The following is a 72,089-nucleotide window of genomic DNA, read 5'->3' as shown; positions in this document are numbered from 1 at the left end:
GGAGGAAGTGAGAGGAATCAGTTATGGGAAACCAACTGACCTCAACCACAAAATACAGCCTGGAGGACAGTGGTTCTCAAAGTGTGGTCCAGGGACCCTCTCAGGGTTCGTCCCTTGAGGGGGTTCCAAATGGAGATCCTGGGTTACAGGTATGTACAAATGGAAACCAAGTGGACCCGCAAGGTCCATTCTGCATTAAAACGCCTTTGAGAACCACTGATTCAGGTCATAATGCAACAGATCTGGTGGCGGTAAAATAAAGGTCACAGAATTGTACAAAGACAATCCTAGCCACCACAACCGAGGACTGTTTCAGACGCCAGCACAACGAGGAGTGTTTCAGATGCTTGCACAAGTGCACAACTGAGGACCTGTTTCAGACGCTACCACATGACCAGCACTTCCAGTCATCCACAGGCCCAATGGCAGTACAGGCTATGAAATAGCTACTTGCCCCTGGTGAATGTGATCAGGTTTATGAGAGATTTATCCTATAGGCCTGTTGCCTGTCTTCCTAAACACACGCACGCACACACGCACGCACGCACAGCTAAAGAGCTTATGTTTTTTTACAAAGTTGTTTAAGGTAGGGCAATGTTTACAAAAGAGCTGGAGAGACAGGGAGACCATGGTTACTGAAAAAAAGGAAGAAAGAAAACAGCATAGCAATGAGTAGAATCACAATATGAATCTATTTAACACACATTTCAACAGAGGAAAATGACTTACACTATCTATAAGTGTTAAGGCTCACAGTCTAACACATACTGATCACTCCTCTCCTACATACAAGGCCCTCAACAACCAGGACCCCCACTACCTCTCTGAACTCACACCCCCAAAATAATTTGGGGACTCTCTGGGAGGTCCCCCGACCCGGGTCCGCATCAATATGCCGACGGGCCGGTATGCCGACACTAAAACTAACCCTAACCCTAAACCTAACCTCAGTAACCGTGACATGTAACTAACCTGCCGACGCTAGTTGGAACAGCGGCCCGTCTGCATATTGAGCGGACCCCATCCCGACCCACAGTCTGAGAACCACGGCAATAGAAGATCATCCATCCAATAAAAAAACATCGACTAATCGCCAGCATGGGCTGCGTACATATCGATTGACGTAAATTAACGTCCTGCTTTGATCACACTACAGCGTCACACGAAAGCGTCAAAAGTAGCAGATCTTCAAGCTCGAAGCGACGCGTTTTGAGCTTGAAGATCTGCTACTTTTGGTATTTTGGAATTTGGATCCTGATCCTGAAAAGTAACAGTTTTGAACATATGAGGTTTCCACCCGACAGGTGTCGATATTTCAACCTAACATTTGTTTGACGTGGGTGAATGCTAACATGGTGAAACGCTAACCTGCCGACACTGGTGAATGCTAACCTGGTGAATGTTAACCACTATGCCTAAACCTAACCTCAGTAGAACTATGCCTAAACCTAACCCTAAAACCTAACCCTTAGTCAAAATAATGAAACAATAATCAATGAAAATATTGAGATTTCCCCAAAGGTAAATACATCATATTTAGATGTAGCACCAATCAATGCAGACACAGAGCACCTCCAAAGCACCTCAGGGTGCCATGATCTGCCATCAACATACTTGAGCTATTTCTTAACTTGCTACTTATTATTCTCCTTTTGTTATTGTTGTGAATGTTGCTTCAATGTTGAGGAACTGAAACCAAATAATTGGGACTTGTACCCTGCAGAAACCTCTCATCTCCATATTCTAACTTTTTGTGCCCCCCAGTCAAAAGTAGGGCTGTCACAATTATTACATAATCGTCTAATCGTGATTATTTGACATTATCGCAATTATTTTGTCATAATCGTGAATGTTATGTTATGTGTCATATCTACCATGTACAACTTCAAAGCCTAAAAGCCAAACAGAAATGTAATTATCAACGACAAAAACACAATTAAATCGTTAATCGCCAATTATTTGAGTGACAATTAATCGTCATGTAAAATGTCATATCGTGACAGCCCTAGTCAAAAGCATCAAAAGTAGCGGATCTGGAAGCGCCAAAGCTTTTTGGGGCTTGTAGATTTGCTGCTTTTGCCATTTTTTCTTTTCTTTTAGTAAAAGCTTTCCACCCGACAGAGACCATATGAGAAGCAACATGCGTTTTTTGAGAGAGAGAGAGAGAGAGAGAGAGAGACAGAAACTGAGAGAGAGAGAAACTATCAGATGGCTTACAGTGGAACTGGGGCATGATTAAATAGAGGATGTGATCTGGTTTCTCTCTCTACATCTCTCCTCTCTCTCTCGTTTTACAATAAAAGCATACATATGCCACGTCTCAAATTACATCGCCCTCTTCCCCCTCTCATTCTCTCAGCTGAAGAGAAACCATTAGACTAAACAGTGTTTACATCCTCTCTACAGGTGTCTCACTGCGTGGCACAGGCGTCTGTCTCACTGCATTGTACATGTGTCTCACTGCATCGTACATGTGTGATGTGTCTCACTCACTGCATCGTACATGTGTCTCACTCACTCATCGTACATGTGTCACTGCAAGATCGTACATGTCTCACTACAAGATCGTACATGTGTCTCACTGCATGGCACAGGCGTCTGTCTCACAGCATAGTACATTGTGTCTCACTCCATCGTACATGTGTCTCACTACAAGATCGTACATGTGTCTCACTGCATCGTACATGTGTCTCACTGCAAGATCGTACATGTGTCTCACTGCATCGTACATGTGTCTCACTGCATCGTACATGTGTCTCACTGCATCGTACATGTGTCTCACTGCAAGATCGTACATGTGTCTCACTGCATCGTACATGTGTCTCACTGCATCGTACATGTGTCTCACTACAAGATCGTACATGTGTCTCACTGCATCGTACATGTGTCTCACTGCATCGTACATGTGTCTCACTACAAGATCGTACATGTCTCTCACTGCATCGTACATGTCTCTCACTGCATCGTACATGTGTCTCACTGCATCGTACATGTCTCACTGCATCGTACATGTGTCTCACTCCATCGTACATGTGTCTCACTGCAAGATCGTACATGTGTCTCACTCCATCGTACATGTGTCTCACTGCAAGATCGTACATGTGTCTCACTCCATCGTACATGTGTCTCACTACAAGATCGTACATGTGTCTCACTCCATCGTACATGTGTCTCACTGCAAGATCGTACATGTGTCTCACTGCAAGATCGTACATGTGTCTCACTCCATCGTACATGTGTCTCACTCCATCGTACATGTGTCTCACTGCATCATACATGTGTCTCACTCCATCGTACATGTGTCTCACTCTCCATCGTACATGTGTCTCACTCCATCGTACATGTGTCTCACTACAAGATCGTACATGTGTCTCACAGCATCGTACATGTGTCTCACTGCATCGTACATGTGTCTCACTGCATCGTACATGTGTCTCACTGCATCATACATGTGTCTCACTACAAGATCGTACATGTGTCTCACTGCATCATACATGTGTCTCACTGCAAGATCGTACATGTGTCTCACTGCATCGTACATGTGTCTCACTGCATCGTACATGTGTCTCACTGCAAGATCGTACATGTGTCTCACTGCATCGTACATGTGTCTCACTGCATCGTACATGTGTCTCACTGCATCGTACATGTGTCTCACTGCATCGTACATGTGTCTCACTGCAAGATCGTACATGTGTCTCACTGCATCGTACATGTGTCACTGCAAGATTGTACATGTCTCACTACATCGTACATGTCTCACTACATCGTACATGTGTCTCACTCCATCGTACATGTGTCTCACTGCAAGATCGTATAGGTGTTTCATTGCATCAGGCGCCTTACTGCATCACTCAGGTCTGAGGTGTCTCACTGCATCATACTGCTTTGCGTGCGTGTGTGCGTTTCTGTCGTGAATGTGTGTGTATGCTGTACTGTATGTGAAGAGCTGTGTGTTGCTGCCAGTGAGTGTACCCTGTATATTCCCCGGGGAGACACATGTATTCTGAGATTGACTGAGGCTGACAGAAAGGGTAGCCATGGCAACAAACAAAGCCAACAGCAGGCTCTATGTGTGTGTGTGTGTGTGTGTGTGTGTGTGTGTGTGTGTGCGTGCGTGCGTGCGTGCATGCATGCACGCGTCTTGTCAATCTAACCTGGTGAAGAAGTCGGCGATCCCGAACCTCTTTGGCATCAGCTTGTGTTCCGACGAGGCGTCGCTCTGCTCCGCCAGGTTGTCAGGGGCACTCTGCCGCCGGCCGCCCGGCCCGCCGGCCTCGAACCCTTCCTCTCCTCCGAAATAGAAGCCCCCCGCCCCTCCTCCTTCGCCTCCCCCCTGCTCGGGGGAGAGCGGCGTGGCGTCGCAGCTCAGGGAGTGGGACACTGTGACGCCAGGGAGGTTGCTAGTCCTCAAGCTCTGAGGCCTGGAGAGCGGCAGGCTGAAGTCTGCGTAGCCTTCTTCTAGGGGTGAGAGCGATATGAAAAAATACAATATTACAATATATTCCCAAGCTGTATCACGATACACAATGTTATCACGATTCTTTTTCGTGTTGGTTTTTATGTTTATTTTTCGAGTTACAACCACCTACAGTACAAGGTAACAAAAACTAAAAGAAAAAGGAGTAACAGGCCATTTAGACCAGTGGTCCTACAATGTGGGGTCCAGGGACTCTCTAGGCTCCTTTTGGGAGGTCTAAATTGATCCTTACAAGTATTTAACTCTGACAGTAGAAAAATGAAACCAAATGGATTTGTATACTGTCTGAGTTAATGGGAGACCTTGGCATTTTATAGTTTGAGAACAATTGATATAGACAAAAACGCAGGTTTAAATGAATGCTGCAATGGAATCTCTGTATTAACAATTCAACAGGAGTCTTTGTATCACGAGTATATGCTATTCAGTAGCGAAGTGTGATGTCACTTCCGTGAAATGGCGTGAAATGTCGCCCTCTACGGGGTTCATGCTGGTATTGTTTTGTATTCAAATCGCCATTGGGGAATTTGCGATCACCGCATATAAGAACTGTGTTAAAAATATAAACACACCATGCTCTCGGATTGACCCAAATGGATATGAAGCATCGACTAAGGTGGAAATGTACAGATTTACCCAAAGAGTAACACAATAAACGCTAGAAACGAGTTACACAGGCTATATCAGATATGAATGAATATCATAAACTGTGCATTACATTCACCCATTCACGCACACATTCATACACCGGTGGCGGAGGAAACCAACCTACTCACCGGGAGCAATTAGGGGTTCAGAGTCTTGCCCAAGGACCCTTCAACATTAACTCAGGGGGAGCCTGGATTCGAACTGGGAACCCTTCGTGCTCTAATAACGGTTTCTCTACCCCTGAGCTATGCCGCCCCATCATGGAGACATGTATCGTCTCAACAATATTTATCACCATTTCGCCCACCCCTACCTTCTTCCGAGTCCACCTCCTCATCACCTTCCTCCTCCTCTCCTCCTCCTCCGGGGCTGGGCTCTGCGCCACGGTTGTCGATGGTGAGGTTGGAGAGGGTCGACGGACAAGACGAGGGGGGTTTGGCACTTAAATCATCCGGGGTCAGGGTAGGAGCAGGGGGGCCCTCCTTAGAGGAAGGGTCCAATGCCTCCTCCTCCTCCTCCTCCACCAGGGAGGAAGTTGGGAGTGAGAGCCGAGGAGGAGTCGGAACGGGCTCCTCGTCCGCGGGTGCTACGCCTTCTTCCGGCGATTCTCCGTCCACCGGCGGTCGGCGGTTCGAATCTCGCTGAACCACACAGACCACGTCGAAGGGGACGTTCGTTCTGTTCTGGGAGAAACACTCCTCGGAGTCGGAGGAAGAGGAGGGGGAGGAGGGGTGGTCGCGTGCGGCGGCGCCCGTCGCGCCCGGAAGGTGCAACCCGCCGTTTGCTAGTTTTATCGTTTCCTTCCACAAACAACCGCCAACAGCAACCGCAGGTTCAGACTCAGCGTTTGTCCAGGGCTCCGATATCAGAGCATCCCAGTCTGGATCGTACGAGGGGGACCCCGCGTCCCCGCCCGGCCCGAGACAGCAGTTCGAGTCATCAACCTCCCCGTTGGGCACCGGAAACGGTTTTGCCGTGCTACCGGCGCAGTTCCTCCCCGGGTGATTGCCAAGCTCACAGGGCAGGAGGGACTCAGTGTCAACACAGTCTGCACCTGGGGTGTCCCTGTCCCCGTCCCCTCCATTGCTCCCGTCCTCGCCAGCCCATACACTCCTATGGTCCACGTCAGAAGACAGAACCATGGGTGGAGCTGCCATTCCTGCCTCCTCGGCCGCACCCGCTACTCGGTCTTCCAGAGATTCCATAAACCTCCTCCTCTCCTCCGGTGACTCAGTGAATCCGTTGAGGAGGAGGTGGTCTCCGTCTGAGCTAACCCGGCTGACTCCGTCTCGCACCGGTCGCTCCTCCTGGACGAGGCATTTCCTCCCGTCCGCCTCCTCCTCCTCCTCCTTCCCCGGCGGCGTCGCTGATGATGAAACCAAATCCAACACCACCGCGTTGCTCCCGTCCCGCAGCGGCTTGCTGCTGCAGCCTGCGTCTCTGTTTACATTCCTACTGTTGCTGCCGGTCACGTAAACACGACCTTTGCCGGCTTCTCTTTCACCTTCCACCTCCTCCACCACTTGACCCGGGTGATCCTCTCCTTCCTCCCCCGCCTCCTCCTCCTCCTCACTCCCCGCCGGGTCCACATCATCCCCACGAACCCCGTCACCCTCCTCCGGGTGTGTGCTGTTGTGCAGGAGGACGCTGCAGTCTTTAAGGGAAACGCACCGCTTGTTATTAAGTGTCAAACCTTCATCTTCGTCTCCCCCCCGGTTCTCTTCCTCGGTCTCGGTCGTCGGCGGCTCCATCATCATCATGTCAGTCGGCCCACTAGTCGCTGGTGGTGGTGATGGTGGTCCCCCCAGCCAGAACGAGGGCCGCGGCGTCACCGGCACGTCCTCGGCAGAAGCCCGGCGCTGAGCGCTGCCCCGTCGGCCCGGCTCGCCGGGCGCTGTTCCTCCCTCCGCGGTTCCTCCCGTCGCTGTTGTCCCCGCAGGAGGAGGAGGAGGCTAACATGTTAGCCTGCTGTAGGCTAATAATAATAATTCCACATTGCCATTAATAGCGTCAACGTTCAGACCGCGGGGGGTGTTTTGATAGCGTACCGTTTATTTCTAGCGTGTCATAGTGTGTTGATGCGTGTCCGTGGAATCCTCTGAGAACGCTTGTTTTTGGAGTGTTTTTGTTTGTTATTTAAATGCCTCCGATGTGTGTGTCTGCGGCGCGAGCGCTCCTCCGGCCGCGGCTGGTCGCCATCTTGGAAATACACCACTAGGAGTGTTGCCAGGTTTTTGCGAGAGGAGCAAGCAACCTGTTGGTCCATGAAAACAATAACCCCCCAAAAGAAGACACATGACATGAGCACTATTTACAGTGGTGGAAGTATAGGCCTACTCCCATTTCTTATTTTAGTAAAAGTATCAATACTGCAATGTAGAACTACTCTGTTACAAGTAAAAGTCTCAATCTCGCGTCACCAGGCTTTCTCTGAGGAAACTACCAAAAGTATTGGCAATTTGGCATCAACATGTACCTAACCAAAGTACCAAAAGTAGAAAGTAGCCTACTCATTATGCAGAATTTCCCATTTCACAAGTTTTCAAATTAATAAATATAATTTAAATATTCAAGTAAAGTAGCCTAGTAAATAGTTCAACATTGTTCTTATAGGCTACAGTACAGTACATTTGATATTTTCAAAAGAAATCTTGAAGAAGAAATTGTGAAAAAAGTTTAATATCTTTTTGAAACATTTTAATAACACAAATATGCCTTCTGGGTATCGGGTCTTCTGGCATGAAAATATTTGAGAATCACTGGTTTAAACAACCCCAAAATAAGCAACATGTGCACTTATAAACAATTAAGCCCCCCCAAAAAACGAAACTACAAATATTTACAATCAACTTTACAGAAAGAACAGACAAAAGTCGCTTATAATAAACAGATCTGGCAACACTGACCGCGATGACGTTATCGCTTTCACCAAACTCTCAATTTCTACTATATTTAAATTCTTGCTAAAAAAGTGATGACCACTATAATGATGATGATGATGATGATGATGATTATGATGATCAATTATTATTGATGATGCTTTTGTTTATTGACTAATAGGCCTATGTATTTGTTTCCCTTACATTAGCTACATTTACATTGAGTATAATTTAAATAAATTATATTGAAACCTATTGTAAATAAAGCACCATTGGCTACATTATAAGTGCAAGACGTAAAGTGTATTATTAAAATCATTGAAGAATTCAATAATTAAAAGGCATCGTTTTGACTGATGGTGTAGGGCGCCATCTTTCGGCTGGAAAGCAACATTTCATTCAAGGTGCTAGGTATTTATTTCTGTATGGTAACTTTGTAGCTTTGCTTTTTTTCTGGCCATGTCTATCTAGAAATTTTTCAAAAGATGTATTGGAAACCTGTGAAATCTATCTCACATAATTGTCACAAACATGTTTCTTGGGCAAGTAGCCTATCGGATAGGCATAGGCTACTTGGGGATAGGCCCTATCCCCAGTTTTGTTCCAAATTGTATGATAATGGATCATGTGCAGATGTTTACATCATGACAATGGCAATTGTCACCTTAGGCCTACCAATATCAGTTGTAACTTGTATTGCACATTACTTCACACAGGTAGGCTAAGCAGCGAGGGGTGTCTTACCAAATTCTGGGCCCTGGATACAAGGATTCACTGCGGGCCCCCCAGCATGAATATTCTTCATAGGTGGAGAGAGTTTAACCCATTTAGACTTTGAATGCATTATTACGCATTATTTTGTACTTGTAGATCTGCTATAGGCTATATTTTTGAAAAATCGTCAAAATAGTCTTTGAATAACCTATGTTTCTATGTCAGTGGTGCTCAAACCTTTTCGTGTGAAGGACCCCTAAAATATATGTATTTGGCCACGGACCCCGATCTCAAAATATTTAGTTCCAGGGACTCCCCCAGAAGCAAAATTTGAGTTACAAATGTTCGCTTTAAAAGTAGCCTACATATATTCAAAGATTTGCACACATTTTCACGACTTTTCAAAAATAGCTTGTATATATCTGCTATTTTTCAATAGCTAAAGTATAAAATAATTAAGGCCCCTCCACCTTGGGCCCTTGTAACTCAGTCCCAATTTCCTCCCCCTTGTGACGCCCCTGATGGTAAGAGTGATTCTACGCAGTAGACACAGAAATATAAGAGAATAGATGGATGTCCAGTCGAAATTCCAGTTTGGGTGTACATTATTGAATTAAGTTGCAGTTCCCCCCTTTCATGGGTCTTTCCTTTCGTATTTCTGTCTCTGTCTGGTTCTGGTCTGCTGGTAAGAATAAGGATTTGATCCCACCTTGTCCTGTGCTCTGATCTGTTGAATTACTGCACCTGTGACCCTTATAACTACCCTACAGTCTGACGAACTACCCTGTGCTGAAAACTAGAGCCTGTGTCCAACAACTAAAACTGCCACCTAACAAGCAGCCAACACAATGGCCCCTACAATATGCATCATATGCAGATGTGCACGTAATATGCATCATATATGCAGATGTTTACATGTGCATCATTGTGCAGATGTGTACCTGATGCATCACATGCAGATGTGTACATGATATGCATCATATATGCAGATGTTTAAGTCCATCAGAACGACTTATCTGAGGCTATGGTGACACCTGCTGGACACTTTACCATACTGCAGTGCACACAACTCCATGGGATTTCAGTCATTTCACAGCATAAATAACCATTATTACATCAAACCAGAATAATGTAGATTGTAGAGTGCAATATGATGCAATATGATGTTTCAAATAACACTTTCTGAAAAAGGCAGCTAGGCCTATGGTATAAACACTGAATGTAAAAAAGCAATTTCTCTTCATTCCAAAACAGGGTTGCACCATTATTGAAATGTTGGCCCATATCCCAAGTAAACATTAGTTTGAATGTAAGTATAGGCCTATTTTTATTTTAAAATGTTATGTTACTTGTTGAGCCTTTTGAAAAGCTGAAAAAGAATCTGCAGCCTTTATCATCACAAAAAGCTTTTTTCCAGCTTCAAATTCAAACATAATTATTATAAAATAAAATATCGTCTACAACCAATATATTATTTTTGATATCGGTTTGATACCGATATAGTGCATTTTAAGGTCAACACCAGCAGATACCGATATGATGACCATCCTAATAGCCTATAGCCTACTACAGCAAATTAGTGTTCAAGCATATCAGAGTGTGCTAGACTGTTGGCTAGACAGGAGAGGGGAGAGGAGCGAGAGTTTAGGACAGGGATGCATGAGGACAAATGATGTGCTTGTGGGCCGTGGCAAAGACTTGGTCATGTCCGTGGCACATATTATTCTTTACACACTGTTACGATACAACACAACACAACACAACAAACACAACCACAAGACAAGATCTAGTTATAGAATTTGGCCTTCCCAGGTCTACATTCTAGCAATACTTGCAACTGAGACACTTGTTATGTGGAGTTTTTGGCTCGCCAAGAACTTTACCTCATTATTCTGAGTTGTTGGTTGGCACCACCATGGTGTTTGGTACAGGGCACGAGGCCTCATTTTACTATGCTGAGATCTTTATGGAAAACTTGAAGGTGCCTGCGTTGATTATGCAGATTTCATCCCGACTGCTATCATGATAGGTAGACAAGTTCTGATGTGGGGTTGGAAGAAAAGGCGGGGAGTCATGAATGGTATGGAGTGATTGGCAGGGTGGCTGCTTATGAGGAAACTATTTATAGGAGGATTGAATGGTATTTCATATAACAAGGTTGAGAAGCTTTACGACTACTAGAAATAGGTGTAAAACAAGTTGGAAAATGTTCTGTTTCTGCATGTGCTTAAGTTATTATGTGTTTATTGATAAAATAGCAGTTATAGGCCTACGCTCCAGGTTTCAGTGTCACTGATGCCTGATGATTGTCCTATGGCATGAAACTCTGAGCTGCAAAACCATGTGAAGCTCTTGTGGTCCTTCAATACACTTCTATATTATATATATATATATATATATATATATATATATATATATATATATATATATATATATGTGGGTGGGTGACGTGACGTAGCGTTTTCGCTGTCCTCGGTGTCAAACATGTATAAATAAAAAATATATTTGTCAAAAACCTTCTGAATATTGTGCAGGACATTAAGCTTTATGTGAACTTACTCAAGATTAAAACATTTCATTCCTCATTTCTTCAGAATCTTCAACCAAACATGGTAAATGTCATCTGGTGTGACTGTCCCGACCTTGTTTCTCAAAGTGGGAACTTGAATAAAACTAAGAAAAAGAATTGCTAAAATTCATTTAAAAATGAATTTAGGCAAAAAAAAATGTCTATTTGTGAGCCTATATCTTTTCAAAGTCCAAGCATAATGTTTTCAGTCATTTCTGATCAAAAAGATTTTGTCCCCCAAACCAAAATCATCTGGTGTGACACTAGTTTGGAAAAATTAAACAGGCAATAATTTGGACACCTACTGGGCTAGAGAGGTCCTTCTTCTGTAAGGCTATTCAGCACTCCCAGCACAACTGCAAGACAGGTGTCTGAGGTGAGTTATGATTTTAACATTTTCATGAAATGCCATCTTGTTGAAACTTTTCTGGATGTCATCTGGTGTGACACCTTTTTCATTAATAAAGCAAAAGTTATTTGAAACTTTGGTCATAATTACATGTAAATCTAGATTGTTTTGTTATAGCTAGCATGTTGTTAGCATGCTAATGTGTACCTGGTAGCCTCAAGGTAGTCCTAAATGCAGAAAACGTCATCTGGTGTGACACTTCGTCATCTGGTCTGACATATCTGCTTGTCACGCCAGATGACTTGATTGTCACACCAGATGATATATACTGTATTTTCCTACAGACATAACAATAAATAACAAGTCCCATGTTTCTTTTTTCCATTTAAAACATTTTAACATGTTTAAAACAACGTTTTAAACATTTTTACATAATTTAATTTAGCTTCATTCGGTGATACAGCAAATTCATTAGACAGAGCAGAAACCCCTTCACAGAAACCTAAACCTTATATTGTGGTAACACTTTATAATAACTATCCGTTATAAGCAGTTAATATAAGACACGTGACAACAGAAAATGGGTGGTAACCGGAATCGCACAAACTGCTTCCTCATGAGCAGCATTCCTTATACATTGGGATTCAAGAGGGTCACCTGGAACTTTTCAGAGCGTTCCCATGGAAAGGGCGCACCTGATGGTGTGGGAGGGGTGCTGAAGCGTAAGGCAGACATGTATGTCCTCGGAGGCAGTGACCTACAAACACCGAGGGATCTGTGTGAGTATTTACAGAAGTCCTCTGAAAAAGTCACTGTCATGTGGATCGAAGAAGAGAAGATATCCAACATGGATGAAATGGTCCCTCCATCAGTGCGTCCAGTGACTGGCATCAGCACTACGCACCAGGTTCTTTCTATCTTCCCGGGAAAGATAGTTTACAGAGACCTGAGTTGTTTCTGCCAGTTTCCTCAGATCTGCACCTGTCACAACCCACGGAAATTACAGTTCGACCAAGTCTCCAGGGCTGAGGTGCCAGGTGACAAGACAAGTGATGAGTAAGTATAACTAAATCATTCTCTTTGCCAATTTTATGATACCTGTAATTGTACCTGTTTAATGACAATAAAGTAACTTATGTCATCCATTCATTCCTTTTCTTCCTTAACTAAGTGGTGGCCCATCTGCGGAACTGCCCCCTTCCCAGGTCAGCTGCAGGCCCAAAACAGCTTCCGGAGCTCAGTGAGTATAACATACTTGGCAAACTTGAGGACTTGCTAGTAATTACATTTTACTACTAAAAACAATCTACCTGACAAATAAATTACATTTAAATGTCTCCTCCTGAAGGTGTTCTACTCAGGTGCTGGACACAAGTGCATCTATTGGAGAGGCCCAAGCTGAGGATTCAGACACCTCCTCAGATGAATACACACAAGGACAGTTTGTCATAATCAAATATGAGGGAAAGCCATATGTGGGGCAGATTGTTACCATTAATAAGGAGGGACTAGAGATAAACTGCATGAATCAACTTGGAAAAATGAAAAATGGTTTTGTCTGGCCAAAGGGGCGAGACTGCATTTTCTACAAAGAGCAGGAAGTTGTCTGTGGCATAGCAGAACCGCAACAGGGCAAACGGTTTGCTACCCTCACCAAATGTGACTGGCTGATGTACAATACAGTCTAAATGTCTATACCCTCACCAAATGTGACTGGCTGATGTACAATGCAGTCTAAATGTCTATTCTAATCTAATCTAATACTTTTGTACTTTCACTCACTGGACTGGACAATGAGGTAAGGTAGGACCCGAGACAAACATAGCGAAAATAGCTGATCTACAAGCTCTCAACGCATTGTGCTGCGAGAGCTTGTAGATCAGCTATTTTCGGAGTTGCACAACCCAGCACTCTTTAGCTAGTGGAGATGTGGTGTAACGACATGATTCGTAAATAAATTTGTTCAACTCAAAATGCTGTGTTCAAGTTCAGGAGACTTCGGAAAAAAGTAATACACCTGAATGCTGAGTTGTTTCCAATAATTGGTGTTAATAAAATGTTGCCTTGGCTCCCAGTGTGGCTATGCACCTTATTGTCTCTTTAAGATCCTTCTGCCGTGGGCCGGCAGAAGACTTAGGTGTGCGTAGCATTCCTGTGCACATCCTCATCATCCATCTACTACTACAATTCTTTGTTATCCTATGTTAAGGCCCAACAATACTATCCTGTTCAGAAATATTAAGGCCATGTTATTTAATGTTAAAGCAATTTTACTGTTGCTGTTTTTCCTGGGTAATTGTTTAATCAATCAGTAAAGTTCAGTACTCACTAATAGGTAGGTTAAAACACAGTTTGCTTTGACACATGAAGATATGGTCATCTGGTGTGACACTAAGTCATCTGGTGTGACATTCCAAATAGTGAGAAATCATACCTTTATTAATGATGAAACCGAAAAAATGTGTATGGTTTACATAGAAAATAGTATCAGGAAGAGTCACAAATATTTGTGTAATTTTAAAGAAAGTTTTTGTCAGAATAAAATTTAAATATGTTGAAAGATCGACAACATGGGCCTCACACAGAGTGTTGATTATGAAAAAAATATACAGATCAATTAATTTTCACAAAACTATAGTGGATCACAGGTTAGTTATGATAAAGGACTTTGATAAAGTGAGTAACTTAAGAAAGGTGTACTCCATTTTCATTTTATGAACAATTATTGTCATGTCACACCAGATGACGGTTTTAGGCACAAGTACAACAAACTGCTCAATAAAGTCTGATTCCAATAGAATATCTAAAAACAAAATGTGTTTCCATAAAGTTGAGAGTGAGTAGAACAAAAGTAAATAATTTTTATGCCTGCTATTTAAAGTTTTTTAAAAAACATGTTTTTTGGGGCGTCACGTCACTGACCCATATATATATATATATATATATATATATATATATATATTGCCATCCCTAAATTATGTAAATATTATTAATTTGTTTAACGTCCCACGAAGCTTGGCCAATGAGACAAGTGTGGGACGGACATATATATACATACTGTATATAAATACCAGAAACTGTGTCCTCCTGGAACTAATCCTCTACGTTTGGTGAAGTTAAAACTTAAGGATTTGTCAAGATTCAGCCTTCACGTGACAAAACGGGTAAGGAGAATAGTGGGGCCGTCTATGCCCATTGCCAATCAGATGGACATAACAGGCTTATGTCTGACATAGTTTGAGGATTGGTGAGCTTCACATGACACCCCCGCTGCTTCAATTCAAGTGTGTGTGTGTGTGTGTGTGTGTGTGTGTGTGTGTGTGTGTGTGTGTGTGTGTGTGTGTCCATCTTGAGTAACAGCATGTTTCCTCAGCACCACATGCATTCGACCACAAGAGGGCCTTATCTGAGGACCTAAGGAGGATGCACAATGACTCATGAGGGGGCAGCATGTCCAGAATATACTGTAGGTATGGGCCAGCCCATGCAGGGCTTTATAAGTGATGAGCAGAATTTTATGGTAGCCAATGAAGGGCAGCCAGTAGAGGAGTGATATGGTCTCATGTTTTTGTAGTGAGCAATCTGGCAGCAGAGTGTACGCATTCACTAGATATCTGCTTATTGTAAGTCGCTTTGGATTAAAAGCATCTGCTAAATACCTAAACTGTAAACTGTGTAATGGGAGTTTAGTCGTCACATACCCACATACCCCACTGTCAGCCCGTTGGATACGGACAGAGCCGATCACCCTACTTGCACACTCTGCTGGCGCACAAGTAGGCCATACTGTATTTGGCTATGAGTGCACAGGTAGCAAATTGGCACCTCCACATATAATTCCACCCACACCCAAACCAGAATTAGATGCAAAACATGCGCCCATAGCCTGTTTTTCAGGACCTGGAAAAAGCGAAACTGCTCTCTTCCTCTTCCTTCCAGGCTCTTATACTGTTATGGGTATTCAACTGGCGGCCCGGGGACCTTCCTTGTGGCCCCTGGAGCAATTTTGAAAAAAAAAAAAAAAAAAAAAGATTTTTGAAAAAAAAAAAAAAATCCAAAATCTTTTTTTTTTTTTTCGTGGAGACTATTGAACATTATAGGTATGGTATGGTTTGCGTGATATGAAACGTGAGCTTCATTTTACCATAATCACAGTAATCCCTAATCATATTCCATCATATTCAAGTGAAGAGACTCCAGTCAGAGCACTGCAGCAGAGTGGAGTGTGTGTGTCTGCGACCCACCCGATCCTCGTTGAGCATCGTTAAAGCATCAAAGAAGGCAATTGTGTGTGCACTGTCAATAAGGTCGACATCTACTCTAAGATAGCATCAAAGCCAGGTTGGCCATCACTAGTGTGTGTGATGTACTTAGCACTAAGTTTTAAACAAGAAAGCATGTGTACAGTTGTCAACTTGAACATAAATTAAGCACATTAACATGAAAAGTATTCTACCTGAAAAGTATTCTGCTTTGCAATGTAGTTAGATGAAAATGTGCTTGTTTGTGAAATTGTAGTAGTGAAAATGTGGTCGTGCCTGTTGTTTCAAGTGTTCATTAGATTAATAGCTGGGGGGGGGGGTGGATACGTTAGTGCGGCCCACGGCCCCTTGGGTTTCTGTCATTGTGGCCCCCTGGACAATTTTGTTGAATACCCCTGCGTGACGCTCTCTGATCACAGACACTCACACTCGCTGCCTGATCTGCTCCTGCTACTCAGCGCTACACTGTTTTACCAGGTAAAAGTTTATTTTCATATTGCTGCCTGCTTGATCTCTTCTCACTTCTAAAATGTTTAAAACATATTCTTATTATGTGGGGCGGCATAGCTCAGGGGTAGAGAAACCGCTATTAGAGCACGAAGGGTTCCCGGAAGGGTTCCCAGTTTGAATCCGGGCTCCCCCTGAGTTAATGTCGAAGGGTCCTTGGGCAAGACTCTGAACCCCACATTGCTCCCGGTGAGCTGGTTGGTGCCTCGCATGGTTTCCTCCGCCACCGGTGTATGAATGTGTGCGTGAATGGGTGAATGTAATGCACAATCTCTGTAAAGCGCTTTGGATAAAAGCGCTATATAAATGCACCATTTACCATTTATATTCAACAATTATTAAAATATTTTCAAGATCTTTTGAAAGAAAAGGCAGTTCCCATAGAAACTGTGTGGGCTCACTGTAAACAAGATATTGTAGAACTAACATTTGAAACAAATGTAGAAATAAATCATTAATTATTTTGGAACTATTAATACTGCTTTAAATACATAATATTTGATCAGAAAAAGCATTTTAATGTATGTTGACTTTTTAAAAAAATATATCATATTTGAACAAAATTAACGTTTTGAGCGGAATGTAACTTTGTAAGAATGAATACGTTGAAACCCACGCTCTGGGAGGGAGGTGGTTTAGCCACAAAATGTATCATTTAATCTGGCTTCAGAACTGATTACACCTGATGTTGAGCCAATTAACTCACTTTGAGAGTATTTTTGTAAAGCTAACTCTGCATAAAAACAACTATATTACTATAGGAAATATTCATAGACCTCCTTCTTCACCAGCTCAATCTTTTAATTGTATGTCCTCTACCATAAACTCTTATCGGTAATTAAAAATATATCTTGTTATTTTAGGTGACTTTAATAAGACATGGCTTGAAAATCATCTAGTTAACAAAAAAGCATTATTGGTCATCTGAATTTAAGTCAGCTAATAATGAGCCTACTTGTGTGACACCTACATGTCAATCAAGCATGCTCCCTATAAAAAAGTCAAATGAATGCATCTTCCTTGGATTATTTCTTTTCTAGAAAATAAAATATTTAACAGGTTCTGATTAAAGTTTAGTTCCTGATGCATTTAACGACTTTCTATACAGGAGGAAAACTTGTTTTTTTTTTCTCCTGGGTATTTAAACCATGAATTTTCACTTTTTCTATTTTAAAACCTTTTTTTGGGGTCCCACTGGCACCTTCTATCCTCACTAAGTCCTATTTCTGACCGTTGTGTCTTTCTCTGGTTTTGGGCAGACAGAGATGAAAAGCTTTCCACGGGTTCTCAGAACAGTGCTGTTCTGAGAGTTGACGAGAGTGACGTCACTCTCGGATTCCCGTTTTTTTTTTTCAGTCAAAAACATTTTTTTTCAAAACTTTTTTTTTTCAAAAAAATGCAATGCAGAGTCAAAACAATTTTTTTTTTCAAAGATTTTTTTTTTCAAAACTTCAAAAAAACATTTTTTTCAAATTTTTTTTTACTTTTTTTTCAAAAACTTTTTTTTTCAAAAAACTTTTTTTTTTTTCAAAAACTTTTTTTTTCAAAAAACTTTTTTTTTTTCAAAAAACTTCTTTTTTTCTGGAAAAACCCCACTAGATGCGCCCCTGAGCAAACAGAGGCCGTTTTGGTATTGCAGCTGGAGAGCCTCATTATAGTAGAGCTAGAACAAACAAAAAGAATGGTCAGAGTGTTTTTTGAGGGTTAAAACCTGTCTAAGACTCAATTTTGAGCATATATTTATACAAAAAATATAGTTTTAAAAGCATGGTGTAGGCCCTTTAAGTAGGATGTGAGGGGTCTAACTAGGGGTTTGTCATGATGCTGAATCCATTGCAAGCATTTGTTTTGCACAAAAAACATTCCTTTGGCTATAAATGGCCCCAGAAAATGATGGTTTAGTGATGAAAAGTGATGAGTCATCACTTTTCACCGTTTTGTGGGCGTTTTCTTGGGCCATTTATAGCCCAAGGAATGTTTTTTGTGCAAAACAAATGCTTGCAATGGTTTCAGCACCATGACAAACCCCTAGTTAGACCCCTCACATCCTACTTAAAGCAGATTTTTTCTGGGTATTTTCCTCCTGTATAGAAAGTAAATGGGAGCCCAACTTGATTTGGCAGCTGAGGCGACCCCGAAGGTCGCCGACTCGGGCGCCCTAGCTAAATCATTAGAGCATGCCCTGGGCTACATCTGTGCAATTTCAGACTAATATAGCGCAAAATATCCCTAACACCCCCGACTATTACTCTTTTATGGAGATATTGTAGACCCTGGTGTGGTGAAGGACAGGTAGTACTGCATTAAACTCATAAACACGGTTTATTTCATTTGTTTATCTTTGACTGTCTTCACAGGTCTGCACACAAGAAGATCACAATGGCTGTTACCTTCCAGAAATCGGGTAAGAATCAATACATTTTTACTTCTAGGCAAAAAAACAAAAAAAAAGACTGAAGATGATAGAAGATGCAAAATTACAGTTAATCAATTTTCTCATTATATCAACTTTCTTTTATGCTAGGGCATAGTATTACAGTGACGAGGAGAGGCACTAACAACATGAGTGAAGATGATATTGTCCGTATCAGGGACATCTTGGCTAAGGGAATGGCGGTCAGCATGAAAACCACCCCAAGACAAGGATCTTTAAAAGGAACAGAAGAAATGTCTGCTAAGATCCAGAAGGTAACTGTGACAACAACCATACTAAAGGAATATTAGTAACTGTGGTCAAGTCACACACGTTTTGATTACATGCAACACAGGCTGCAACAATGTAATCTTTCATGTACCATGAACCTTTGCTACTAACAATATCTGATTGTATCATATTCTGTGCGACTATCGGACACTGTGTACTACAGGATAGGAAATGTGTCTTTGATTGGCTGCAACCGGCATGGGCTATCAGTACAATTTAAGTGCGTGTAATATGTCTGGTTGCTTTGAGGTGACTACAGAAAAAGTGTGTGTGAGTGGAACTGAACACGATAATTCAAAGACGATGGTACTTATCTTTTCTAGTTCTACTCAATAAACATGAATGTGGTTCACGAATGACGGATGTGAAGTCAGTGAAAAAAATATGCATTGCAGTCTACCAATAAAGCCTCTTTTGGAAATTTGAAAGATAAAAGGTCAAGGTAAAGAATGCATGTTCCTGGCATTGGAAAGTATATTTGCTACTCATTCTTTGGGGTTAGATGTACAAGATCAAAGTTAGACCACTTTGCTTTAGTTTTAGATCAAGGGTTCCCAAACTATTCAGACCGCGACCCCCCCCAAAAAATAGAAGAAAAAGTTATTTAAAGGGGTGACCTGAGACAAAACCAAAAAAGGTTTGGGAAGCACTGTTCTAGGCAACACTCACATTTATTGCAACTTTAAACAATAATATACAGTGGAGTTATTTTGTACCAAAGTCCTGCAAACCCCAAACGGCAACAAATAACTACTGACCTGAGACCTGCGTTTTAACTGTTTCACCACCAAACATATGGGGCCCTATTTTCATTCATGTCTTACACCTGATCCCTAAACTTCTTTGCCTTTATATTTTATTATTTTGAAAAACATTTTAAAATATGTCAAATAGCCGATCTACATCGAACGTTGTGAGCTTGTAGATCAGCTATTTGAACTGTTTAAAAATGTTTATCAAAATAGCAAAAAATATAAATAAATGAGGGTTAAAGGACAACTTGGGTTTTTTACAACAAGGGTTAATATTTTACATCGTAATTAGAGAAAAGAAAAGATGAGTGTTAAAATGTTTTCATTTACTTGTTTCTATTGTTTTAGCTATTTTAGCATTTTGATTTCATTGGGTTGGGGCATGCGCACAAGTGGCTAAATATGTATTTTTAGACACAATAAGAGTACCTGCTGCTTTTTGGTGACACGTAAAATGGATCTACAAGCTCACAGCGTGCCACCATGCGACACGTTGTGAGCTTGTAGATCTGCTATTTAAAAAAATACTTTAGGTACTTGAAGTACATTCTGATGCCAACTCTAATACTTTTACTCAATACTTTTTACTAAGATATTTTTTTTCAAGGACCTTGCCCAGAAAAGGGCAGAAATTAGAAATGGGTCTATAATTACACAGCATGGACGGGTCGAAGTTTTGTTTCTTGAGAGGGGCTTTATATGGCCGTTTTCTTAGTGCAACCAAGAAGCAAGCTTGCTTCTTCAAACCATGTGACTTCCATTGGGAATGAATTGTGCTCTGCTCTGCCTCCCGCCTCCCCCGAAAACTCTGAAAGAACATTTGTTTTTAATGTCTGTGGCCGGCCTAACCGAAATGTTACAATGTTACAATATTTTACAACAATATCTAATAAAAATAAACATTTGAAGATATGGAAACATTTCTATAGTGCCTTTATCCACAGCATGTCATAATGTGCGTTACATTCATCCATTCACAACACATTCACACACAAACACACATTCACCCATACTTTCACACACACACACACACACACACACACACACACACACACACACACACACACACACACACACACACACACACACACACACAGTTCACACACAAACACACATTCACACACCGATGGCAGCTGAAACCAGGTAGGTCATCACTGTCTTGCTCAAGGACACTTCCGACACAAAGCCAAGAGGTTCCCCCGGGTTTCAAACCGGGAACCATCTGGGTTTTGGTTTTGGCAGCAAAAGGGACACTTTTGCTGCATGTGTATTATACTTCATATGATTATTATTAAATAGACAAGTGGCTTTTCAGAGGACAGTGTTATACTTGAGGACTTGAGGAGATTAAGTTCTACCAGCTAAACTAGTTTGTTAACATAGCTTTAATAGTTGTGGTTTTCATGAAGGTGAACTGGTGATGTAGTCTGTGTTGATGAGAACGTCTAAGGTGTATCAACAGTGGAAAATGACTTGATAGTCAAAACAGATAATCATGTCCATGATGCGTGATTAATGAAGGGCATGACAGCATTGAAAGGAATGCAGTGTAACAATAGTCTGATGCAGAGGTGAGGAGGACTGATTGTGAGGCTGTGGATCATGAATTATGATTATTAAAATGTAGTTGTTATTGTTACTATTGGACACTTTGAAACACGTTCTTTCAACTGATATATAAATCAGCTTTTACTTGTCCAGTAATGCCCTCCTAGATTGATTGATTGATTGATTGAAGTATTTATTAGAAGAGAAAAGGTACAGTTTCATGACAGTACAGTTCACTGGTATAAGGTCAACTAAAAGGATAAGCTCAGGATAGCCATGGCTTGTTTACATTGAGAGCCTTTTTTAACTAATAACATTGAAAGACAGACATATAGAACACAGTACTATGCAGAAAATATCATCAGAAAAATGAATAAAAAAAAACAGATGCCATGTTTTTGCTCTCTCACTGTGGTTGTAGCGGTGAGATGACTTGCATACCCCGTATACAGGTATCACGTACAATACCACATAATATCTCCTGCAACATATTAATAAGCATGTCATCCTGACACTGTATGTGTCAATATCTGTCTGTCTACCCGTGTCTATTTTATGCCCATATATGGATGTCTGTCTACCTGTGTCCAGCATTGTATGCCCATATATGGAGGTCTCTGTGTCCGTCTGTCTACAAGGTATGTTTGGTCATATACGTACTTTGGTATCCGTAGGTCAAAAAAGGTATTATTCCGAGCTAAACTTCAGGTTGTCATTGACACTATTCACACATTGCAGAAGTCTACTAGCTCTTGTTCTGAGCCTGACAATAACATTACATCATCAATGTATCCCACAGAACCACCCAATTTTGTCTTTACTTGTGCCAGCAGAGCGTGCAAGTAGGGTGATCGGTGCCGTCTGTATCCGACCGGCTGACAGTACAAAGTAGCCAATGAGGGAGCAGCTCTCGGTGACGTCACCACCAAACAACAAGTGTCGTCACATACCCACATCAGTCCCGACGGCAGGACTCAATGGCTGAGGGGGCCGTCCGTGCGCTTAAGGTTGCGATCACTATGCAAATTAGTGTTTCGCCTTTGTTTTCGAGTATTTGCCGTTTCACAGATGGGGACGGTCGGTCCGAGTAAGTGGGATGGGCCCCAGGCGTCCCCCTCATGCCACCGGGGCCGACCCACTGTCAGCCCGTCGGATACAGACAGCACCAATCACCCTACTTGCACGCTCTGTTGGTGCACAAGTAGGCCATATTTGGCTGCGAGTGCACAAGCTGCAAGTTGGCACCTCGACTAGTTGAATGGGTTATAGATGTGTTGCTCTTTCCGTATTACCCAAAATGTGTTTGCGTAATTAAATGTAAAACATGCGCCCATAGCCTGTTTTTCAGGACCTGGAAAAGGCTAAACTGCTTCCTCCTCCTTCCAGGCCCTGTCACACTAGGCTCTCTGATCACAGACACTGACACTGTGCTACCTTAACTGACTGATCTGCTCCTGCTGCTCAGCGCTACACTTTGATTTACCAGGTAAATGTTTATTTTCATTTTGCTGCTTCCTTGATCCCTCCTCACTTATAAAATTCAACATTATTCAAATCTTTTCAAGATATTTTGAAAGAAAAGGCATAACATATGTTTAGTAGAACTAACATTTGAAACAAAGGTAGAAGAAAATCATTAATTATTTTGCAAATATTAATACTGCTTTAAAGGCATACATATTTGATCAGAAAAAGCATTTTAATGTTTTAAAATATAACAAATGTATATATAACATGAGAAAATGAGCATTTTGAGTGGAATGTAACTTTGTAAGAATTAATACATTGAAACATTGTGAAATGGGCATAGACTCCCACGCTCTGGGAGGGAGGCGGTTTAGCCACAGAATGTATCATCTAATCTGGCTTCTGAACTGATTACACCTGATGTTGAGTCAACTCACTTTGAGAATATTTGTTGTAAAGGTAACTCTGCATGAAAACAAGTATATTACTATAGGAAATATTCATAGATCTCCTTATTCACCAGCTTAATCTTTTAATTGTATGTCCTCTACCATACACTTTTATCAGTAATTAAAAAAATATCTTATTATTTTAGGTGACTTTAATAAGACATAGCTTGATAAATCATCTAGTTAACAAAAAAACATTATTGGTCATCTGCATTTAAGTCAGCTAATAATGAGCCTACTTAATTCCCAAACAATGTTTAAAAAAAAAAGAAAGAAAGAAAGAAAGTCAACAATGTTATATTGCACAATCCAAGTTTAGTTCCTGATGCATTTAACCTTACATTATCCCCATTGCTTGTAAAAATATGCATCCTTCTTGTAACAACTCCTTCTCTTTTAGGAGAATAACACCTGTTGAGGTCCAGGCTGCTCCAGTATCAAGGATTTGAAAGTAAGTAGTGGTCCCAGGTTAGATGGCATTGAAAATGAAAACAAATAACACCATAGCATCACACATTTTCATGTATCCAGTCTGAACTGTTCAATATGTAATTGTGAAATACCTGCTATCTGTAAGTCTCGTATCACCCTTAAGGGGGCGATTTACTTGAACCCAATAACTATTGGACAATTTCAATGATCTGCTCTACTGTAAAAATACAAAAAAAAAAAAAAAAAAAAACATTGAAAAGTTAAATCACAACCAATTATCTAAATGAACATAATATGTCACCATGTCAATCTGGCTTTCGCTCAAATCCTTCAACAACTACAGCGCTATTAAAACATAGTTGTGAGTTAGCTCTGGTCCATCGCTTTCACCTCCCGCATTGCTCCCGGTGAAGCTCTGACAGACCCGTCGGGAAACGCATGGACTCGAGATTGTCGGCCCCGCCGAGCGCTCAATACTAGTGAAAATAAACAAAACCGTTTCACTACTCACCAAACCAAAGGTAGTTTTGCGTTGTTGAAAGTCTATTCTCCGCGGTGGTAAACCTCTCAGCACCCCACCTACTCTGTAAAATACATTATTTTTGTCATGAAATAAAACGCACACACCTCAGGCCACCTAGCGGCCACCGCAGATACAATGGTTCACAACCCGGAAATAAGCGGCGGTGGAGTTGGATGCACTTTATTTCATGCCAAAAATAATGTATTTTACAGAGTAGGTGGGGTGCTGAGGGGTTCACCACCGCGGAGAATAGACTTTCAACAGCGCAAAACGACCTTTGGTTTGGTGAGTAGTGAAACGGTTTTGTTTATTTTCACTAGTATTGAGCGCTCGGCGGGGCCGACAATCTCGAGTCCATGCGTTTCCCGACGGGTCTGTCAGAGCTTCACCGGGAGCAATGCGGGAGGTGAAAGCGATGGAGCAGAGCTAGTTGTGAGTATAGGCCTATTCTCTCCAATAATTTAACAGGATCTATTTTTATTGACTATATGGCTTTAATATTGATGACATCAGGGATCTCCATATATGATTGCCATAACAGGCTGCCTTGTCAACAATGTTATGTCACAACAATGTGATTATTTTATTTTATTGCGACTGTAGGTCTACAGTCGCAACAACATAAAATAACAATATAATACAATATCAGTGGTTCTCAAACTTTTATATGGCAAGGACCCCAAATTGACCCCCATATAAGAGATGATTTTTACGGCTCTAGTAGCGATACCCTACATTCATTAAAGGAATAGTTCACCCCTAAATGACTTTTTTCCCCCTATCAATTACTAACCAATGGAGACGTGAGTTCAGTAAAACAAAAAAATAGAAAGAAATAATAATAATAAAGTCATTTTGGGTGTGAACTACTCCTTTAAGCTACAGACTCCCATGGCATTTCAGACTCCCATCTCAGGAACCCCAATGTATATTGTAAAATCAATGTTAATTTAAAGGAAGGGTATAGTTGATTTAATTTAATTCAAATAATAACAAAATTAACACTATGTTCTGTGGGAGCGGGTCATGATGTGTGTGTAAGGCCCTCCCCCACTCAATCCTGATTAGAGGAAGGCTGTCACCAACAAGGAAACTGCTTTCTTCTCCTCACAGCCAGGGGATAGGTGGAAGTCCCTATATGGACCTAACAGTAACTATATCAGAACATAGAGCCATTAGTTATTATTTGAATTAAATCACTTACCCTACCTTTAACTCAGAGAATGTACAAAATGGAACCAAATGGACCAGTTATAGGGTCCACACTCCAATCACCCTACTTGCACGCTCTGTTGGTGCACAAGTAGGCCATATTTGGCTGCGAGTGCACAAGCTGCAAGTTGGCACCTCGACTAGTTGAATGGGTTATAGATGTGTTGCTCTTTCCGTATTACCCAAAATGTGTTTGCGTAATTAAATGTAAAACATGCGCCCATAGCCTGTTTTTCAGGACCTGGAAAAGGCTAAACTGCTTCCTCCTCCTTCCAGGCCCTGTCACACTAGGCTCTCTGATCACAGACACTGACACTGTGCTACCTTAACTGACTGATCTGCTCCTGCTGCTCAGCGCTACACTTTGATTTACCAGGTAAATGTTTATTTTCATTTTTGCTGCTTCCTTGATCCCTCCTCACTTATAAAATTCAACATTATTCAAATCTTTTCAAGATATTTTGAAAGAAAAGGCATAAAATATGTTTAGTAGAACTAACATTTGAAACAAAGGTAGAAGAAAATCATTAATTATTTTTGCAAATATTAATACTGCTTTAAAGGCATACATATTTGATCAGAAAAAGCATTTTAATGTTTTAAAATATAACAAATGTATATATAACATGAGAAAATTAGCATTTTGAGTGGAATGTAACTTTGTAAGAATTAATACATTGAAACATTGTGAAATGGGCATAGACTCCCACGCTCTGGGAGGGAGGCGGTTTAGCCACAGAATGTATCATCTAATCTGGCTTCTGAACTGATTACACCTGATGTTGAGTCAACTCACTTTGAGAATATTTGTTGTAAAGGTAACTCTGCATGAAAACAAGTATATTACTATAGGAAATATTCATAGATCTCCTTATTCACCAGCTTAATCTTTTAATTGTATGTCCTCTACCATACACTTTTATCAGTAATTAAAAAAATATCTTATTATTTTAGGTGACTTTAATAAGACATAGCTTGATAAATCATCTAGTTAACAAAAAAGCATTATTGGTCATCTGCATTTAAGTCAGCTAATAATGAGCCTACTTAATTCCCAAACAATGTTTTAAAAAAAAAGAAAGAAAGAAAGAAAGTCAACAATGTTATATTGCACAATCCAAGTTTAGTTCCTGATGCATTTAACCTTACATTATCCCCATTGCTTGTAAAAATATGCATCCTTCTTGTAACAACTCCTTCTCTTTTAGGAGAATAACACCTGTTGAGGTCCAGGCTGCTCCAGTATCAAGGATTTGAAAGTAAGTAGTGGTCCCAGGTTAGATGGCATTGAAAATGAAAACAAATAACACCATAGCATCACACATTTTCATGTATCCAGTCTGAACTATTCAATATGTAATTGTGAAATACCTGCTATCTGTAAGTCTCGTATCACCCCTAAGGGGGCGATTTACTTGAACCCAATAACTATTGGACAATTTCAATGATCTGCTCTACTGTAAAAATACAAAAAAGAAAAAAAAAAAAAACATTGAAAAGTTAAATCACAACCAATTATCTAAATGAACATAATATGTCACCATGTCAATCTGGCTTTCGCTCAAATCCTTCAACAACTACAGCGCTATTAAAACATAGTTGTGAGTTAGCTCTGGTCCATCGCTTTCACCTCCCGCATTGCTCCCGGTGAAGCTCTGACAGACCCGTCGGGAAACGCATGGACTCGAGATTGTCGGCCCCGCCGAGTGCTCAATACTAGTGAAAATAAACAAAACCGTTTCACTACTCACCAAACCAAAGGTAGTTTTGCGTTGTTGAAAGTCTATTCTCCGCGGTGGTAAACCTCTCAGCACCCCACCTACTCTGTAAAATACATTATTTTTGTCATGAAATAAAACGCACACACCTCAGGCCACCTAGCGGCCACCGCAGATACAATGGTTCACAACCCGGAAATAAGCGGCGGTCGAGTTGGATGCACTTTATTTCATGCCAAAAATAATGTATTTTACAGAGTAGGTGGGGTGCTGAGGGGTTCACCACCGCGGAGAATAGACTTTCAACAGCGCAAAACGACCTTTGGTTTGGTGAGTAGTGAAACGGTTTTGTTTATTTTCACTAGTATTGAGCGCTCGGCGGGGCCGACAATCTCGAGTCCATGCGTTTCCCAACGGGTCTGTCAGAGCTTCACCGGGAGCAATGCGGGAGGTGAAAGCGATGGACCAGAGCTAGTTGTGAGTATAGGCCTATTCTCTCCAATAATTTAACAGGATCTATTTTTATTGACTATATGGCTTTACTATTGATGACATCAGGGATCTCCATATATGATTGCCATAACAGGCTGCCTTGTCAACAATGTTATGTCACAACAATGTGATTATTTTATTTTATTGCGACTGTAGGTCTACAGTCGCAACAACATAAAATAACAATATAATACAATATCAGTGGTTCTCAAACTTTTATATGGCAAGGACCCCAAATTGACCCCCATATAAGAGAAGATTTTTACGGCTCTAGTAGCGATACCCTACATTCATTAAAGGAATAGTTCACCCCTAAATGACTTTTTTCCCCCTATCAATTACTAACCAATGGAGACGTGAGTTCAGTAAAACAAAAAAATAGAAAGAAATAATAATAATAAAGTCATTTTGGGTGTGAACTACTCCTTTAAGCTACAGACTCCCATGGCATTTCAGACTCCCATCTCAGGAACCCCAATGTATATTGTAAAATCAATGTTAATTTAAAGGAAGGGTATAGTTGATTTAATTTAATTCAAATAATAACAAAATTAACACTATGTTCTGTGGGAGCGGGTCATGATGTGTGTGTAAGGCCCTCCCCCACTCAATCCTGATTAGAGGAAGGCTGTCACCAACAGGGAAACAGTTTTCTTCTCCTCACAGCCAGGGGATAGGTGGAAGTCCCTATATGGACCAAACAGTAACTATATCAGAACATAGAGCCATTAGTTATTATTTGAATTAAATCACTTACCCTACCTTTAACTCAGAGAATGTACAAAATGGAACCAAATGGACCAGTTATAGGGTCCACACTCTGAGTTACAAACCCATAAGGGTCCATTTGGTTCCTAAATATCATTTAGCTGGGGACACCTTGGAATTCCCTGAAAGACCCCTGGTGGTATCTGGACCCCACTATGAGAACCAAAGCAATATAGTACATGTGCAGTGGTTGGAGGAGGTCTCCTTCTCTTTTATTGAGATATTTTAGACCCTGCATGGTGTGGTGAAAGACACCTACTGGCTGACAGGTAGTACTGCCTCAAACTTATAAACACTTTATTTCATTTGTTTATCTTTGACTGTCTTCACAGGTCTGCACACAAGAAGATCACAATGGCTGTTACCTTCCAGAAATCGGGTAAGCATCGATACATTTTTACCTCCAAAATCTTGTTTCAGAGAAAGGCCAACATTTTAGATATTTAAATATGGCTGCCCAAAATCTTATTTCATTAAATGTAAAATTTAATGTAAAAAAATTAAATAAATAAATAAATAACAACAACAACAACAACAACATCATTAATGTGTGTGTGTGTGTGTGTGTGTGTGTGTATATAGTTCACCAACTATTATTGGGGGGGGGGGGGCACTTGTCACTCGCAGTGACAAAGTCTTTGAATATTTCAAATCCTTCTAAGGTTTTTTGAAAAAAATATGTTTCTATCTCAGAGGTGCTCAAACCTTTTCATGTGAAGGACCCCCAAAATGATATGTATTTGGCCATGGACCCCCATCTCAAAATATTTAGTTTCAGGGACCCCCCGAAGCAAAATTTGAGTTACAAATGTTTTGCTTAAAAATACAAGATTTGCACACATTTTCACGACTTTTCAATAGCAGATCTACAAGCTCGCAGCGCGGCAGTTGAGAATTAGCAATATATAATACAAATAATATTGAGTGGCATATTGACCTTTAATGCATGACTAGTAGTGAATAATATGATACACCAAAATAATCCAGCAATAATAAAAGGGTTAAAATGAACCCCACTTTATGATCCAGTAAAAAAGGTCAATTTCTGCTTTAATGTGAGTCCTGTATTCTTTATTTATTTACTTTTAATTTGTTTTGGAGGCTGGATGCATGGTCACAGCAATATGCATAGGGAGTAGAGACATTTATTGAAGGCTCTCCTCAATGAATGATACTGGTAGTTATTTTGAAGGCTTCTCATGAGTGTGATAACTAAAATAAAATGAATGCAAATAAGATGATAGAATATGCAAAATTACAGTTAAACTATGTTCTCATTATATCAACTTTCTTTTATACCAGGGTATAATATTAAAGTGGAGAAGAGATTCACAAATAACATGAGTGAAGGTGATATTGTCCGTATCAGGGACATCTTGGCTAAGGGAATGGCGGTCAACATGAAAACCGCCATAAGACAAGACTATACAGCAAGATTATCAGAAATGACTGATACGATCCAGAAGGTAAGTGTGACAACAATCATACTAAAGAATGTTCCACCGTCAAAGCTTATCACTATAACTGTGGTCAAGTGACAAAGTTTTGATTACATGCAATACAGGCTGCAACAATGTAATCTTTCATGTCCTTTGAACATGGTTCTTTGCTACAGTATCTGATCCCATCATGTTGTGTGTGACTATAGGACACTGAAAGGAAATGTGTCTTTGATTGGCTGCTTCCGCGATGCAGACATGCAGTGTTGACAGACTTCACATCTAGTCTGTCTCTATTTTACAGACATGGTGATATGCCTGAACAACTGCGTTGTGTTGGTTTAAATGAACTTCTATAATGCCCTCTATGTCTGATATAATGCTTGTTGTTTCTGTTGTTCCTTCAGGACCTGAATGATGCCCTCCCAGGCAGATGGAGCGTCATAATGTTAACAGGCACAGGCCACGGCCGTACCGGCAATGAGGCATTTTCGTGGAAGATGTTTGGTTACTTTGAGGTGACTGTAGAAAATGCAACTGATAAATATGCATCAATGAGTGTACTTCTCTATTCACATGAATAAACATGAATGTGGTTCACAGATGACAGATGTGAATTCAGTGATGGCTAAAAAAATCTATTGCAGTCCACCTATAAAGCCTCTTTTGGTCTTAACATGTCTTTTGTGATGCTCTGATCATTTGGACTGGCATGTAGGCCTAAACTACAATTTGAAAGGTATGCAATATAATGCACATCAAGGTAAAGAATGTCTTTTACTGGCATTGGACAGTGTATTTGCTACTAATTTCTTTGAGGTTGGATGTAAAAGATCAAAGTTAAGCCCACTTTGCTTTAGATTCAAGGGGTGTCCCTATCATTGTTTTAATGGGTACCATTAAATGCTATTTGCTGCCAACGGCCACGTGCAACCGCAGGTCCGCAGGGATACTTGGGTAAATGTGTTGAGCTTGCCGAAAATAAAGCACACAAAGAAGAATCATCACAAGCCTCTGATCACAAGCCCCTCCTACAGCATACCCTGCTTTAACATCAATTATAACATAAATTGGACCATATTTTCACAAAACGCATATTATGGTGATTGAAACAATAAACCGATTTATAAAAATATAAAAATGACAATGTTTATTAAGGTAAGAAAATCAAATGTAAAAGTTCAGGGGATAAAAATATAAAGTATTGACGATGACAATGTTTATTAAGTAAGAAAATCAAATGTAAACATTTGGGGGAAATGAATGGAATCCTATGAGAACATGTTGCTTCTGGTACCAGAACAGTGCAACTAGCGGCCAATGATAGGAACTTTTAGTTCTGTGTTTGCTTCATTTAAAACAACACAACAAACAACTGGCCCCCTGACCCCATCACACAAAGATTTGGCGGCCCACCTGTAGTAAATGAGGACCCCCTAGGGGTCCCTGTTGAAGACCCCTGTGTTACAGTGTACATTTGGTAGATTTCTGTGCCGGTGTGAGAACTGTCTGGCTGGACGCTGCATCTGAAAAGAGTTCCCCTTTCAGAGTAATCCCTCTATGCAGCTGTGACAGTGGGACAGGTGATATACTGCCCTGTCCGTCTCTCTGTCTGTCGGTCATCGATCCATCCGAGTCAGAGTTCTCAAATCCAAGGTCACCGCACAATACTTTGATAATATTTGGAATTCAACAATATCACTCCAGTTTAACCACTTAAACCCTCTAGACTTGGTAAGACGGTCCACCAAACCTCCTCGACACAAAAAGACGATCTACAAGTGAATGTTTGGTGAATTAATGTTCCCTCCAGGATAAGGATGCTGGGGTTCAAGTGGTTAAATGTCAAGGTATTTTCGTTTTTTCTTTTTTTTTTTTCTTTTTTTGGGGGCTTTCATGCCATTATTGGATAGGACAGTAGACCGACAGGAAATGGGGGAAGAGATGGGGAGAGACCGCGGCAAAGGTCGTCCGGACCGGGAATCAATGCGCCCGGACCAGTAGGCCAGCAGGCGCCCCAAGTATGAAGGTATTTTCAATCTTGTCCTAATGGAAACAACTATTCTTTCAAGTTTTCCTTGTGACACATACTGTATCGGGGGAGAATATTTATGTACCGCAATAAGACATAAATGTAAGGTTATACAAAGTAAGAATGAAACTCATGGTTGACTTGGATGAAAAGGTTCTTTACAGGGGTGACCTGAGACTAAAAATAATAAAGTTTGGGAAGCACTGGTCTAGGCAACACTCACATTTATTGCAACTTGCCACAAACATACATCTTTTGACACTTTATTTCATGAAACAAACCTTTGAACAATTTTAATCAATAATATACAGTGGAGTTATTTTGTATCAAAGTCCTGCAAACCCCAAACGGCAACAATGAAATACTGACCTGAGACCTGCGTTTTAACTGCTTCACCACCAAATATATGGGGCTCTATTTTCATCCATGTCTTCCACCTTATCCCTATACGTCTTTGCCTTTATATTTTATTATTTTGAAAAACATTTTAAAATACGTCAAATAGCCGATGCGATCTACATCGAAACGTTGTGAGCTTGTAGATCAGCTATTTGAAGGGTTTAAAAATGTTTATCAAAATCGCAAAAAATAAAAAATAAATTAGGGTTAAGGGACAAGGCATGAATGAAAATAGGGCCCATGCTCGCTAAAGAAATGGAAAGCTCATTGTTTGGTGGTGTTGGTAATCTTTGTTATGCACAGTAAAAATCTTAGTAGCCCCATTTCCCCCGGTGTTGAACCGGTTAAGTTCTTATACCCACAGTCCCACACCCAATATTGATCCAGTTCAGAGTGTTTCCACTGTAAATGAATTGGTTCAGAATCAGAACCCTGAAAGTTGGTTCAGAACTAGAACCAAAAATGTTGTTTTTTCTTGCCCTGAACTGTGTGGACCAAATGGGCGAGTCACTATTCTACAGGTTGGAAGATGCAGATACTGTTATAAACAATAGCAAAATGGCCAAAAATCATCATCATAAAAACAAAGAAAAGGCAAACTAACTGTCATTGACGACTGAATTTACCCCGTGAAATGGACACTTTGACCGGTCATATTTGACCCATAGCTGGCCAGGCCTGGAATCAAACCAGGGACTCTTGGACCTCAGGCGGGCTCTCTTAAGCGTTCATCTATGTCCGCCCCCCAGTCACAATGGTTTTGTTTGAAACCAGTTGGAAACGTGGGCCGGTTCTCGGACGGTTCCGTGAAAAACACCAAGGTTCCAAGGATCTAGAACCAACCCCAGTTCTAGAAGTTTTTTAGGTGAAAAAGTGTTAATTTAACTCAAGAGTGTACAAATGTATGGTTACACACAATGACACCTTGACACATTTTACTGTGTAACATCCTATAAGTAACTGCTGACTCCAACAGAATGTATGAGAAATTAATGTCTATCAAACTTGGAATAAAGAATCTATGTTTTCATGTGATGTCAGTGAGTTACACAGAAATATGAGAATTTGATATAGCATTTAAAATGTAGCTTTTGATATAGCATTTACATGCGCGCGTACCACACACACACACACACACACACACACACACACACACACACACACACACACACACACACACACACACACACACACACACACACACACACACACACACACACACACACACACACACACACACACACACACACACGGACGGTTAACCGAAATGTGTGCGACCAGGCGATTTAGCAGTAAATAACACAAATTAATCGAAATTAAGTCATACAAAACTTTAATATTAACAGGATATTAATGGAATAAACCCCCTTAAATATCATCTATAATTGTTCCCATTACAATATTTTACAACACCTAATAAAAATAAACATTTGAAGATAAGAAAACATTTCTATAGTGCCTTTATCCACATCATGTCATAATGTAAGTTACGTTCATCCATTCACACACACACACATTCATTTCACCCATACTTTCACACACACACACACACACACACACACACACACACACACACACACACACACACACACACACACACACACACACACACACACACACACACACACACACACACACACACACACACACACACACACACACACACACACACACACACACCCCGATGGCAGCTGAAATGAAACCAGGTAGGTCATCAGTGTCTTGCTCAAGGACACTTCCGACACAAAGCCAAGGGGTTCCCCCGGGTTTCAAACCGGGAACCATCTGGGTTTTGGTTCCCAAACAGCCACTGTTGTCCCCATATGAAGTGAGTCTGAAACCATTGTTAGTATTTCTTCACCTTGTTTTTTTGTTTCTTTTTTTTTTCTCACGCAAAAGCACAAATACATCACCAAATACCCAGTTTGTTTCCAAACAGGACATCAACGGAGGAAAGTCTGTAAGCACCAGGAACCACTTCCTATTGGTCACTCGCGGCGTCTTGGCTGTCAAGAATGTTGAACTTCTGATGGGTTTTTAAACCAAAACACCTCCATCGTTTGACTAACCTCGCTTCACCGGGTTTTCCGCAGCACCCGTGGGAAGCCAAGAAACGTTTTCGGATCCGGTATAGACCCAGACCGGATCAGCAACTTGAATCCCAGTCTACCGTTTGGACTTTTCTCTGACATTCTAAACCCCCTAAAAATGCAACGAACGCAGTCTGTTGGTTCGGAATGCAAGTACTCAAGTAAGACTGGCTGCTGGATAATGATGAAGGCGTCTTCATATAAAAAAATAAAAAGGTCAGAGTTCACTGAAGGTTTCAGAGAACGAGGCAGTCCGACCCGTCCCTCGGTAAGACGAAAGCCAAGAGAGAGATGGTCGTTTTGAGGCACACGGTTTTTGCTTCTTTTCTTTTTTTTTGGCGGTGGTCCTTTGTACAGAGAATGGTTTGGGGGAGGCGGGACAGTCTCTGTCTGTCTCTTTGCGTTTATGTCCTTTTGTCACATGGAAATTTACTGTATCTGTCCTACCGTGTTTAGGATGAGGTCAGTGGTTTTCTTTGTCATTTGAATGCGGCTCCTCCTCTTCGTACAAGAGAACCTGTAGACAAAAAGAAAATGGTTAAATGAGGTGAATTTCTCTGAGAGAAGCATTGAAGCACCAAATAACACCCAAATGGGCAAAATAACATTGTTAGATTTTTGTTGAAAGCTCCACCTAACAGTGGGTACCCCAATAATTTTTATTATTATTAACACTCCATACAAAATGGACATAAGACATCATCAACGTTGTGTTACAATGAGACACACAACAGTCGCTTGGCAAGGACAACTGTAACCTAACTTAACTGGAATATTTTGCTACTGACTCTGATCTCTACTGCCATTCCTAGGGAGGGGTTCCTTTGAAGCTTTTGCTTTGTTGGTGTTACCTGTCTCTCTAAGGTCCTGCTATAAGCAGGGTGGAGGTAGTGTGGTGTTACCTGTCTCTCTAGGGGCTATAAGTAAGGTGGAGGTAGGGTGGTGTTACCTGTCTCTCTAAGGTCCTGCTGTAAGCAGGGTGGAGGTAGGGTGAGTGTTAGGGTGGTGTTACCTGTCTCTCTAAGGTCCTGCTATAAGCAGGGTACAGATCTTCCAGGGTCTCACCAGCAGGCTTGTTGAGGGTCTCTGGAAGCAGCAGACCCAGGCAGCCTGCAGACACACCGCTCACACAGAACACTGTGAACGGCATGGAGCTGTGCACGGCACGCTGGAGGACGAGCACGCACGCACACACACACACACACACACACACACACACACACACACACACACACACACACACACACACACACACACACACACACACACACACACACACACACACACACACACACACACACACACACACACACACACACACACACACACACACACGTTTGGATTAGAGTTCTCAAAGGGCCTAAAAAATAAGGCCCGGCCCTAACTGAAAACATCTCGTCGCTAGGGTTGGGTTCGGTAACCGCCGTACCGCCGTACCGCGGTATACCGAGGTCTACCGCGGTGTCAGTGTGCTTACGCGGTAAAAAAAGACCAAAAAAAAGTCTATTTTTTATTGGAAAACAAGCGAGTTTTAAAACAGGGGAGAAGCGAGGACCGCATGCGCTCCATGCCGCTCTGCTCTGGGCCGTGTACCACACGTTTGGAAGCCACATACGTCACTCAGAGACACAGACAGTCAGACCTACACAGGGCAGCACAGCAGCCGCGTAGAGGAGTACAGAGCAGCGTAAACTTTCTCTGTAATCCACACGACACAAGGATGTTAATACATACCTTGTGTTGTGGCATATCTTTTTTTATTCATACGGATTACTGGCGGAGCGCGGGCCGCGTGGACTAAAACCGAAAATGAAACTATTTTACTTTTTCCACCACGTCGCACGTTGTGCCCCGTCCGGCGGCGCGTCGGCGATTTTATAACCTTTTCTGTCAAGTCTTGTAACTAAAACCTGTATATAGCAGCACTCAATCACTGCGATTTGAGAGTTGAGAAGTGACGTGACGTGAGTTTACAGAATCACTGTACACGATCTGATTACCCGTCCTCTTCTGGTTTGTTCACACAGCTGTTTGTGTCTGAAAAGCCCAAGTAGCTAGCCTACGTTACTATGGTAACCCGACAGTGCAGATCTAAAAGCTCAGAACGCGTCGCGGATGCGATGTGTTGTGAGCTTGTAGATCTGCTCCTTTCAAAGCCAGACCCGCTGTGCTGTACGGAGAAGTATAACTCGGGCAGTCAGGCTGTGGAGAGGCGACTTTTGGGAAGATGATTGCAATATTTTGACTTATCGCCGAACCTTAATTAATTGATACAGGGGTGCGGTAATTACCGCAATACCGGCGGTAAATGGGAAGACGGTAATCGCGGTAACAAAATGTCGATACCGCCCCAGGCCTACTCGTCGCCTTCGGGTGGAGTCCAGTTCGGGAAGAAGTAAAAGTAATAATAAAATAAATATATTTTTTTCTTTTTTCATTGTGCCCGAGGCCCGACCCGGCCTGACCAATTGGCAGATATTTTAGACCCTACCCGGCCTGAAAATGTCGGGTTAGGGAACTCTTTGTGAACTCTAGTTTGGATTACTATACTTGTGAGGCCATCTACATTTTAGGACAGCGATGTCCTACTAATAGCATGTTTACAATTTAAGAATTCGCTGCAAGGCGTCGTTATGGGCTTGTAGGTCAGCTAGTTAACGTTCCAGTGCTCTGCATCACCAGCGCTCAGCTTAGTGTAAATCAGGCATAACACTAATCTTTATTCCTTAAATCTAACATCTAAATCCTAATTGTAAAGGCATCTCTAAAAATCTGTTTTCAACCACGAAAACAACTTTGTTTTCATGCACACACAATCACATGGACCTGAAATATGTTCATATTGGATAGGTGTTCCTTCGCGCACACGCACAGTACACACACACACACAATGTTTTTATACTTGTGATGATATTGAATGTCTTTGGTGCTACTTTAAATGTTGATGAATTGAATAACTAGGACCCCAACGGAAACAAGACCGCAAGGACCTTTTTGGTGTGATCCTTGTAGACTAAGTATTTTAACTGTACTGTATTATCAATCAATCAATCACACACACACTTACCATGGAGGGCACAAAGGGAGCAATAATTCCTCCAACCCTACATGACATGGAACACACTCCAAGTGCAGCGTTCCTGAACACACACACACACACACACACACACACACACACACACACACACACACACACACACACACACACACACACACACACACACACACACACACACACACACACACACACACACAGGGATGTAGTTTACTATAACAGTGTCCATATGTCTTGGTGAGTGAGCTACTGTTAACAGAGTCAGAGTGGAACTTATCGTACATGGGTGTTTGTGGTCATATGAAACCGTAGGATTATTGTGTGATTATTAATATGTCTGTGGGGTGGAAACCTCATACTGTATGCCCAAAAAAATATATAAAAACTATATATACTTTTGCAGGATTCAAAATACCAAAAGTAATAACATACCTTATTACGGTAGGGTACAGTTCAGATGTGTAAACGTACACAATGTTAAACGCTGCGCTGACCATCAGCTTCCCCAGCAACGCTAACGATGTCGCACTCAGCAACACACCTAAACACAAACACACAAGAATGGAACAAAGTCATTCCACCTGCCCAGAGTAGAGTTGGCATCTCGTAGAAGCTCCGGGAAGACATGCTGTCGCGGTGCGCGTGTTCATTTGTTTGTAGCCACTCAAGCTTGTGTTTTGTCACCGGGATCGGGTTGTTGGGACCGGAGGATATCGGCTTGTGGTAGGATCACACAACGAGGACGCATTTGCTCCGATCGTTGCGAGCGTCGGGAATAAAACCTCGGACGAGTGGATTTGATAAGCAAACTTTTAGGTCGTTGAGTAACAATACAAGACAGAGGCAGAGGAGAGGTTCTTTTTTTGTACAAACGGTTACCGTGCAGGCTTACCGGGAACTGTGCTGCGGATGTTGCCGATGCGATCGTGTTAAAACTGTGAATATACTCTGAACTGAACTTTTATATATACAGTATATCCCTTTTGAACAGCAAGTTATTGTGTTGTGTAAGTTATCGTGTGTGTGTTGCAGTGAATTACTAGGGTGTGTAGATAAGAGGGTGGGGCGCACCACAATAACCAAGCGTCTCTATATGCGCAGCCTTGTGTAATGTTTTTGGCTAAGCGAGACTGAACATTTTGCCATTTAAAAGCGGCTAGCCTAGCTTGCACCCCGGACCATTTTGTATTCGGCCAATTGGCAAATGGTCCGCCCAGGATAATGAATTTTGATTATCGCGATAATATCGTAACTCGCGATTTCTTTTGTCATAATAATCGTGATATGACATTTTTATATCGTCCCATCCCTAGTGCAGACAGACAGACAGACAGACCTGTATTATCAGGGATCAGGACAGACAGACAGACAGACAGACCTGTATTATCAGGTATCAGGATGGTGCAGAAACAAGCCAACCCTGCCAGACACAGGAAGCTGGTCATGGTCTTCCTCCTTCCTGCCCTGTTGGACAGCAGAGACACACGTCAGTCACACATGATTGACACACAGCTGGGATTGCAGGGGTTCTAAGACATTGGGAGAGGTGATTCAGTCCGAGCGTATCAAAGGGTGCGTTCGGAAATGCGCACCGGGTGTGGTTAGGGTTAGGTTTAGGCATAGTTTTACTGGGGTTAGGTTTAGGCATAGTTTTACTGGGGTTAGGGTTAGGTTTAGGCATAGTTTTACTGAGGTAAAAAGAAACAAACCAGAACACATATAATAGAATAATAATGGATGATAGTGACCTCTAGCTGCAGTGACGTCAGACTTGGATGGTCTATAGGTGGTATGCTGTGTGTGTGTGTGTGTGTGTGTGTGTGTGTGTGTGTGTGTGTGTGTGTGTGTGTGTGTGTGTGTGTGTGTGTGTGTGAATCACTCACCAGTGTTTGTTGATGAAATAGATGCACAGCGGGTAGGCAGGCAGCTCCACCAGGCCATACATGGCAACGTTGACATAACGACTTCCTGAGGTCTGACTGGCTCCCAGCGTTAAGCCATAGTAGACCAGACTGCACGCATACCTAACACACACACACACACACGCACACGCGCACACGCACACGCACACGCACACACACACACACACACACACACACACACACACACACACACACACACACAGCGTTATCCATAGTAGACCAGACTGCACGCATACCTAACACACACAAACACGCGTGCGCACGCGCCAGAAATTTAGTCATTTTAGGGGCAAGGCCACTTGGCCTTGTTGTCCATTTTGTATACAAGTAGGCCATGTACGCCAGCAGAGCCTGCCATGAGGTGAGCTCACCACATCAGATCATCTTAAATCCAATACCTGTGTTGACCGACTTAAATTAGTGATTTCATCCAAAAGACTAAATCTAAAACACCTGCCAAAAACAACACTGCCTGGAGCCTATATCATGGTGTACTCACCAGAAATACATGAGGACCGTAAAGATTATTATTATTGATGTACTCAGTACTCACCAGAAGTACATGAGGACCGTAAAGATTATTATTATTGATGTACTCACCAGACGTACATGAGGACCATAAAGATTATTATTATTGATGTACTCACCAGACGTACATGAGGACCATAAAGATTATTATTATTGATGTACTCAGTACTCACCAGACATACATGAGGACCATAAAGATTATTATTATTGATGTACTCAGTACTCACCAGACGTACATGAGGATCACAGTCCTCCAGCGCAGCACCGGGTGCATGGCCAGCTGCAGCACGCCGTTTCCATGGTGACCGGGCTTGGCCACGCCCACTCGCTTCAGCGTGAGGTTGGTGACGCTGACGCCGTTCCTCTTCGCCATGTAGCTCAGAACCTGACACCACCACAGAAGAAGAACACATGTAGCTCAGAACCTGACACCAAGAGGGCGATAGCAAGAGGGTGCAAAAGACCTGTACTTCACGTTTCTGTGTGACGTAGGTAGATGCCTTTTTAGGAGGCGGAAGCATGTTTGGAGTCTATTCATTTACAATGGGAGAGCTAACGTGAACACAGAGCAAAATAATAGTTCAGAAGCTAGTCACTGAACTAAATATTGGACCAGATCATCACAAGCCACATAATATTAACAAAATTGTCATACTAAAGTGGCTTTTTTCAACAAAGGAGAAAATCAACTTTATTATTGCTCTTTAGATGTCCCAGCAACACACTCTCGCGGGATCTATAGCACCAGTAAACGGGACGTGCGCGAGATTTGCCGTCAGAGCCGGCACCCACTTAGGAGTCTATTTGTAGGATTTGTGTACCATGTCGCACTCTAGTGGATCCAATGAGGATGAGCTATCTTCATTAATTAAATATCTTTGCCTGACACCACCACAGAAGAACACATGTAGCTCAGAACCTGACACCACCACAGAAGAAGAACACATGTAGCTCAGAACCTGACACCACCACAGAAGAAGAACACATGAACCTAACAGAAACCATATTCTCATCTATTTTAAAATTAAATTAGCACCCATCTTGACCACATCATTACAGGGTCACGCAAAAGCATCAAAGGTAGCAGATCCACAAACTCGAAGCGACGCGTTTTGAGCTTGTTGATCTGATACCATTGCCATTTTTAAATTTGAATCTTGAAAAATAACAGTTTTGGACACAATAAGGTTTCCACCCGTCAAAGACAGGTTTTTATAAGTCAGTCAGTCTATTCTATCAGATAGTATAGCTGTATAATGTAATGATGTGAAACATACAACAAAATGCAGTGCTATAACATGGTTCTAGATTACATTCATTTAAACAGTAAGTCACATTCACACATTCATGGTAGGGGTGGGCGATATGGTGATAATTATCGTTGAGACGATACAATGTCTCCACGATATGCCTTTTCAGAGGTATCATATATATCGTGATCCAATTGAGGGAGCCTTGTAAAAAATCCTGTTCAATCGTTAATACAGAGATTCATTGCAGAATTCAATTTAAGCCTGCATTTTGGTCTAAATCAGTGGTTCTCAAACGTTTTAATGTCAAGGTCTCCACTTAACTCTGACAGTATACAAATTAAACCAAATGGACCCGTAAGGGTCCATTTGGTTTCATTTGTATAATGTCAGAGTTACATACTTGTAAAGTTCAATTTAGACCCCAAAAGGAACCCAGAGAGTCTAGTTTTTGTCAAGTTACTTGAAAAATAACCATAAAAACCAAGGTGAAAAAAGAATTGTGATAAAATCGTGTATCGTGATACAGCTTGGGAAAATATTGTGATATTGTATTTTTCCATATCGCCCACCCCTAATTCATGGTATGGTAAAGCAGAGCAACGTGTCACCTCTTCAGCCTTCTCTGTGTGACCCCGAGAATACAACCACCTTGGAGACTCTGGAAGATTACTGGAGGGATGGAGAGGAGAGGAGAGGAGAGGAGAGGAGAGGAGAGGAGAGGAGAGGAGAGGAGAGGAGAGGAGAGGAGAGGAGAGGAGAGATGTTAAATCACCAGAATAGAAAATAGGACACTAATTTTAACCCATTCAAAGGAAAGCATCCGGGTCATTTTAGATTTTAGCTAGATATAAAGTATATATAGCAACAAGGTCGGCCTCAAGCAAAATGTACTTGGCCTTGGAGGTTTTGTAAATCAGTTGGGAGAGTATTGTGGATCATCAGTTTTTACTACTTTACTACTACTACTGTATATCTTGTTTTTTTGTCTGTTTGTTTTTTGATGATTAATGTGGGCGTTGAGTGCATCTCAATCCTCACCCGTCCATCTACTGTACATGTGACACACGTGTTATAGACACGTTTTGCATGCGCAGCCATACGTTCATTAACCACTTTCACAGCAAGCTGGTGTCTACTTTGGGGCTTTGGGGTCATTATAGGCGGCAACAAACATTTTCAAACATTACATTTGTATGTATTTTTTAATTTCACTGTCTAGATCAGGGGTGGGCAACTTTGATGATGGCGAGGGCCACTATATTCCCACCTTCACTCCAAAGGGCCACATTGCATATTGCTACGTCCTTCTATAGTATCTCATACAAAGAAGCAAAAATAGCGATCGGCTATTTTTTGCTTCTTTTGAATTGGAATCCTGAATTATTTTTTGTTATTTTTTAATTGTAATCCTGAAATGTAACATTTTGATTTAATTTCAAACTCATTTAGTTATATAGGCCTACTCATGTTAACTTTATGAACCTAAATACAAATACGTTGGACATAAAAGAAGACATTTTAATACTACTATAGTCATTAAGCTACTATTATAGACTGAAGGAATTAAAACAGATCATGGTTGTAATTGTAACAGCTGAAATCAATAATATATCAAGGTATCAACCTGCGGGCCGCATTAAGTGAAGGTGGGGGCCGCATGTGGCCCCCGGGCCGCCAGGTCTAGGGTGTGACATCCTGTGTGTGTGTGTGTGTGTGTGTGTGTGTGTGTGTGTGTGTGTGTGTGTGTGTGTGTGGTTTTGACGTTAAGTGTGCGTGTGCACGTGCACTAGTACTCACACACACAGCAGGAAGAGGAGCAGTCCAGGGGAGTTGGCTGCAGAGGCCAGGTCTCTCCACGCTCTGATGTAATAACCCAGCACTCCAAACAGGGCGATGCCCACCGCAAACACCATGTTGGTCAGGGTACCTGCAACACATTATTACTGTGATGTAATAACCCAACATGTTGGTCAGAGTACCTGCAACACATTATTACTCTGATGTAATAAAATAACCCAATACTCCCAACACCATGTTGGTCAGAGTACCTGCAACACATTATTACTCTGATGTAATAAAATAACCCAATACTCCCAACACCATGTTGGTCAGAGTACCTGCAACACATTATTACCCTGATGTAATAAAATAACCCAATACTCCCAACACCATGTTGGTCAGAGTACCTGCAACACATTATTACCCTGATGTAATAAAATAACCCAATACTCCCAACACCATGTTGGTCAGGGTACCTGCAACACATTATTACTCCGATAACCCAACACTCCAAACACGAATAATAATAACACAAATAGTAGTTGTTCTGCAAGCTGTGCTTATAGATGTGCTACTTTTGCAGCCAAGTAAATGAAGGTAGGTCCATAACATAAAGTGATCATTTGTTGCCTAATACTGCCCTCTAGTGGATGAAATAGTTGAAACTCCATTTAGACCATTGTATATAACATTTCAACAACATGGCAATTTAATCCCTGCTACCTCTCTCCCTGTCCCCCTCCCCCTTTTCTTTGCTCTTCTCCCTTTCTGAGAAAGCTTGCGCTAAAACTAAATTTCACTGCAAGACAGGGGTGTCACTGTCCTATTCCAGATGACATCTCATAATGTGGTGGCACCATGCCGTGTGCATGAATTAAATCAAAAGAAAATCTCACGACTGAGAATGTTTGTATTTGTCCTAATGTGTGATTTGTGAAACATTATGAAAGGAGTTAAAACTTAAGCACATTACAATAGAAACTACAGTAACACACATAAACACAAGTGCTCCCACAGAGATGCTTTAGTGTGCTGCTTAAAAGATCTCAGAGTGGTTGTGTGTTTGACGCTGGTTTGGAGGCTGCTGGAAAGTAAATGATCCCTTGCCAACAGGGCAGGCGTCATCGCAATGCTGGCTTGTGGTTTTGCCATGGACATACTACAAAATGAGTGGACAATAATATTACCAGAAACACAGTAAGAGATAGCCCTGAATGACCATAACAGTTCTGTAACTCCGGCAGTGTTCAAATGGAACCGGGGTCCTTGCAAATAAAACATTTGAGAACCACTAGTACTCCTCCTAAGATGCCATAGTGTCGTGGTAAATAAGTATCATACATATTCTGAAGAAACCATGGAGACTTGACGTTTGGAAATTGTGTCTTGTGATCAAAATAAGAACATTATAATGGTGTGTAAAAAAGAAAATCCAACGGTTTGCCACGGATAATGGGATACATTTGTCCGTGTACAGACATATTGATGCCCCCTGCTTGCAAACCTTATTTTTGAGCGGTGCTCCTGGAAGGAGCTAAGCTCCAACATCTGGCTTTGTCTGGGCCCCAAAAAACATCTGGGCCCCAAAAGATGTCCAGGCTCTGAAGCGTGGCCTACATCTGGCCTACATCTTGGCCCCAAAGCACTCAAAGTTTGTTGTACAACCAGGGTCACATTGGCCAAGCATCGCGGGACACTAAATGAAACTAGAACTGCACTCTGTCGAGGTGCCAACTTGCTTCTTGTGGCCTACTGATGCGCCAGCAGAGCCTGTCATGAGGTGCGCTCACCACTGGCATCACCAGTAATGCCTGGTCGCTCATTGACTGTTAATGATGATGACGTTGCCAGAAATGCTGGTCCCTGATTGGTCTACGAATGTAAACAAAGAAGGACACCGACATACACATCCAGCCGATCGCAGTACTTGCACGCTCTTCTGGCACAAGTAATTAACTCACAAATAGCATCGCTCACTTCACACTAGGTGTGATTTGTAGAAATAGGAAGTCCCTTACCCGTCATGGCCCAGTAGGCCTTGCCCACATACTCCTGTGTGAGCACGAAGCACACCAGGCCGATGCCGCCGTTCATCAGCCCCACCAGCAGGCGGGAGACGGCGAACACCTCATAGTTGGGAGCGAACGCCGTGGCATAGCCGAACAACACCTCGAAAAACAGACCTGGCAGAGAGGGAGGGAGAGGGATGGAGAGAGAGAGACATAGAGACAGAGAGAGAGAGAGAGAGAGAGAGAGAGGTGTTAATCGTTTAGCCCTCCATTCCTTTGGTCTATGTTTTTCATTTCACGTATTGATGTACTGATGTATTACCTTGCTTATTGTAATTCGCTCTGGATTAAGAGCGTCAGCAAAATAAACAATGACCGAAAATAGCAAATCTACAAGCTTACAACACTGACACGCTGCTATTTTGGGTGTGCGTCATGCACCCACATGCTATCGTCATGTCTTCTGTGGAAGATATGGCGAAACAAATAAATGTATTCGGCGGGCACTGATTGTAACTCTTTCATTCCATTTGTATTTATAACTTTGTGTTCTTCAAAAGGTGGCTTATCATTCATTCATGGCATTATATGCTAGCTGTGGTTTTCTCTTGTGGGGTTTTCTAAGCAAAGTGTAGTGGGGTAAAGGGGGCACTTGGACTCAGGGAAAGGGGTAAAAAAATACATTTAGAACCACTGTACTAGAAGAATGCTTAAAACCATTTAACACTATATATTTTATACTTTGTTGACTGTGCTTCACCGCAGTCTATAGATGGGTCCCCTCCTCTCTTCTCTCTACACCAGGGGTCTTGCAAAGTTTTTCAGGCCAACCTTAGCTGAGAGGGAGAGGCCCCCACTACATATTGTACAAAATTGTGTCGCAGATTACATTTTCATAGATTTCATAGATCGCTGCACAGCTATTGTTTGACAGCTAGCACTATCATTGTGTATGTTAAGTAATGAGGCCAGGAGGCCATAGAGCAGGAGCCTATCTCCTGTTTCTGTAACGTGAAGCATCTTTATGTATCAGTACACCCCCTGGACATGACGCTAGTGTGTCACAGGGACCTTCCCCCCAATCCAACCCTTGACGCCGAGCGCTAAGCAGGGGAGGCATTGTTGGGTCCCATTTTTCTGTCTTTGGTATGACCTGGCCGGGGATCGAACCCTGCCCTCCCAGTCTCAGGGCGGACGCTCTAACCACAAGGCCACTGAGCTGGTTCAATTGTGTATGTTGGGTTCATGTTGATGTGTATTTTCAGACTTTCAACCATGCACTTGAACCATCAATACTTATCAAATCTGCTTATCTCTTTGCCGAAAATAGCCGATCTACAAGCTCACATTGTCGATTTTCTATTTGTGGCTAAGGTTCTCCTTAGAATAGGAAATCTGGGTTTCATCATGCTAGGGTTCAAGTGGTATCCAATCACACAATTATTTGGCCCTGTAGTAACTCTTGAGGATCGCCTAAGGGTCCCGGACCCCCTGTTGAAGACCCCGGCTCTACACAAAATATCTTCCGCGAAAATAGCCAATCTACAGGGGGGCCCCCATATTATTTTGAGGGGTCCCCCGATGATGTAACTTAATATGCAACACTGTTTTCACAAAACAAACCAACATAAAGTTTAAGTGTATAGAGGGTATGTGCATATTTCCAAAGTGACAATTTAAGGACTTTTTAATACCTCTAAAACGACAAATTAAACATTGGCCAAAATGTCAACTATTAAGAGGCAGAAATAGATTTGCTATTTTCACATTAGAACCGGGTTGTACAAAATGTAATGGCTCAACTCTTAGTGCTCCTCCGGGTGGGGGGGGGTCCCCCAGTTATTTTGGGTTGAGAACCACTGCTCTATGGTACCACAAAGGAATAAATCGAACCTATCAGGAAGACGGGCCGACGTCCAATCCGGTCGGAGAGAGGTCCGAAGACGACGTTCCCGACCAGAACCCCGGCGAAGAAGAGCGAGCCGGCGAGGCTGACCTTGTAGGCCTGGTGCTTCACCAGGTACCACTGAGGAACGAACACACACACACACACACACACACACACACACACACACACACACACACACACACACACACACACACACACACACACACACACACACACACACACACACACACACACACACACACACACACACACACACACACACACACACACACACACACACACACACACACACACCCATATTTGAAAAAATGCAAGCCAAAAATCCAGATTTGTTTTGGATGTCTGAATGTTCCATGTTACACCGGTTGTTCAATAAGGACGTTTTTGTTTTAGCAAAATTCATAGAGAAGGCATGGCAGTTGCGTTGGAGAACACTATATCCGTAAACAGCATGGTCAATCAAATATGTTCTTTTGCATTTCTGTTCGTGGTGTATCTTGGTGTACAGTATGTATGTATGTATGTATGTATGTATGTATGTATGTATGTATGTATGTATGTAAGTAAGTAGTATGTATGTATGTATGTATGTATGTATGTATGTATGTATGTATGTATGTATGTAGTATGTTTGTGTGTGTCTTGTAAGCCCGTGCAGGCTGGGCATCGTTTGGTGCAGGACACTTTAATAAAAATCTCTATCTATCTATGTATCTATCTATAACAAAAGAACAAAAGGGAGGAAGCGCTGCATGAATGGTAACATTTTATATAGCGCTTTCTATCCAAAGTGCTTTACATAGATTATGCATTACATTCACCGATGGCGGAGGAAACCATGCAAGGGGGCACCGACCTGCTGATCGGGAGCAATTAAAGGTTCAGCTTCTTGCTCAAGGACACTTCGACACTAACTCTGGGGGAGAGCCCGGGATCGAACTGGGAACCACGCGCTTCCCATCCGGCCGCTCTACCGGCCACTCTACCCCTGAGCCACTGCCGCCCCCGCTACATGGATCCATTGGCTGTTTAGTGAAACAGGTAAGACCTACGATGTGTTATGTCGTCGTCTGGCATCTCCATATATTTAAACGTTTTGTCTTTTGTGGTAAACCCATGTCCTACTTGATCATGCTACAGCCTCACACAAAGGCAGATCTGCTTCTTCTGCCGTTTTTGAGTTGGAATCCTGAAAAGTAACTTTAGTCTCTCTTGAATATACAAGGTTTCTACCCGACTGGGGACGATTCATAATAAAATAAAAATGTATATAGAATAGATCCATGAAGACTTGCTTCATTTTAAATCCCCCAGTAGTGCAGACAATGAAGAAAAACTAAACAAACATGTGCAAAGTGAGCGGTGCTTTTTTTCCACTTGGATGTGTGTGGCTCAAATTAAGGACATGATGAAATTATGTAATTGTTGATGTTAGTTGTTGATGTATCAATGAACATTTTCTCCAATCTGCCTACATTTGCTGGTTGTCCCAAGATATCTGCACTGTAAATACCTGACACTGCTTTCTTCGCATGCTATCAAACACGACACAAGGACAAACGGACGCCATGTTTCTGCACACCGGGGGAGTGAGAGAGAGGAAACAAATGTAATTTCACAGCTCCGGCTCATGATAATGTTTTCACACTGGACACTAAAGACAAAGACCCAGAAAGACGTAGGAGGTGGCAAGAAATACGTTTCCATAGCCCCATTTCTAGTTTCTAAAATAGAAAAATAGTGGATCTAGATGTCCCCAAAGCTGAGAGCTTGTAGATCAACAATTTTCACCATTTATTTGGGGGGTGAAAAGAGAAGATGTTTGAAAATGTTCGCCTGTTACGACATTCCCAAAATATGGATGCCACGTTGAAAGTGGTCAATGAATTCATTGTTGCATCAAACAATCAAAGGATTGTCTAAATGATAACACGTGTCACATGTAGATGGACATCAGATTAATTTGGGGATAAAATGTGTAAAATAACTGAATTTAAGATTAAATGTGAACACTAGACTAGGGGTTGGCAGTTTACATCCCCTGATGACCAAAATTACACCTGTAGTACTACAATAAATAAATTACCTTGTACAACCTTGGAAATAAGCCTATTTGGCTTTTGCTCTTGTTTATCTTTTTAATTTTCTCTAATCTTTTCCCCTAATTGCCATGATTAGATTACCTATGCTGGTAATTACATATGTGTACTATTATGTACACAAGATGTGACAACAAAGAAGAACCCTTGAACCTAGAATCTTTGAGCAAAAGTCTACAAAGCAGGTTTTTATTTTGAAGTCTTCACTGAATACTTTATTGCCAAATTGGAAACCCTCAGCTAGAGCTGTAGTCTAGCCCCTTATGTTTCTGAATTTACCTTTTTTTTATATTTTGATGTCGGTAAATACAGTCACTTGCTTGTCGGTTGGGTCACTCTGATAGGCAACGCTACCACTGTCTGGTCTCGGACGAATACAGCGTCGCTCAGAAATTGTTGAGATTCTTTAAAGTTACCCAGAACTGCACTAGGAGAGCGCGGAAACGTGTGCGAAGTGGCGCTAATCGGCGATGCCGTGATGTATCATCAATTTATCTGTGAAAATTTAGCAGCTTTTTCCAAACTGTATCGCGCTTCCTCATTACGTCACATGTCCCGCATCCCCACGGTCTGGATTTTTACAGAGATTTTGTAACCTATGCAATGACAACAGAGTCGGGGATGAGTACATTTACTGTTTGAGTGTAAGAACCTTACTATTTTGAATCTCAGACAAAAATACTTGCCAAAGTACTATACAACCCATCCATCTATGTGGAAACTGATTTTATTACTACAAGCTGAAAAGGCAAAAGTTATATGTAAATTGGGAGCTTTCCTAAAGAACACCTTGCCCTTGTTCAAATAATGTGTCATGCCCGCTTTTCTGCTACGTCTGTTTGAATATTATTGTAATGTTTGTAATGCTTTGTATACTATTTATGTATATAATATGAGCTGTGCTCCATACCATGTGATCATGGTCGTGAGCTAAATAAATGATGATGATGATGATGATGGTTGGCTACGTTCCTGCCTCTGATCTATCAAAGAGACAGGCTGACACTACCAGCTAACCAAAAGACGCCGCGGGGAGGCGGGACATGTGACGTAATGAGGAAGCGAGAGACAGTTTGGAAAAAGCTGCTACATTTTCACAAATAGATTAAAAATACATAACGGCATCGCCGATTAGCGCCGCTTCGCACACGTTTCCGCGCTCTCCTAGTGCAGTTCTGGGTATCTTTAAAGAATCTCAACAACATCTGAGCGACGCTGTATTCGTCCGAAACCAGACAGTGGTAGTGTTGCGTATCAGAGAGACCCAACCGACAAGCAAGGGACCCTAAATACCGTCTTCCAAATACAAAAAAGGTAATTTAAGGGTCCGGAGAGGGGCTAAGCTGTAGTCTAACTTGACTTGACTCAGTTCTATCTCCCTTGTATCCAAAGTATTCCCAAATATCAGACGAGTGGTTCTGTGTTGCTCACGTTGACATGCTCTACGGTTGAATCTTTGAGCAAGGCAACCAAGGGATGTCGATGTAAAGATGTGTGGATGCCGTCTCTGTGTGTCTGTGTGCGTGTCTGTGTGTGCATGTGTGTGTGCGTGCGTGTGTCACCTCTGTCACAATAGACTGTATATCTTCGGTAAAAGTGACGCTCTGACTCAGATCCTGGGGGCTGCTGAGGCTGTCGTCTGATTCGTCGAACTTGTACTCTGGTACTGCTCCCACGAGAACAATCAGCATTGACTGACAGGCCATGTAAACCTGCGCACACAGCATCAGGAAGAGACACAAAACAGGGGTCAGTTATGGCTGTCACGAAGATTATAACATGAGTGTTGATCAAATAATTGAAAGATATGACAAATAACATTTAATGATGTTACAAGCTCAAAAACGTGTCGCTTGTAGATCGGCTTTTTCTAAAATTGTAAAAGAAAATATATGAAAATTTTCAACATGGAAACAGTTATGACGATTGTGCAAAATATAACTGTGATCTCAAATAATTGTGACGTTGGTCACCAGTACAACCACAGTCTGATACTGTTGTACTGAGAGCTGACCGGTACAACCACAGTCTACTGTTGTACTGGGAGCTGACCAGTACAACCACAGTCTTCTACTGTTGTACTGGGAGCTGACCAGTACAACCACAGTCTTCTACTGTTGTACTGGGAGGTGATCAGTACCACCACAGTCTTCTACTGTTGGTCACTGGCTGGGAGCTGACCAGTACAACCACAGTCTTCTACTGTTGGTCACTGGCTGGGAGCTGACCAGTACAACCACAGTCTTCTACTGTTGTACTGGGAGCTGACCAGTACAACCACAGTGTTCTACTGTTATACTGGGAGCTGAGTGATTGATTGATTGAAGACTTTATTAGAAGTTTGCCTAGGAAAAGGTACAGTTCCATGACGGTACAGTTCACTGGTACAAGGTCAACTAAAAGGAGATCCTAGAAAAGCACTTGGCTTATTTCCACAGGAAACCATTACTATAGTATGCAGTAGACCAGTACAACTACAACCACAGTATGTTACAGTTGTACTGGGAGCTGACCAGTACAACCACAGGCTTCTACCACAGTCTTCTACTGTTGCACTGGGAGTGGGTGCTGACCGTGACCAGTACAACCACAGTTTCACTTTCAACATAACAGAATGTGTGCTGCTGTCAGTTAAAAGCAGAACAGATCATCCTTAGGTTTTGCACCCAGAAAAGTTAACCGTTAATTGACCGTTGGACATTAAAGTGACACGTACACTATACACTTCACAGTTCACACACGGCGTCGTGGCTTCAAAGCTATGCCTGCTTCGCCACGCGACGGAGTCAAGCAGCAGCTCGAAAAACAGCAGATCCACAAGCTCACAAACAAGAGTAAAGTAAACGCGACGCGCTGTGAGCTTGCAGATCGATCTGTGCTTGTTCCCCGACCCCGACACTTTAATACAGTGGTTGTCAAAGTGGATTTTTCAGGGTCTCTGTGGGTTACTTTATGTGGGTCTAAATTGACCCATATCAAGTCTAACTCTGACAGTGTATAAATGGAACCAAATGGACCCTCGCGGGTCCATTTGGTTCCATGTATACACTGTCACTGTCAGAGTTAAGGGGAAGATCTTGAAATTAAATACTTCCTTCCTACTGTCTCTCTCTCTCCCCTCTCACAACAAACCAAACAACATTCAGGTTTGTTGTTGTTGTTGTTTTTGGTTGTTTCCCTATATTGTTTTACCTGGATCAGAACCAGGACGGCTACAGCTCTCTTCTGGTAGGACCCGAACTCTCCGACCACTTGATAAGCCTCATCTATATCCATAACCAGAAGCTCAGCCTGCAGAAGGACACTGACCGAGCGGACTGGGCTCAGGTGGTCTCACTCTGTCTATGGAGCTCTCATCATCACTGACACTGACTGAAACCTCTGGTTTACACCCAGTGGGTTGCCAGGTTTTCAGATTTTGCGGGAGAAACAAGCAACCCGGCCTGCAGGTCTATGAAATCAATCCACGTAAAGTAAGGTCAGGGTTTGTTACTTTGTTTGTTTGTTTGTTTGTTTGTTTGTTTGTTTGTTTGATTGATTGATTGATTGATTGATTGATTGATTGAAGACTATTAGAAATGTGCATAGGAAAAGCAGGCATTGACACTAAAGCTGGCCATACACTAGCCGATAATCGGGCCCGACTGAATCGGGTAGAATTAAACACTACAGGATCATTTTTTCAGATTATTTTACCAGATAATCTAAACGGACTCAGACTAGCCGTTTTGAACAGTCGGGCGCTCCGCACGCTACAGGATTCTATCCCGATTGAGTCGGGCTCGCACACAGCAATAATACATAATATAATGAATACAAGATGCCACGGGGGGTGTTCTGAGAGCTGTGCTTTGCAACACGCACGCACACGCACATACAAACACATGACGTTATCCACTGACTCAACACACAACACCGCCTCACGCAACGAAAAAAAAAAGCTTCAATATGGAAGTTGTGTCCTATTTTGACGATATGAGATCACTTTGACACGTTTCATGTACATCCAACTCTGACATCCCCTCTCTCTCCTGCGCTAAAGCACCGCTCCGTCCTTGTCATGGTGCCTGATTTATGATTAGTCGTATGACTGTGTAGCGCACCCAGAACAAGATCTCCAAGACCAAACTGTGTCTGTCCCGTGCCACGTTGTAAGCTTGTAGATCAGGATGGGCGTGTACTTCTTTGACTCATAGAGATGGGATTTATGGTCCTTTGAAGTGAACCGGATCTCTGGGATCCGTTCCTTTCAAAGAGCCGTTCAAAAGACTGGCTCATTAGTTACTTTGTAGATTTTGATTATAATTACAAATAACTTCAACCCTATATACATTTATTTCTGCCATATATAGGTAGGCCTACATACCTGCCATTTGTTGCATTGTGAGCTTGTAGATCGGCTATTTTCAAAAGATTTTTCTACATTTTATTCATTGGAAAATCTGTGAAACAGGACATTCTGCCTACTTTCTACTATTGGTAGGTCTACTCTGTAGGCTACATTAATTACATGTTGAATGATACCAATACGTTTGTACTTTTACTCAAGTATATTAGCATTCCAAAAACCTCTAGGCCTACTTGTGGCAGAGTATTTCCACATTGATTGCAGTAGGCTATTTTCCCACCACTGTTCATTAGAAAGGAACGGCTCCCTACTGCGAACCGGATCCCATCGTTCATTTCAAAGAGCCGTTCAAAATACTCGATTCGTTCGCGAACGTCCCACCTACTTGCAGGGATGTGTGCTGGTGGCGGTCTTTCTTCTGTTTGTTTGATATGCGCTGCCGTTGAGTTTTAATTTAAATCCCAATCATTCATGATACAACCTGATGGACGGACGGACGCTATGAAAAGTGTGTCTGTGTGCGGGCGCGTGCGTGTGCGTGTGCGTGTGTGTGTGTGTGTGTGTGTGTGTGTGTGTGTGTGTGTGTGTGTGTGAGAGAGAGGCAGAGGCCGGGAGAGGTGGAGAGAAAAAAAAAGAGATGGATGGATCTGTCACTCAGTCAGATGTATGCTCAGAGACTTGCGTCTATCAGCGGCTGCTGTACTATTTTATCTCAGTCCCCTGCTGCCCTTCCAGTCTTCCAGACCAGTACTGATCCAGGAAAATATCAAACATGTTTGAAAAGAGTCGGGCTACCCCCGATCGTCCTCCGAGCCACTCGGCTGGGCACCGAGTGGATCTGTGAGACCTCACGCTAGACGACGTTCATGCCCGATTGTCGGGCCCGTTTCAGTCGGTGGCAGCCCGATTGTCGGGGGGGTAATTAAATAGCCCGATTATCGGCTAGTGTGCGGCCAGCTTAAGGCTTGCCCACCTGCCCTCGGCAGGTAAATAAAACGTCAGGGCAGGTGAAGTTTGCTTTCAGGTTGCCCGACAGGGCAAGTGCTCATTTGAGAGGGGACACAAACGGCTATAAACACAACACAAGATATCTGTCTTCCTGAACGTAGCCAGAGCGCTGTGTCTTCTGGTCTGTGGAATGTAAAATAAGAGCACTGTTTACCTATAATGTGCTGTTTTTTGCGACCGTCAGGGAGCAGTTTACTATGAAAACCTCCACCGGCCGTCCGTCCGTCCGTCCGTCCGTCACACGTCACACCTTTGTTTGTGTACGGTGTGATGTCATATATCTTCAGTATGACATCACACCACATGTGTACACAAACCTTTGTGTACGTTGCTGTGGCAACAGTCTGTTGTTGCTGGTCTGTTAGTGTACGTTAGCAACCACCTTAGCAACCATGGTTTTACCCTAGCAACCAACTGTTTACCCTAGCAACCAACTGTTTACCATAGCAACCATGTTTTTTTACCCTAGCAACCAACTGGGCATAAAAGGGATTCTGTTAGGGATCTCCATATATGGGCATAAAAGGGATTCTGTTAGGGATCTCCATATATGGGCATAAAAGGGATTCTGTTAGGGATCTCCATATATGGGCATAAAAGGGATTCTGTTAGCTAATAGTGATCTCCATATATGGGCATAAAAGGGATGCTGTTAGGGATCTCCATATATGGGCATAAAAGGGATTCTGTTAGGGATCTCCATATATGGGCATGAAAGGGATTATGTTAGGGATCTCCATATATGGGCATAAAAGGGATTGTGAGAGGTGGAGGTTGTGATATTTGTGGAGATAAGCGACCAACGGTCGCTTATCTCCCGATTAGGGAGTCTTACTGGTACTGTTGCTACATTTAAAAATATAAAATAACAATTGTGAAACCATAGACATATTCAATCATACTGTATTTGGTATTTGGATTTGGAGGTATTGAGGTATGACATGTTATCGCACAGCCCCAGAAAGTAAAGAAATAAGTGTTAAATTGAGCGGAAATTAAAATCGTACCTATCATTTTATAATGGACGATTTACTTTTCGGGCAAGTGGGCATTACCTTCGGGCAAGTAGAACATGACCTGTACTTGCCCGATGGGCAAGTACCTCTGAGACCTTAGTGTCAACCCCTGAAAAGGTGCAGTTTCATGACAGTAGCCAGTTCATTGGTACTATTAAAAGGGTAATTGTGTCCTGCAAAGCATGAGGCACACAGATGGATATTCTTGTTTATGAGTTGTTTTCTATTATGTGACTCATGCAGGAAAATCATTTTTTCAAACCCTAACCCACCCTAACCCTTTTGAGTGCACTTTAATTGTTCAGTTCATTTTCCAAATAAAATGAAACAAATAAAATGGCAAAAAAGACGAAAAAAATAGAAATCTGTAGTAAAAAAAATCGATCTTTTTCATATAATTGTTTAAATTTAAAATCAATCTGTTTCATTTCATTTTGAAGATCAACAGAACTGGAAATAGCTTTTTTGGTTATTTTTATTTTTTTTACAGAAAAACAAGCCCAAAGTAACAAGAAATCTTGTGAAATAAAATGTTGTCAACCAATCATCAAGATGATACACGAAAGAAGAAGAAGAAGCCCAAAGTCGCTTATAATAAGTTTACATGGCAACACTGCTTTCCACTGGATTGTGTGGAAAGCCCGGTTTCCATTTAGTGCTAATGCTTAGATCCGGTTTAGAGTCCGCCTACTGTATCTGGTTATTTATGACACGCTTACCTACAAGTTCCGTATCTGCTCTAGACCGGATCTGCAATCTGTGGAGTGAATTGATACGGGGAAGGAGACTGATTAACACCCCACCGCCTGGACGGACGGTCCTGCTGTGATTGGCTTGATCTTTGTTACGATCCCACAGCCTGGAGGGACGGTGGCGCTGTGATTGGCTGGTTGGTTGTTGTTGTCTTCACTTTTCTTCCTCGCCTTGTTTTACAGCTGACGGCATGTAGTTTAAAGGCGCATTACCCCCACCTGCTGCTCCGGAGTGTGGTTCAGAAACACTAAAGAAATGCTACAATCAAATCATGTTTTCACTGTGAGTCAATTCAATTGCCGTCACAAATTGGGCTTTTATTTCGTTCACCTCTGCATCTATGCTGTCGAATACAGTTTTGGACTCACCTTCTCATCTGTTGCAATTCTTGCAACCTCTGGTGAGCTCTTTGACTTTGACCCATCATCACATTTTTGTTTATATGCCCAAAACGATTCTGTACAGGTTTTGTAGCAAGTTGTAGAAATTGTAGAAAAATTAGATTAGAACTGTCACATGTTCATTCATGTTCTAATCATGTATAGCCTACTTTAGGCTACATTACAGTGAAAATTAGCAGAATAACTGCCAAATCTGGGAATAAATTCCTTACCAAACAATTTCTTCACCAATGTGTTCATAGGTGTCTAGTAACATCAAACAAAGATTGAAATTCAACATCCCTAGCAAAATGTTTGACAGCTAGGGTAATTCTGGGTCTCATTAAGTGTGCCTGCTATGCAATAGCAGAACACTTATTGTAATCCGCCATACTTAAGTCAGTCAGTCAGTCAGTCAGTAAGTAATGTTCTTGCAAATTTCTGCTCGTAATAACTGCCGCACAATTTACGCCACCGCCGCAATATATACATCAAAACGTGCGGCTCGGCCGGGAATGGTGTGCTATTACTTTTCTTTCCGATCCGCGTTACCATTGCGACGTAATTCGCAAAAAACGACGCCAAAAAACCCCATTCACTTAGAATGGGGGAAATTTCGGCACGTAATAACTGCCGCACGATTTACGCCACCCCCGCAATATACACATCAAAACGTGCGGCTCGGCCGGGAATGGTGTGCTATTACTTTTCTTTCCGATCCGCGATACGATTGCGATGTAATTCGCAAAAAACGACGCCCAAAAACCCCATTGACTTAGAATGGGGGACTCCGAAAAAAAAACCAGAAACTTTGGCGCCACATAACTCTGCCATACTTTTGCCTAGCAACGTGATTTAAACTTTAAAATGCACACACAACTTTGGTCTTTTTCCGGCCAATAGGGATGAGCTGTAATTGATTAAGCCCCGCCCCCTCTGTAACAGGAAGTGCCTCTATAACTCATGAACCGTTTGTCGTACAGACTCGCGGCTGGTGTCATAATTTTTTTTTTTTCTCAACATTTTTTTTTCTCAAATTTTTTTTTTCTCAAAAACTTTTTTTTCTCAAAAAAATTTTTTTCTCAAAAATTTTTTTTTCTCAAATTTTTTTTTTCTCAAAAATGTTTTTTTCTCAAAATTTTTTTTTTCTCAAATTTTTTTTCTCAAAAATTTTTTTTCTCAATTTTTTTTTCTCAATTTTTTTTTCTTTCATTTTTTTTCTCAATTTTTTTTTTCTCAAATTTTTTTTTTTCCTCAAAAAAATGTTTTTTTCTCAAAAAACTTTTTTTTTTCTCAAAAAACTTTTTTTTTCTCACAAAACTGTCGTTAAAGTGCGACCCGTGATAACGGCCAAAAATGCGCCAAAACGCCACTAATTAGTCGAAATGGCTGACTTCCTGTTTGGTTTCTGATTGGCTGCTGGCCTTGTGACGTGGGTAGAGCTGCGAGGGCCCGGTCATCGCTGCTTGCAGCTTTAATTCATTAATCGTCCATGACCTTAATTGGGGCCTATTTCGCCAAACAGGAAGTGCCCCTCACCAAACAGGAAGTGACCCTTGATCTCGTGAACCGTTTGTCATACAGACACGCGGGTTGTGTCAAATGACAAGATTAAGAGTCCTTAAACTTAATTGGGGCCTATTTCGCCAAACAGGAAGTGCCCCTCACCAAACAGGAAGTGACCCGTTTTCTCGTGAACCGTTTGTCGTACAGACATGTGGGTGGTGTCATATGAAGAACAATAATGTTAACGTTTATGCAAAAAAATGCTAATGTTAATAACGCTAATGCTAACACCAACCGCTACACAAGGTTGCACAGACTTAGCGAGCTGCAGGCACACTTAAAATTTCTTAGAAATTTTCTTTTCTAGTTCACTTACTATACTCTGTACTAAAGGGGAAAAAATCACTCCCAAAAATCCGCTTTAAGTGGGGTGTGAGGGGTCTAACTAGGTGTTTTTAATTATTCTGAATCCATTGCAAGCATTTGTTTTGCACGAAAAACATTCTTTGGGCTAAAAACAGACCCAAAAAAAACTATGGTTTAGTGATGAGTCATCACTTTTCACAAGGTGTATGGGGTCCATTTTTGTCCCAAAGAATGTTTTTCGTGCAAAACAAATGCTTACAATGGATTCAGAATAATTAAAAACACCTAGTTAGACCCCTCACACCCCACTTAAAGCAGATTTTTGGGAGTGATTTATTCCCTTAAAGTACAGAGTGAATGAGACCCAGAATTACCCTAGCTGTCAAACATTTTGCTAGGGATGTTGAATTTCAATCTTTGTTAGATATGTTACTAGACACCTTTACGAACACATTGGTGAAGACATTTTTTGGTAAGGATTTTTTTCCCAGGGTTTTATTAAAATTCCCTGACTAATAATACCGTTTTCCATAGTGTGTGTGTGTGTGTGTGTGTGTGTGTGTGTGTGTGTGTGTGTGTGTGCGTGTGCGTGTGTGTGTACATGTTGGACCAAATAGACAATTTTACATAGAGGTGCCCACTCTTCCTTATATGGTGCACAATCTTCCTGTCACAGTACCTAACAGGGATCTAGCCACTCCATATAGGCCTACTACTAATTAATAATTATAATATAGTACTAGACTAGAATCTAGAAGACTAAAATCTTATAACGTTATAATAACTACCATAACTCAGTGAGTTGTAAAGTGTTGTTGTTTTAAGTTGTTATGCATAATCATAAACATTTATAAGAGTGTTATGAAGCCTTATAAGTGCATTATGATGCATTATTAATGCAATTATACTGCATTATATTTGCCTACCCTGTGTGAAAGCGATCGCATTGATTGATTGATTGATTGATTGATTGATTGATTGATTTATTGAATAGGCTACTTTATTAGAAGTTTACATAGGAAAATCACAGTACAGTACAGTTACAGATACATGGTCTACAGAAAACGTATGGGTTTGTCTTGCCCTGGACATGAATATGTAGTGTTACATGGTAGTTAGTTATAATGTGCTGTTCCTCCTGCACTTTATACTTCATAATCCTTGTTTTAAGTTGTCATGCATGAATATAAACATTTATAACAAGTGTTATAATGACTTATAAGAGCATTATATAATGCATTATAAATGTGGTTCTTGTTATAGACCCACACGTTTAAGTAACGTGTTACCAAAGGGTTTCGGCTGGAAAGCAGCATTGGGATTCATTCAATGGATCCAATGCCATTTGAGAGAGAAATCGTTGCAGATGCAAGAACATCCAAGCATAAGGCAAACGCCATATTCAGGATGCACTCGTGGACGGACGGCAAGGGGTGCCCTGTGCAAATCGGCAACGTTATGGCATGCGTGGCAACGGTTTGTTGTTGCGTGTGATGTCAGAGCAGCGCCTGTCAGCCTATATGAGGTGTTGTGATGACGTATGACCTAGTGTAGCAGCAAGCGTGACCCGGAGTCGAGAACGAGAGCTTACAGTGACGTAGAAGGTGAGAATACAAAAGTGATAAATCGTAAATAAACAAACAAACAAAGGTTTCAAGTTTAAAGCCGGACGAGAACACCCGAGCAAGATGTCGCCACCAGCTCTTCCTCCCTCTTCAGAGGTGAAAATCAACTCAGAGGAGACAGCGGCGCAACCCGGCCAGTCCGGGAATGCCCATCTCCCAGGAGCGTCTATGCCCACACCTGCTTACCAGAGCAAGCACGAACAATACAACACGTATTACCATTACCCACAACTCCAATATCACAACCAGGACTACACCATGCAGTACTACATGCAGCCCACGATCCAACCCGCCGCGGCCGCTGCCGCGCCGGGGGACATGTCCGGGTATCCCGTGATGGCGCTGATGCATCGCCCGCCCGACCAGCCGGCGCCCGACGCCGAGCGCAAGAGGACGATCCGCCTGGCGAAGAACCGCGAGTCCGTGCGGATCTACCGGCAGAAGAAGCGGGAGGACGAGGTGAGGTTCCGCAGCTGCGTGGACCGGCTGAAGGCCGATCACAACCACCTCCAGGACCGCGTGGTCGTCCTGGAGGCGGAGAGGAAGCAGCTCAAGTGCTTCGTGGACCAGCTGGAGTATGAGAAGAAGCAGCTGAAGCACCGCCTCGACACGTTGGAGGTGGAGAAGAGAGGACTGAGCTGAGCTGACCGACAGGTTGCAGTGTATAAATATGAAGTAGCGTGTTCAACCGCACGCATTGTCTTCCATGCGGGAAGGTCGGACGTGACGTGGGCCGTGTCTATGTGACATCGGTGCTATATGACTTCACTCCATCACCATGTTTGGGCAACGTTTCAGCCCAATCGGACCTCCGTCCGCCATGGGCAAGGCGCTTGTGTAGCAGTTAGCGACTCAGAGACTGGTGACCTAAAGGCCTACGGCCCCAGTGGGGATCCCTCATTTGGCCTCCCATGCGGGAGACCCAGGTTTTGTTTCTCCCCGAGGCGTTGCACTAGCAGCGGGGTGCAAACATTGAGCTATTATTATAAGAAAGATCTCCAGGGAGGCATAGAAAAGAACCGCCCTTTCTCACCCGACATGCAGTCCCCAGAAGTATGCCCTCTACTGGTCATCAGCTTGATGACAATAGGGCATGCGCCTTAGTGTCCATTATGCCAGTGGCTCTCAAAGTGGGACCCGGGGGTCCCTTGAGGGTGTTCCATTTAGGTCGGTAACTCTGAGAGTGTGCAAATGGAACCAAATGGACCCGTACGGGTCCATTTGGTTCCATTTGCACACACTCAGAGTTATAGGCAGTGACGTGCAGAGAATGTTTTTAGGGCCAGGGGCTGAAATCTGTAAAAAGTCACTTTTTCCAACATTTTGGAAGTGGCGGATGGATCTACAAGCTCACAACACGTTGCGTTGCAACACGTTGCGAGCTTGGAGATCGGCCATTTTTGGTGCATGATACCGCACTCAACTAAAAATAATCAAGCAGGCCGTCACTGGAGGTACAGCGTCAGGCATGGATTTCACAGAGGGCAATTATTTCAGCATAAAATGCTACAAAAGGTTTGGAAAAGGCAAATCTCTTGTACAAGTTGCATCTGTGGTCTGGAGAGGGCAATTTTACAGACGGGTAAAATGTCTATACACATGCCTGATGGTCTTTGGCCTATAATGCATAATAAACTGGGGGGCTTCGAAATGAAAAAAAAAAAGGTTGAGAGACACTGCTTTGTGTGCCCTATAGCTCACTATAGCGCACTGTGGTGCCTCAACGACCCTCCGGGGTTATGGGATAGAAGAAGATAGCTCACTAAACTATCTTGTGAAACAAGCCTGTATAGCCGTAGTTCAACTCAGAGCCTCAAAAAGCCTAATATCTCCGGCCATCAGGAGGGTGTAGCGGTCAGGGTCGAAACACCCGAGGATCAATGGTTACCGCCTGAAGACATCAACTCTTCCTGGCTACAAGACAACATTCACCAAAGTGAATGAAGGAGAAGCATCTTTAGATGTAATTTGAATCCCCCTGGGCCAAGGGGGAATTCCCCTTCAGCCTATAGCCGTCAAGATGTTGGCTATCCACAAGAGGGACTCGGGTTCGATCCCGGGCGTTACATGTCAACTGGAGGACAATGGATCAGGAGGAACTGCATTCGTTAAATAATAACTTCAACTTCAACCAGCCCTCGCGGTCCTGGGAGCTTGCGTGCGATGGCTGCTCTGTTGTCAACGCAGCACCATCCATCCACATTCCATATTATACCGATAGGGTGGGAATCAGTGAGTAGATGAAACTATACGCCTATAGGCCCACCCATCTGACCAATCGACACAAATGGGTGCATGAAACCTTTTACCTTGAACCTTTTAAAGTGGTCGCCGCGTGTTTCCATGTGTTGTACATGTCGCGGTATAGATCAGATCAAAAAAATAATAATCCATGCTAACGTGACCAAGTGATCCACGGCTACAAGCTCACTAGCTAGTGCAGAAATGCTGCGGGATGCGTGGCAGGATCAGGAAACTTAGAATGGGCGTTTTCCTGCAAAGTTTAACATGTTTTTTTTTCATATCCGGTTTCCGGTCAAAACAAGAATCTCTACGTTATGAGCAGATAAACACCAGCGTAATGTTGGATTAAATGAAATAAAAAATAAATCTGTCAAGACTCGTCATTGCATGGACAGAAGGATTTTTTAAATATCTCGTCATTGGTAGTAAATGATCAATCCTTCGATTGTGTTCCATCCTTATCAATGGAACTTACGTAGTATACGTTAAGTTCTCATTTATTGGTATCTTGCACTGACGCGAGTCGCGAGGAATCCACTGGGAAATGAATTCCGTCTTACCATTTATATATATTATATTGTGACCAATCCTGTCTAACTGGACATTATATTGTCCAAGACATCCGACCTTACAACTCGGATAACATCAGTTTACAAAACGCAGGTTCACTTTCACACTGCCAAAAAAAAATCTCAGACCAAGAACAGTAGTAATTCATTCATGTTTTAGGTCCCGCCACTTGCCACTGTATACCCTCACGGCCCACTGGTGGGCCCCAGCCCACATGTTGAGAACCAGTGGATCAGAAGCTTGGCCCCTCCTAAACATTTCTCTTCTTTTTTTTGGAGCGGTGGTAGACCGCTCCATAGCATGGCCGCGTGTGTGTGTGTGTGTCTGTAGCCTGTACATGTCATGTTTTGCCATAGCATTGTGTGTGTGTGTGTGTGTGTGTGTGTGTGTGTCTGACGTTATGCAAGCACGACCACCGCTCACTTCACATTGGGTGTGATTTTTTTAAGTACTTGAACTACTGCTTTAATCGCATAATGACCAAATTGCAAGAAACAGGGAAAAAGGGGGAGAAAGATTGAACAATCACACCCAGTGTGAAGTGAGCGGTGGTCGTGCTTGCATAACGTCTTCAGACTAGGATTTAAGTCTAGGATGTACAGGCTTTGATACACACACGTTTTGCTATGGCAAAACGCTGAGGAAAAAGTCTACACAGACATACGACATATGACATCACTAGACAAACATGATGCTACGTACACACGTTTTGCTATGGCAAAACCACCGCTCAAAAAAAGATATCTCCATAAATTCCAAGCCTTCATGGGGTGTGTAACTGATAGAAAATGAAAGTCTGTTTCTTTTGGTGGAACTACTTAGGCCTAATCCCTTCAAGACAAAATGGTGTGGTGGTGATGTAGTAGTGAAATCCTTTTGGGGGTGAGTATGACATTCTTATTAGAATAATTGTGAATGCATGTTTGAGCAGAAGAAGAGTTTTGGACATGGTTCATTTAACTGTGTTTCTTGTTGTGTCTTACAGATGGTTTAATGATGTTTATTTGAGCGGTGCTCCTGGAAGGAGCTGAGCTCCAACATCTGGCTTTGTCCGGGCTCTGAAGCGTGGCCTACGTCAGGCCTACATCTTGGCACAAGGTGCTCACAGTTTGTTGTTTGCCCACTAAATGTCCGGGCTCTGTACATCAGGCCTACATCTTTGCACAAAGTGCTCAAAGTTTGTTGTTCGCCACTTAACACATCGGATGCCCACGTGGTGTCTACAAGTCAATTTCTTTGATGTCGCTGGAGGCCCACGACGCGTTTGACGCGTTGTACAGTAAACTATACTGTACTGTAGCTACTGCACTTGGCTACCGCGGTGATGAAACAAACTCCATTTCCCAACATGCAGCGCGCAATTACGTCACCCGGACGTGCTGTGTGTCTCGTTGACTTCCTGTTTAGCGGCTGCACAAAAATGCTGTTTTCTCCGGATTCTCTTCCTTTTTTCATTTTTTTCTCAAAACGGCAGCCTCTTCTACATGCCGTAACACAAACACTGTGGCTTAGAAATGATAAAAAACGGTCCTGACTGAAAGAAAAGATTTTCGCGAAATAAACAGGACATACTCGGATTACATTTACTCGGATTACTTTTCTCGCCAGTACTCTCGCCGGTAGGTAAAATGACGCGTTTGACGCGTTGCCATGGGCACCAGCAAATTAAGACATCAAAACCACGTGGGCGTCCGATGTGTTAAGGACTTTGCAGACAGACGTGATTTTTCACACGGAAAAAACTGACAATTTCATGTACTCTTAAAGGGATCCCTGGCTAATACAACAAATATGCCTTAATACATTATAATTGTCCCCTATAAATACAATGTAAAATTAAAAACACCTTAATTATTTTATTTCTTCTAGAAATAGCTAATCTTTCACTCAATAGGGGAAATGCCCGTCGCAAGTTGATGATGTCATCAAACATATAATTTTCGGAATGTCTGAGTATCTGTCTGTCTGAGTGTCTGAGTGTCTGTCACAGCGTTTCTCCTCAGTGGCTGGAGCAATTGATCTGAAATCGCATCACCATAAGCATATGAACACACCTGACATAACTGTGAAACCCGTTTGTCACTTTCACAAATCATATGCTGTATATTAGCATTTTTTATGGTGTACCTATATCTATTCTGCATCTAGCTTGAGGCATATCTATTCTGCATCTAGCATGAGGCAACATGTTTAACCATTTCTGTGTGTGTGTGTGTGTGTGTGTGTGTGTGTGTGTGTGTGTGTGTGTGTGTGTGTGTGTGTGTGTGTGTGCAGGCGGGCGGGGGGGGGGGGGGGGGTCGGTTGTCTGGCCCTGTTACAGATTTTGTCCAAAAATCATGCAGATCGGTACACAGTATCTCTGTAGCCATTAAACGAAACGGGTATTTCTTACATTGATGCTCCTACATATTATCATGCAAGCACCAGTTAAAGTTACTTTCCATCCCTCATATACTGTGTGCACAGTGCACATCCCATAACCCACCCACTGCACATCATTTCGGAGCTCATATCTTTGAACGGGTAAGAGCTAGTAAATGTAATTTGTGATCTATCCCTATGGAATTTATGGCATGCATGTGCAAATAAAAACAAACGTAATAATTCCTATGGTTAATATGAGCATCAAATCAATATTTCAAATGTGTTTGTGTTTTGTTTTTTTGCACATGCATGCCATAAAAATGACACATGACATTTATGATATCATCAACTTGCGACAGGCATTTCCCCTATTGAGTGAAAGATTAGCCATTTCTATAAGAAATAAAATATTTAAGGTGTTTTTAATTTTACATTGTAGTTATAGAGGACAATTATAATGTATATTAAGGCATATTTGTCGTATTAGACAGGGATCCTTTTAAAGAAACCAATGATTCTTATGACCTCATGCACACCTGCTCCGAACTTTACGTGCGGCAAGTGGCTGCGGCAGCGCGTTTTTTTCCCGATGGAACCCAGTTCGATTTGTGCGTCTTTTCGCATGCGGTAAAAACTCATTGACTCCTTTTATGACTCCTTTTCGGATCCATAGTGCGGACTCAGTGGCGAAATTAGACCTTATTCCCCATTTAAGCGCAAACTACAATGATTAATCCACAGATTAGGAAAGTAGGGCCCTGGGACCCCTAATATATTGGAAATTACAAAATATATATAATATCCTAGTATGAATTTATGTAGATATGGGCACATTTTTTTATTTAGGCCGACCCAAAACGGGGTCATGCTCAAGCTCCCTCAGCCCTATGTTCCCTCAGCCCTATGTCCCTTAAAAACACATTTTATTTTCGCTACTAGGGGGGGCCCTTGGGTTTTTAAAACCCAAAAACCCTATCAAATTACGCTTGTGTGCGGACTCCACACAGTATTGCACACCAAATCCAATGAGTTTTAATTGGATTCTTGAACCGTCAATACTTAATGAACTTGACCCTTCACTCTGTACTTAGTCTGCTCTTTTTCCCCTCTACACCAAAGCTCTTTGCCGACAATAGCCGATTTACAAGCTCACAACGCCTCGCAGCGCGAGGCGTTGTGAGCCAAGTAAGTGCAAATTAACTCTAAAACAGCACCGCTCACTTCACACTAGGTGTGATTTTCTTTTAATCTTGTTAGCATTGACAAAACCTGCTGCATACCAATGACGTCACGTCAGTACCTACACTTAGTAAATCGGACCTCACAACGTCAACGTGTCACATTGCGACATGTAATCAATTTATAGATCGTCTATTTCTGGCAACACGTTTGCCCCCACAATAGAGATGCTGGGGTTCAAGTGGTTGACCACTTAAACCAGGGGTGGGCAACTGTATATTTCCACACTCACTCCAGAGGGCCACTATATTTCCACATTGCATATACCTACAGTCGGACAGAAACTAGACGATCGACAAGCTCAAAACATGCATTTCCTTTTGGGAAATGTAGACTGATATGTTTGATAATTGTTCGATAATATCACAGAATAAGATTTAACAAGATCAAATAGTCAAAACTGTATTTTAGATGATAAAAATAGTTTTAAAACAATATACAGTTTTGCTATCTATTTGTTCAGCTTGCGAGCTAGTTCAGCTAGATAGACACCAGATCAGAACGCTTGAATGTTTGTAAACTAACTGATTTCTTTGTAGAATGTCTATGGACGTTTTCACAATCTAAAACATAAAGTGTCGGAGAACATTAGCTATGTCTGGTTAGTCAACCTGTGGATATTGATAACAAAATAATATATTTCTAATAAGTGTCAAAAAACGATATCGTAAATGCCCACCTGGTCTTCCAGGAATATGGTTAACGAACTATAGACCATATTCACATGGTGGTGGCCATTTTAGTTAATGAGATCCCACCCCGTTTCTTCAATGCAAAATGGCAAAATAGCCATCATGTGAATATGGTCTACTGCTGCAATGCCATGCGAATCTACCCGGAAACACATATTTCTTTGGTCGTCGTGGTGATGTCATGAAAGTTGGTCACACATGCGTGTGCTCACCACATGGTTATGTAACCATGACGTGTCTATCAGCTAACCAAATGGCCACTTATTTAAGCTGGCAGGAGGCTCGTTATCTCGCCACAATTAGAAGACGAGCATTTGCATATGAATAGTATATCAGAGCCTGAACGCCAAGATCAAATATTTATCTTTCACACGGTGTGAATCAAACCTGCATTTATCTTATACTGTATATCGTTGTTGTCGGGCAGAAACCTCTTAATCTCCATATTTTAACTTCTAGTTTTGTTTTTTCCCCGTAAATTAACGCTCCTACTTGATCATACTAACTGCATCACACAAAAGTAGATATACAAGCTTGAAACACGTCTCGAAGTGCGGCGCGAAGCACGGCTCGAAGCGCGGCTCGAAGCTTTTCGACTTTTGCTAATATAATTTAGAAATTATCGATGCAACATCAACAGCGTTAGATTGCCCTTAAATGGCATCAGTGTATCCGGTTCATTTAAGAGAGAAATTATGTATGTGCACTAGGGATGTCCGATATTGACTTTTTTACCGATAACCAATATAGTACAACTTAATTAGATTGAGTGAATAGTTTTGAAACTACAGCTCATAGATCTGAAGTCAAGTTAAAAACCTTAAGCAGAGAAATCACCATTCAATGTTAATACATATCTTTCTTTCAGATTTAAGTCCTGTTAAAAAACCGATACAGATATTTTCCGATATACATTTTTATTCTAATATCGGCCGATAATATCAGCCGACCGATAATAACGGACATCCCTAAAGTGCACCTAGGTTCAAAACGTCCAGCGACCAGCGTTACTCTGTCAGTGGCCGACGTGCAAAGGAACAGTCTGCCTGCGCGAATGGGAGCTGTCTGGCAGGGGCATCACAAGGGAGGGAAAAGTGGGATTTACTGAGTTACTGGGGCCCAAGGTGCTCCCAGCGCGGCACCGAGTGCCACGCTGCGAGCTTGTAGATCTGCTATTTTTGAAAAGTCGTGAAAATGTGTGCAAATCTTTGAATATATGTATTTTTTAAGCAAACATTTGTAACTCAAATTCTGCTTCTGGGGTGGGTCCCTGGAACTAAATATTTTGAGATGGGGCTCCGTGGACAAATACATATCATTTTGGGGGGTCCTTCACATGAAAAATGTTGAGCACAACTGACATAGAAACATAGGTTTTTCAAAAAACCTTAGAAGGATTTGAAATATTCAAAGACTTGCACAAACTTTCACGATTTTACAAAAATAGCAGATCTACAAGCTCGCAGCGCGGCACTCTGTGCCCCGCTGTGAGCTTGTATATCTGCTATTTTTCAATAGTTAAAGTACCCAGGGCCCAGAATTTGGTGCGACGCTCCTGGCTGCCAGGAACACCATACATGGCCAGGGTTTGTGTAATGAGTGATGTCAGAACCCGGCTCCGCTCAGTCTATGTAAGGTGTTGTGATGTCGTCCGTCAGCGACATAGAACACGTCACAAGCTCAGAGACAGCGAGAGAAAGAGAAGAAGACTAAGGCCAGTAAACCGTAAAAACCACAAAGCCCATAATAACCACACTTCCTATCTTAAATCATATCTAGACGTCAAAGGAACAGACAGTGGTAAAAGATGGACGGATGGATGGACGCGATGGGCAGCAGCGGTAGGATGCAACAACAGCCGCTAGCTCACCCCCCAACGGAGGTGAAGGCGAACGCGGAAGGGACGGCGCAGCAGCACGATCACACGGGCAATGTCCACCCGCCTAAACAACTCGCCGTTTACCCCAACGTCAAGCACGAGCAACACCAATTCTTCTACAACATCGAAGGACTGCCCATGGGGCAGCCCATGACCGCCATGGCCGCCAGCGATCAGCAGCAGCAGCAGCTGCACTACCCCGGCCAGGGCTACGCCCCCGTGCAGTACACGTACATGCAGCCCGGCGACATGGCACTGCCGCAGGCCCCGGGGGACATGCCCGCCTACTCCGGCGGCTACCCCCCTGGCATGATGATGTGCGGCGCCCTGCACCCCCAGCAGCAGCAGCTGCTCAGCGACGACGCCTTGCGTAAGAGGAGGCAGCGCCTGGAGAAGAACAAGGAGTCCGTCCGGAACTACCGCAAGAAGAAGCGGGAGGAGGAGGGCCGCTTCAAGAGCTACGTCCGGGAACTGGAGTACCGGGTCAAGCAGCTCCGCCACCAGGTGGAGCGGCTGGAGGGGGACAAGATCCAGCAGCGGATGCTCGCCGAGTCGCTGGAGATCGAGAACAAGCAGTACAAGAGCCGCATCGACGAGCTGGAGAGGAGCCAGCTGTAGTGTTGAGAGGCAAGCGGCACGTTGTTGTTGAGAAGGTCCTGTGGAGAGGAGAGCGATGGCACGTTCTGTCGGAGACTGGCGGCTCATTAGTGTCCGTCCGCCCCGAGATTGGGGAGGTCGGCACATTGCAGACTATGCAAATGGGACCCAATCAAGTGTTGGATCGGGAGGTAAGTAAGTCTCTGCGACATACTAGCTGATACCATAGACATACTAGACATACTAACTGATACCCTAGACATACTACTGATACCCCCCTCTGGTCATTCATCTTTACGTTTGGTGGTGGGGACATGTTTTTATCTCTGCTTCTGGTCAGATTGAAGTAAATACATCCATTTCCATAACCTAGACTGTCTGATGTGTTTCATATCACAGATTCGACAATTCAATTGTAATAAAATGTATGTTAACCCCGTTAACCCCATTGGCGTCCCTGTTTTCTCAAAATCAGTCAGGATTATTTCCAAAAAGAAAATCATTTGCTCTCCTTTTGAGCTAGCTGAACCTTGAGTACAATAAAACGCAGGGCTCTTTAACAAATGCCTGAAACGACTCATCGGTTACTACTAATGCTGCATTGTATTTGACATTTCTCTGCAGGTCTATACGGTATATGCTCCGTGTTCCATGTGTTTCCCATATACAATAAATGATATAATATCAGGTCTCATTGACATTCTCCTTTCTTTCCTTTCTTTCCAGGCTCTTTCTGGCATTATGAAGATGGTTCTTGGCGAAGTTGGAGTTGCAGTCATTGCTGTCATTTTATCCGCAGTGGAGAGAAGGGCTGTCTTTGACCGAGGAGGCTGACTGGAGCTACTGTACCGCGGAGAACAATGCCAAACTAGCCGTAGCCCCCTTCCTCTTTGTCTTAGTCCTGGACTACTCGCTCAGGAAGGCTATCAGTGGACAAGAGCAGGATCTTGGCCTCACTCTTACACCAAGGAGGTCAAGACGACACCCTTCAGTAGTCCTGACAGACCTATGCGGATGACTCTCCAACCATGTGGAGCAAGCACAGGAGCTCTTGAGCAGAGTGGAGTCAGAGTGTGCCAAGGTTGGCCTTCGGCTGAATGCCAAGAAAACTGAGGTGATCACCTATAACATCCAAACGGAACACAGGAGGTACTGCTCTGAAGGAGGTCAAGGACTTCAAGTACCTGGGCTCATGGGTCAACTCAACAGAGCAAGATCTTAAAGTGAGGAAGGCACTTGCATGGAGGGCCCTGAATGGCATGGCCAGTGTGTGGAACTCCAACCTCCCCCAACAAATCAAACTCAGCTTCTTCTATGCGACGGTAGAGTCTGTTCTCATATATGGCAGTGAATGCTGGACCCTGAATCCAGCTCTGCAGAAGTCTCTAGACGGGTGCTACACCAGAATGTTACGTGTAGTGCTCAACATCAGCAAGAGTACACATGTTACCAACGGCGATGGAAGGCTCGTCTGAGGACGACCTAGAGAGAGCCATAAAGTGGAATCCTGTGAAGACGTTCAGGGACATAGATCATTCACTCAGACTCTCCAGAACAATCTGTGCAGAGATCACAACCCCCTGAAGCTCAGCTCAAATAAATCTTATTTATTTGTTATTTGTTTGTTGTTCAAAGGGAGCAAGACTGTAAATGAAGGAGAGAGGATGGCATGCAGCAGCAGGAAAGGACCTTTGCACTTCTACCAGGTGAGATCTTGTATATATTTATTTTTACTGTTTTGCATTGCAGGAGGCTAGCCGTATGATCTGGAGCAGCTGCTGCTGCTTCTGTTCTCCCTCCTTGGCCATGGGTGGCCGCTATCAAAACATACTCAAATGAAAAGGATCCACCAAGGTGGAGAGAAGCGGAACTCCAAACTATAATTGCAGCACTGAACTCATTATATCTTGGCGTGCCACTACTTTCCAACCTGGTGGATTCTCTTCATTTAAAGGACCATTTCACCTCTGGGACAACCAGATCTTATTTTATTGTTGTTTGGGACACGATCAACACAATCCCGAGTTATTTTTTGTGTTCAATCTGTGTTTTTAGATTTAAGTATTTCAGCATAATACAAAGCATCATATGATGCATCATATTATGCAATATCATGCTACAAAGAATCATATGATGCTTTGAAGCATGCTGAGATACTAAAATGTCTAAAAACACAGATTGAACACAAAAAATAACTCAGGATTGTGTTGATCGTGTCCCAAACAACAATAAAATAACATCTGGTTGTCCCAGAGGTGAAATGGTCCTTTAAGGCTAGCCGTAAAATGACAGATTCTGTATGTCCGGAACTAATCAGGCAAAGCGCTGGAACCGACCGGCGCCAAACTTTAGAGCTATGCCGTTTCTATGTGGATCCACATCTTTTTACTTTTTCTTTCTTCAGCAGACGGTTGGGCAAGAGATGCTCTTCCGGAGATGTTCGTTCGCCAGAGGACCTTCTTGTGGAGTTGTGGAGGACGAGGAACGCTTAAAACCACTTGAAGACACATCAGTT

General features: G+C 42.4%; 1 protein-coding gene and 1 pseudogene across 2 annotated transcripts in view; both read right to left on the bottom strand.

Annotated features, from left to right (window-relative positions):
* LOC308297138 overlaps positions 1 to 6,888 on the bottom strand; it is a 33,117-nt pseudogene extending 26,229 nt beyond the window's left edge. Inside the window, exons 1-2 of the transcript XR_013963369.1 lie at positions 5,442 to 6,888; positions 4,158 to 4,461 (exon numbers count right to left, since the gene is read on the bottom strand). The product of XR_013963369.1 is annotated as an uncharacterized misc_RNA (transcript). The remainder of the gene's footprint in view (positions 1 to 4,157; positions 4,462 to 5,441) is intronic.
* Positions 6,889 to 32,151: 25,263 nt separating this feature from the next.
* On the bottom strand, positions 32,152 to 52,309 carry slc22a15 (solute carrier family 22 member 15). Its single transcript, XM_080740507.1, has 13 exons — positions 52,180 to 52,309; positions 50,550 to 50,699; positions 46,873 to 47,005; positions 44,989 to 45,153; positions 42,989 to 43,118; positions 41,800 to 41,860; positions 40,166 to 40,323; positions 39,372 to 39,512; positions 38,867 to 38,952; positions 37,921 to 38,029; positions 37,501 to 37,573; positions 35,446 to 35,601; positions 32,152 to 34,950 (listed from the first exon to the last, which is right to left on the bottom strand). The coding sequence occupies exons 1-13, from the start codon at positions 52,261 to 52,263 to the stop codon at positions 34,897 to 34,899; spliced, it is 1,500 nt and encodes a 499-aa protein (XP_080596633.1). The 5' UTR covers positions 52,264 to 52,309; the 3' UTR covers positions 32,152 to 34,896.
* Positions 52,310 to 72,089: the final 19,780 nt, after the last annotated feature.

This window comes from Nannobrachium achirus (genome assembly GCF_963921795.1).
Source record: "Nannobrachium achirus genome assembly, chromosome: 13".
Taxonomy (NCBI): Eukaryota; Metazoa; Chordata; class Actinopteri; order Myctophiformes; family Myctophidae; genus Nannobrachium; species Nannobrachium achirus.
Note: the sequence above shows the minus strand (reverse complement) of the source record. Positions and strands in the feature narration are given on the sequence as shown.

Excerpts from the sequence above, each read along its gene's own strand:
- slc22a15 (XM_080740507.1), bottom strand. The coding sequence starts at position 52,263 with ATGGATATAGATGAGGCTTATCAAGTGGTCGGAGAGTTCGGGTCCTAC. Across the intron at positions 47,006-50,549 it reads TACAGTCTATTGTGACAGAG|TGGTACCTGGTGAAGCACCA; the intron begins GTGACACACGCA and ends TTCGTTCCTCAG. Across the intron at positions 38,953-39,371 it reads TATTTCATCAACAAACACTG|GGCAGGAAGGAGGAAGACCA; the intron begins GTGAGTGATTCA and ends GCTGTCCAACAG.